General features: G+C 43.1%; 3 protein-coding genes across 3 annotated transcripts; 1 reads left to right on the plus strand and 2 right to left on the minus strand.

Moving 5' to 3' along the window:
• Nucleotides 1-2,040: 2,040 nt before the first annotated feature.
• On the minus strand, nt 2,041-15,302 carry LOC120029077 (FXYD domain-containing ion transport regulator 6-like). Its single transcript, XM_038974382.1, has 7 exons — nt 14,787-15,302; nt 4,735-4,788; nt 2,939-2,980; nt 2,728-2,820; nt 2,601-2,643; nt 2,433-2,482; nt 2,041-2,214 (listed from the first exon to the last, which is right to left on the minus strand). The coding sequence occupies exons 2-7, from the start codon at nt 4,781-4,783 to the stop codon at nt 2,171-2,173; spliced, it is 321 nt and encodes a 106-aa protein (XP_038830310.1). The 5' UTR covers nt 4,784-4,788; nt 14,787-15,302; the 3' UTR covers nt 2,041-2,170.
• A 6,970-nt stretch (nt 15,303-22,272) lies between these two features.
• On the minus strand, nt 22,273-47,037 carry LOC120029146 (transmembrane protease serine 13-like). Its single transcript, XM_038974453.1, has 13 exons — nt 46,984-47,037; nt 32,960-33,134; nt 28,696-28,809; nt 28,146-28,322; nt 27,847-27,973; nt 27,285-27,380; nt 26,971-27,014; nt 26,677-26,839; nt 25,766-25,917; nt 24,803-24,901; nt 24,244-24,386; nt 22,415-22,570; nt 22,273-22,287 (listed from the first exon to the last, which is right to left on the minus strand). The coding sequence occupies exons 1-13, from the start codon at nt 47,035-47,037 to the stop codon at nt 22,273-22,275; spliced, it is 1,515 nt and encodes a 504-aa protein (XP_038830381.1).
• A 6,338-nt stretch (nt 47,038-53,375) lies between these two features.
• LOC120028953 (interleukin-10 receptor subunit alpha-like) lies at nt 53,376-57,259 on the plus strand. The gene is made up of 7 exons (XM_038974233.1): nt 53,376-53,626; nt 54,274-54,394; nt 54,606-54,781; nt 54,926-55,071; nt 55,225-55,393; nt 55,516-55,634; nt 56,026-57,259. The coding sequence occupies exons 1-7, from the start codon at nt 53,572-53,574 to the stop codon at nt 56,983-56,985; spliced, it is 1,746 nt and encodes a 581-aa protein (XP_038830161.1). The 5' UTR covers nt 53,376-53,571; the 3' UTR covers nt 56,986-57,259.
• Nucleotides 57,260-69,693: the final 12,434 nt, after the last annotated feature.

The raw sequence follows: 69,693 nt of genomic DNA on the forward strand, positions 1-69,693 counted from the left end.
AGCACAGCTGAAAACTGTTAAAAGCTAAAACTGGTCTTCTTTAGACTAGTTGAGTATCTGGAGAATAAGCATTTGTGGGTTCAATTACAGGCTCAAAATGGCCAGAAACAGTTTGTCTAGTTTGAGAAACAGACGTCTCACTGGCAGCTTTATTAAATAGTACCCACAAAACACCAGTCTCAACATCAACAGTGAAGAGGCGACTCCAGGATGCTGGCTTTCTAGGCAGAGTTCTTCTGTCCAGTGTCTGTGTTCTATTGTCCATCTTAATCTTTTCTTTTTATTGGCCAGTCTGAGATTTGGCTTTTTCTTTGCAACTTTGCTTAGAAGACCAGCATCCCGGAGTCGCCTCTTCACTGTTGACGTTGAGACAGGTGTTTTGTGGGTACTATTTAATGAAGCTGCCAGTTGAGGACTTGTGAGGCGTCCGTTTCTCAAACTAGACACTAATGTACTTGTCCTCTTGCTCAGTTGTGCACCGGGGCATCCCACACCTCTTTCTATTCTGGTTAGAGACAGTTTGTGCTGTTCTGTAACGGGAGTAGTACACCGCGTTGTATAAGATCTTCAGTTTCTTGGCAATTTCTCACATTGAATAGCCTTCATTTCTCAGAACAAGAATAGACTGACAAGTTTCAGAAGAAAGTAATTTTTTTCTGGACATTTTGAGCCTGTAATCGAACCCACAAATGCTGAAGCTCCATATACTCAACTAGGTTAAAGAAGGCCAGTTGTATTGCTTCTTTAATTAGCACAACAGTTTTCAGCTGTGCTAACATAATTTCAAAAGGGTTTTCTAATGATCAATTAGCCTTTTAAAATGATCAACTTGGATGAGCTAACACAACGTGCCATTGGAACACAGGAGGGATGGTTGCTGATAATGGGCCTCTGCACTCCTATGTAGATATTCAATAAAAAATGTGCAGTTTCCAGCTACAATAGTCATTCACAACATTAACAATGTCTACACTGTATTTCTGATCAATTTGATGTTATTTTAAATGGACATAAAATGCACTTTTCTTTAAAATACAAGGACATTTCTAAGTGACCCCAAACTTTTGAACGGTAGTGTATATATTGTATATCATCTACCACGTGAAAAACGTCATTAAGGACAATTGTTACAAGAGTGAAAGTGATAATAACAGCTCAGAAAAATATAGCAAACAGTAACCTCTAAAACCTAAAGACGATAGAAACACAGAATATAAGCTAAACACAAACAAGAACAACATTTCTTGACACATCTCTAATTATTAAGAACTGTGGTAAAGGCGATCTGCAAAAAGGTGTCACTGGCTAAGACAACAAACTGGAGACCGACTGTCGCAGAAAGGCACAGGTACACACGAGATCACTGAGACACGTACACGGGCACAGAGCACAGAACAATAGGTTAGAGGTTTATTTACATCTGCATTATCCCCCCACCCACCTCTACACTCTCCTACCCCTTGTCCTGTGGTCGCACAGTCTTCCTGTTGCATCATCTTCATTCTTCTACATCATCTTTGTCATCGTCAGCATCATCATTGTGTTGGTCCTTAGGAAGTGGTTCACAGTGGTGTAAAGTACTTAAGTAAAAATACTTTAAAGTACCACTTAAGTACTTTACTATATATATTTTTGACAACTTTTACAGCTAAAGAAAATAATTTTCCCTGACACCCAAAAGTACTCGTTACATTTTGAATGCTGAACAGAACAGTAAAATTGTCCAATTCACACACTTATCAAGAGAACATCCCTGGTCATCCCTACTGCCTCTGATCTGGCGGACTCACTAAACACAAATGCTTTGTTTGCAAATTACGTCTGAGTGTTGGAGTGTACCCATGACTATTCGTAAAATTAAAAAAATTAAAATAAATTGTGCCGTCTGGTTTGCCTAATATAAGGAATTTGAAATGATTTATACTTTTGATATATTTTTGAAATTACATTTACTTTTGATACTTAAGTATATTTAAAATCAAATACTTTTGGACTTTTACTCAAGTAGTATTTTACTGGGTGACTTTCACTCTTACTTGAGTCATTTTCTATTGAGGTATCTTTACTTTTACTCAAGTATGACAATTGTGTACTTTTTCCACCACTGGTGGTTCAGTGGCAGATATGATTGTACGTCAGTCAGGTGGGGAGGCAGTCTGGTTGGGCTGACTCAGTTCTCAGCCTTAGCTTCAGGCTCTGGCTCTGGCTCCTTAGCTGTGGTTGGACAGAAGAGGGGGAATCAAGGAAACTCGTATGACTTCATGAAAAGTCATCTAGTTTGGGGGAGTAATTTCAAAGGGGCCGAAACATAGGGCGAACCTAGGCATCGACTACGAAGAATCACTCCCAATGGTTGAACACAACTATGGATTGGTGTCAAGGTTGTTCGAGGGGGTGTGTGAGGGGTGAGTGGGTAGTGACAAGGCTCTCACCTTTGGACACGATCAGGGTCTCTGCCGTCGCCTCTTCGTCTCCAGGGGCCCTGCGATAGAACCAAGAGGACAGACATTGGTTGTCATGGTGACCACAGATGGAGAACACAGCCCCATAACAACAGAGCAGAAATGTAATCGACCAATCAGGCACAATTGCTGACTTACTTGAGCTTCTTCTCCTGATTGGGACAGCAGCGACATTTTCGGCCTAGAACGGACAACAAATCATGATCATGATCTTAAAATCAACAATCAAAGAGCCAATAAGTATGTGTGGCGTAGTTAGACTTACTGAAGTATGAAGACTTACTGAGGATGAGGAGGATGCCCAGCGCGAAGAGTACCACACCAAAGACCAGTCCACAGATCCGCAGGCTATGATAGTCTACACAGGCACACAGAGAGGAGGGACGTCTACTTAAGAAAGTCTTCTTTCATGGCTATTGGAACATTGTCAGTTGACGGGGAAGAGCATCAAGACCCACTAACAGGGGTCTACTTACCATAGACAAATGGGTCCACCTCTTTCTTCTCCTTTTCACCATCTGAAAATACAGGCACGGAGAAAGGCAAGGAAATGAGATACTAGCCATATAGAACATCTAGCGATCGTAGCAGTTTTCAATGCTGTACATACCTAGCAGTATAATGGGGCTGGGGTTAACATGGCTAAACACATTGATTACACACAGGTTACTCACCCTCGGCACATAGGTCTGCGACTGCTGAGAGAAAGCGAGAGAGAGAGAGAGAGAGAGGTGGTCGGAGGTAGTCTTTACGGGCTCTTATTTGAACTACAGCACGATGTCACATCCAGAGCTTGGATAGGGACCTTGGCAGGTTACGGTATTCACATCCAGAGCTTGGATAGGGATCTTGACAGGTTACAGTATTCACATCCAGAGCTTGGATAGGGATCTTGACAGGTTACGGTATTCACATCCAGAACTTGGATAGGGATCTTGACAGGTTACAGTATTCACATCCAGAGCTTGGATAGGGATCTGGACAGGTTACGGTATTCACATCCAGAGCTTGGATAGGGATGTTGACAGGTTACGGAATTCACATCCAGCGCTTGGATAGGGATCTTGACAGGTTACGGTATTCACATCCAGAGCTTGGATAGGGATCTTGGCAGGTTACGGTATTCACATCCAGAGCTTGGATAGGGATCTTGACAGGTTACGGTATTCACATCCAGAGCTTGGATAGGGATCTTGACAGGTTACGGTATTCACATCCAGCGCTTGGATAGGGATCTTGACAGGTTACGGTATTCACATCCAGAGCTTGGATAGGGATCTTGACAGGTTACGGTATTCACATCCGGTTGTGCAATGGCACTGGCCTTGTGGATGATTTGTTGAATGGGCTACCTCAGTTACCTCCCCGTCCTCCTCCTCCTCCCCGACTCTATTCTTCCAACCCCTGCTCCCTGTGTCAATTCATTTCCTAAATTCCCCATCAGCAAACACTGTCCGGCCCGGTGCACAAACCCCAGACTTTCTATCTGCTCCACAACCCCATTGTGTTTGTGTGTGCACTCTACTCAGCATGTATACGCATATCAACAGACAGAGAGTCACACTGAATGGGGAGTGAGTGCATGAAAACAAGGAATTATAGTGAGAGGGAGATTAATGGAGGAAAATGTACATCTGGAGATGGAGAAAGGGAAGAGGGAAAAGGAGAGATGTATAGTCTGGAGACGGAGACGAGAGACAAAAGAAGAAAGGAGGAAAGAAAGAGAAACCAGAACAGACGGTGTGAACAAAACACAGATGAAAGAATGGAGAGGATACAGAGAAGAAAGGCGGGCAGGAAAAGAGGGTGGGAAAGAACGTGAACTGAAGACAGGTGGGAAAACGCCAAAGCAATAGAATGTGGAAGGTTCATCTGATTGACAGACAAGCGAGAGTCTGGATAACACCAGATGACATGGATGGCTCAGTTGCTCTCTCCAGTGATGTACTGAACCTATGACTTCACACTTAGAATCTTAATGGCACAATAATGTGTGTGTGTGTGTGTGTGTCATGGCCTAAGTATATTTGGGACACACAGTATAGTACATTATACTTGGGATATACAGTATAGTACATTATACTTGGGATATACATATCAACACACAGACACACTGTACTACGCATGCAAAGGAAGCAAGCCTCAGGCTCTAGAACAAGTCAGTCCATTAATGTTCAGTCAAAACCCCATGCCTGCCATGTAATGCCACGGCCCTCCCCTGTGTCTCCTGCCTCCCTGTGGATAGAGCGGTAGTGGTGGAGGGGGCACTTACCAGCCACATACACCAGGAGCGAAAAGAGGAAGAATAGAACAGTTTCCATGGTAACTGCAGAAAGAGAGAGAGAAAGAGAAAGAAATAGAGCGAGAGAGAACTGTGTTAGTTGGATACATGCCACGCACATACACACCAAGACACACATGCTCACACAGACACATATGTAAGGTTGGAAAAAGGCCCTCACATCACCCTTGTATTGAACCAACCTGTTGTGTAACCCCACTAAACTTTATTCGTATTGCATAACATTAAATGAAACATACACTGGTAGATAGATAATGATACTAAATCAGGCAGCTGTGAGCCCCAATGCCTGCAGACGGATTGGTAAGTGTCTCATTTTCAGTTACATTCTCAAACCAGTACTACACAGACATCTTGGTGGGAATAGAAGCTAGATGTAAGAGTTGCCAAGCTGCCGGAGTTATTAGAGTAATGGGTTGAAGATGAGCCCACTACAGACAGATGGTTACAATACCACAGTAGATTACTTGGATTCAGGCTTTTTATGGAAAGAAACTTGCCTTCCAGGCAAAGAGATGACACCAATCCCTCCATTGTTTCCCCTCTCCTCTCTTTTCCCATCTCTCTATCCATCTACGTTCTCCATGTTCTGTGCCCCACTTCCCATGGAGCATATCCTTTATTGATACCACCATGAAGATTGCGTGGGAGAGAACACGTTCGGCTAAACAGGATCCAAGCCATTAGCATAGCATCACAGTCCAGATGCTGCTTGTGCAGTGTTCACCTCCAAACTCCCTTAAAGACCTTGCCCTTGAAACAGCTTTAAGGGGCGAGCCCAGCCCCATGGTCACAGGTTGACGTTTTTTGGGGGGATGAGTCATGTTCTGGACGCAGGTAATTTCCTCAATGATAGGGGACTTAGTAAGTGGGTAACAAATGGTCTAATGAACTGGTGGAGAGTGGCTTCAGAGCTCACATTGTTGTCATGTTGAATCCAGGCAATTATTCACAGATCTACACGTTTCGCATATTTGCCATGTTGAATCCAGGCAATTATTCACAGATCTACACGTTTCGCATATTTGTCATTCATGGCATTAAGAGCATCGCTTGCAAAAGCCAAACTGACCTCTCAGTATAGTACAGTAAGTCTCTACACACAGTTACGTGGATTCATATTAGTCCGTAAACCAGCTGCATGTTTTACCTGGTTGCATGTTATCACTATTCTACCCGGTTACAGTATGTGTGCTTTATATGCCTGCTGTTGTCTATATCCAGACAGGTTCTGGGTTATGACTGGGACCATAGCACTCAGTCACCACGGAGCAGACATTAGTGGGTTGTTATGTCTGGCTCTGTGATGTTGCGTCTACTCCCGCCACCCTCCCTAGCTGCACTAAATAGGACAATGTTGCATTCATGATCCACACATTCAGTCAGTCACCACCCATCCCGGCCCTCTAACCCTGGGCTACTCATAAGCAGGAGATACACAGGCAGGGAGGACGTCTACAGAGTGGATGAGAACGTGTGGTGAAGGATAATAGACATCCACAGATGTGGCAAAAAAGGTCTTCTCCGAGAGGGGGGATGGGTTCATCTGCGTGGTGATTGAGGCTTAACAGCTGCTACAACCTTAACACCGTCAAGCTCCGCTGTGACTTTTGACCGTGAACTTTACACCCTCTCATTGTTCAACACAGCATTCCTATCCTCTTCCTTATTCAATCATCACATCCTGTCCTTTTTACCCATCTGATTTTTACCCATCTTTTTACCCACTTTCTTTTTAAAAATGTGAAATGTCAGAATAATAGTTGAGAGAATTATTTATTTCAGCTTTCATTTCTGTCATCACATTCCCAGTGGGTCAGAAGTTAACATACACTCAATTAGTATTTGGTAGCATTGCCTTTAAATTGTTTAACTTGGGTCAAACATTTCAGGTAGCCTTCCACAAGCTCCCACAATAAATTGGGTGAATTTTGGCCCATTCCTCCTGACAGAGCTGGTGTAACTAAGTCAGGTTTGTAGGGCTCCTTGCTCGCACACGTTTTCAGTTCTGCCCACAACTTTTCTATAGGATTGAGGTCAAGGCTTTGTGATGGCCACTCCAATACCTTGACTTTGTTGTTCTTAAGCCATTTTGCCACAACTTTGAAAGTATGCTTGGGGTCATTGTCCATTTCGAAGACCCATTTGCGACCAAGCTTAACTTCCTGACTGATGTCTTGAGATGTTGCTTCAATATATCCACATAATTTCCCTTCTTCGTGATGCCATCTATTTTGTGATGTGCACCAGTCCCTCCTGCAGCAAAGCACCACCACAACATGATGCTGCCACCCCGATGCTTCATGGTTGGGATGGTGTTCTTCGGCTTGTAAGCCTCCCCCTTTTTCCTCCAAACATAACGATGGTCATTATAGCCAAACAGTTCTATTTTTGTTTCATCAGACCAGAGGACATTTCTCCAAAAAGTACGATCTTTGTCCCCATGTGCAGTTGCAAACCATAGTCTGGCTTTTTTATGGCGGTTTTGGAGCAGTGGCTTCTTCCTTGCTGAATGGCCTTTCAGGTTATGTCGATATAGGACTCGTTTTACTGTGGATATAGATACTTTTGTACCTGTTTCTTCCAGCATCTTCACAAGGTCCTTTGCTGTTGTTCTGGGATAGATTTGCACTTTTCGCACCAAAGTACGTTCATCTCTAGGAGATAGAACGCGTCTCCTTCCTGAGCGGTATGACGGCTGTGTGGTCCCATGGTGTTTATGCTTGCGTACTATTGTTTGTACAGATGAACATGGTACCTTCAGGCATTTGGAAAGGTCTTGGCGGCTTTCTTTTGATTTTCCCATGATGTCAAGCAAAGAGGCACTGAGTTTGAAGGTAGGCCTTGAAATGCATCCACAGGTACACCTCCAATTGACTCAAATGATGTCAATTAGCCCACCAGAAGCTTCTAAAGCCATGACATCATGTTCTGGAATTTTCCAAGCTGTTTAAAGGCACAGTCAACTTAGTGTATGTAAACTTCTGACCCACTGGAATTGTGATACAGTGAAATACTCTGTCTGCAAACATTTGTTGGAAAAATGACTTGTATCATGTACAAAGTAGATGTCCTAACCGACTTGCCAAAACTATAGTTTGTTAGCAAGAAATGTGTGGAGTGGTTGAAAAACGAGTTTCAATGACTCCAACCTAAGTGTATGTAAACTTCCGATTTCAACTATGTATGTATGTATGTATGCATGCATGCATGTATGTATGTATGTATGTATGCATGTATGTATGTAGAGAGAGGCATAGAGGACCCCACTTACACATAGCTACCTTGCTAATGGTACTAATAGCGCGTTAACATAGTGAAGGTAAAGGCTACGTGACACCTTGGATGACCTCTAGGGGGATTAGGCACCCTTTTCAAAGCTCCATACTTCTACTACTAGTCTACACTATAGACACAATAAAAACACAGGACTGAGGAGCACAGTACAAGCTATTAGTCCACCCAGCACAAAGGATTTACATTCAAAACACATTTTAACCTTTTCAACAAGCTGAAAAGGAGGGATAGGAAAAGGATGACAGTGAATGGGGCGAGGCAGGAAGCTGAGGCATGATAGCAAATACAAGCCACTGAGGTCCATTCAGTAGTGTTTACCTCAGAGTAGAATTTTAGAGCTCTGCAATTTGGCCTAAAAATTATATCTCCATTTTTTTATGGGCGATTCACGATCTACACTGTACCTCTGAATAAACGTTGCACAATTCAAGGTCAAATGCGCAGTATTTCAAACAGTCAGCAATAATCTAATGAATTAAAGGGCTTTTGAAATGATACTTCGGCCACATTTTCCAGAACCAACGTTCATTGATTCTCCTGTTTTAGTAGTTGCTCGTACGGTTAGAAAGGTTCACGTCTCCTTTATTACAGTAAAATAATGTCTCCACGTGTTCCGGTGTCCGTGTGACCGATTCTGTTGGAACAAACCTCCAATGCAAATAGCGAGTTGAAACCACTTGTCAGAGAGGAAGAAGTGATCTCTCATCTTTGTTTTTTTGTGAGTGACTTGGTGTGTGTGTGTGTGGACATAGGAAGGTGCACACAGCACAGAAGGAGCGATGGAGACGACGTAAGAACAAGCGGACATAAACGCTCATGAAAACAAAACAAATGTAAAAATGTGATTCTTGCGATACGGGCATTTGCAATTGCACTAAAACATACATTCTAATTAATTGAATTAGTTCTATATATCGCCTAGCCCTAACTGACAGTGAGGAATGACCTGCTGTCAACTGTCTAACAATCAGGACCAGAGGGCAAGAAAAACACAATGTCAATAGTCTGAAATTCCACCCAGTGGGAAAGTGCAATTCAACCAGTTCTACGTCTGAGATCAGAGGTTGACAATTTGGAATCCCGTGGGAAAGCTGTTGTTTGGGTGTGGCACCGCCAGCCAGGCCAGTGCTAGTGACACAGACACTCAAGTTCACCTCCCTTGCTAGAATTGAGAAGTGCCACCCGATTCACTGGCCTCTATGCCTCTCCTTAACCCACTTTTGTCACTCCATTGTTTGTATGTGTCACGTTTCAGTCCCATGGTGCTGCCATCACTTCGCTTTGTCTGAGCTAGAAGGGGGAAGGGTAGAGCAGAGGGGGGAGGGCAGGCAGAAACTGAGGCAGAAGCAGCGGCATCCTGGGATGACGTCGGTGTAGACATCTACAGAAGCAACAAACCCAGGGAGGGAGCTATGACTCGAGCCCAAGACCATGAATGATGAATTATGCATATGGAAGAAGACATCGAAATAAACATCATAGTGGAAATGCTGTCGTGTGTTGTGACCCATTGTTTATCTTCCTTCTCTGTGTGAGTGTGAATCTTTTCACACCTGAACGCTCACGCCTTTGTTTGCGAGTGTCTAGGCCATGATCAAACCTGCACTCTTAGAAAAAATGGTTCCAAAAGGGTTCCATGTAGAACACTTTTTGGTTCCAGGGTTCTACATGGAGCTCAAACTGTTAAGGGTTGTACTTGGAACTCAAAAGGGTTCTCCCTGGAACCAAAAGGGTTCTACCTGGTACCAAAAAGGTTTCTTCAAAGGGTACTCCTATGGGGACAGCTAAAGAACCCTTTTAGGTCCTAGATGGCACTTTTTTTCTAAGAGTTTAGAGTGTATGGTTGTGGGAAATTATATTTGGGAGCATTGTGATCTAACTGCTGGAGCTTGGTTTCTCTCTGGATCTTACCCATTATTGTTATTTCTATGTCAATTTGACACTGATCGCTATCTCCCTGGGACACCCAGACTCATGTAAAAGCTCCCATATCTACAGTGGCAAGAAAAAGTATGTGAACCATTTGGAATTACCTGGATTTCTGCATAAATTGGTCATCAAATTTGATCTGATCTTCATCGAAGTCACAACAGTAGACAAACACAGTGCGCTTAAACTAATAACACACAAATTATTGCATTTTTCTTGTCTATATTGAATACATCAGTTAAACACTCACAGTGTAGGTTGGAAAAAGTATGTGAATCCCTAGGCTAATGACTTCTCCAAAAGCTAATTGGAGCCAGGAGTCTACTAACCTGGAGTCCAATCAATGAGACAAGATTGGAGATGTTGGTTAGAGCTGCCTTGCCCTATAAAAAACACTCACAAAATTTGAGTTTGCTATTCACAAGAAGCATTGCCTGATGTGAACCATGCCTCGAACAAAAGAGATCTCAGAAGACCTAACATTAAGAATTGTTGACTTGCATAAAGCTGGAAAGGGTTACAAAAGTATCTCTAAAAGCCTTGATGTTCATCAGTCCACGGTAAGACAAACTGTCTATAAATGGAGAAAGTTCAGCACTGTTGCTACTCTCCCTAGGAGTGGCCGTCCTGCAAAGATGACTGCAAGAGCACAGCAGCTCAATGAGGTTAAGAAGAATCCTAGTGTCAGCTAAAGACTTACAGAAATCTCTGGAACATGCTAACAACTCTGTTGACGAGAGTACAATACGTAAAACACTAAACAAGAATGGTGTTCATGGAAGGACACCACGGAAGAAGCCACTGCTGTCCAAAAAAAACATTACTGTACGTCTGAAGTTTGCAAAAGTGCACCTGGATGTTCCACAGCGCTACTGGCAAAATATTCTGTGTACAAATGAAACTACAGTTGAGTTGTTTGGAAGCAACACACAACTCTATGTGTGGAAAAAAAGTCACAGCACACCAACATCCCCATCCCAACTGTAAACTATGGTGGAGGGAGCATCATGGTTTGGGGCTTCTTTGCTGCCTCAGGGCATGGACAGCTTGCTATCATTAACGGAAAAATGAATTCCCAAGTTTATCAAGACATTTTGCAGGAGAACGTTAGGCTATCTGTCCACCAATTGAAGCTCAACGGAAGTTGGGTGATGCAACAGGACAACGACCCAAAACACAGACGTAAATCAACATCAGAAGGGCTTCAACAGAAGAAAATACGGCTTCTGGGGTGGCCCAGTCAGTCCTGACTTCAACCCGATTGAGATGCTGTGGCATGACCTCAAGAGAACATTTCACACCAGACATCCCAAGAATATTGCTGAACTGAAACAGTTTTGTAAAGAGGAATGGTTCAAAATTCCCCCTGACTGTTGTGCAAGTCTGATTCCCAACTACAGAAAGCATTTGGTTGAGGTTATTGCTGCCAACGGAGGGTCAACCAGTTATTCAATCCAAGGGTTCACATAATTTCCCCACCCTGCACTGTGAATGTTTACACGGTGTGTTCAATAAAGACAAGAAAAAGTACAATTGTTATTAGTTAAGCAGACTGTGTTGGTCTGTTGTTGTGACCTAGATGAAGATCAGATTGAATTTTATGACCGATTTATGCAGAAATCCAGGTATTTCCAAAGGGTTCAAATACTTGTTCTTGCCACTGTAGGTGTTTGGGAGGTAGGTCAGGCGTTTGAAGAGTGCAGAATGATTATCTATTTACCCCATCTCACTGACAAAACAGCTGCTCTTACCCGAGACAAACCTCTCTATTACTGACAATGTGATTTTAGAGTACCTCTCTGCTGATGAAAGATGCATGTAGCTGTGAAATTAAAGGAAACACCAACATAAAGTGCCTAAATAGGGTGTTGGGCCACCAGAACCTGACAGAACAGCTTCAATGCACCTTGGTATAGATTCTACAAGTGTCTGGAACTCTATTGGAGGGATGTGACACCTTTCTTCCACGAGAAATTCTATCATTTGGTGTTTTGTCTCATATTGTTTACATCGTTTTTTCATGCTCATCAAACCATTCAGGGACATTGTCATCCTATGGAGAGGAGACATAGCCATAATCATCCTGGAAGAGATGGCTAGAAATGGTTCACCAGAATGGCTGTGTATTTATTGCCGTTTACCTTGCCCTTCTAACGGGTTGAGTGGACCTAAACCATGCCAGGAAAAAGCAACCTACACCATGACAGAGCTTCCAGAACTCTCATTTACTAAGTGTTTCCTTTATTTTGGCGGTTACCTGTAGCGCTCCACAATGCCGCTGCCTCTGATTAGCTCTCAGGCGTGCGTGCATGTGCGTGCGTGCCTCATCTGTCGCTTTACTACAACTCGCTCATTCTCATTATGTGATCCAGACGTGTTATAATACAACCCAAATAGAACAGGCAAATGATGAATTAGCACAAAATACAGGGCATCAAGATCCTTCTGGAGCAAGACCCCATGGCTTATGGCTTAGCATCTTTGCCATCACCGTGATTGTAAATCTCCATGACAACAAGACATTGGACGTGCCTACTGCCATGGCGCCGGGGAATTGCTACGGCAACTGTTTCCATCAGGTGACTACTATTCGAGGTACCAAATACTGTCGGCGAGGGATGTGTGCCGAGTGGAGGGAGGTGGGCTCGAGATGGTATTGTCATGAAAAACTTTAGTATGTGAGAAGAGAAGAAAGGGGTGGGGACACAGTGATGAGATTCAAACGTTAATTAATGCGTGTTCACGCTCAACATACATTTACATTTAAGTCATTTAGTAGAGGCTCTTATCCAGAGCGACTTACAAGTACATACATTCATACTTTTTTTTGTACTGGTCCCCCGTGGGAATCGAACCCACAACCCTGGCGTTGCAAGCGTTGCAAGCGCCATGCTCTACCAACTGAGCCACACGGGACCATACATAAGCCAACATAAGCCTTTATACAACAGGGTCGTTCCACTAGAAAAGTGCATTTTCATATTTTCAGTAGAAATTGTGCGCCAATATTTAATTAAAAAAATATATTATATTAAGTTCCCTGTAATTAATATAGACCACATGGAAAATTCTATGAATCAGATTTTTATTATGATTTTTTTTTTTTGCTTAAGTGACAAAATTCAGCATTTTGACATGCCCCTCGGTGCACCCTCTGACTTCTAGGAAGATTTTAACCCACGTAACTCCAACATTTCTCCAAGTTTTCCCCCTCATTGTAAAGCCCTAGTTATTTTTGTTGCTTTGACAAAGTCATATCTAAGATGATCATTTACTTCATGTGATTAGTGATTCATCCAATCTCATCAAATATCTGTCCCTTATTTTAAGGTAAACCCTGCTACATGAACTGAACTCGTTTTAATACGGTGAAACTATTTTTTTTTAAATTTAAATATGCATATCTAAAAATCAAATCATAGTGATAAGGCAGGTGAGCTGGTTCTACTCCTTTTGGCCATTTTCGGATATTTTGTGGTGGAAAACTGAGCGGGTCGACCATAATACATTAACCCTGTTACCCAGAAAGTCCGGCTAAAAATGAACATCATTTTGTGAAGCTTGCATTCAACTGCCGCTCCCTGTTGCACACAACAAGCTTCAATTCCCCTGTCACAGGGGGATATATGGCTTATTTAAGATTAAATCATCAACCCTGTTACTTGATTTGGCACTAAATAGGCACTTACTGTAGTCATTTTTCAATTTAACCTCTTGAGATGCTAAAACGTTTTTTTTTTTAACATTAAGTCGAACATGTGTTGTTTATGAATGTTAAAATAAGGTGAAATAAAAACATGTTGGGACTAAATTACACTACCCAAAAGGTAATCATTTGCTGGAACGACCCAACAGCTCATGACAACCAAATGAACGAACACAAGTGCCTCCGTTTAATTATTGCAGGCTACCTACCACATATCCATCATCCACAGATAAGCTTTTTTCGCGCTCCCAGACCACTGCCCAAAATGGAGACTGGGAGGGACAATAACTCCCGAATAATTGTATCAGTTTTTATATTATAACATTGCCTATAGTGTGTCTCTGGTGTTACCTACATTACGACATAGCCGTAGTTTGCATAACTGTGCATGAGTGTGTTTTATAATTTGCAAAGGCGAGGTAGTCTAGCTAGCTCATCATGGACACCGTGCCTGGCGCGAGCTCCGCGAGTCTGCCACTTTCACCGATCCTAACCTGTTGCTTTACCACTAGACTTGCTAGTATTGTGGACAGGGGAGTATTCAGGCGCTTCAAATAATTCGTTCTACATACCATTTAGACCTATTTGGCCTAGGACTAATTATACAAACTGTTGAATGATGTGTGTCTGCTCTGCACGAGACGACTTGGCTGAACTAACATCATACACTGCCACTGTGAAAAGGACACACCCTCGCGGCATTAGAATCGATTGCATACAAAAACAAGTCGAGACCTTTATAGTTTAGGCCTATTTGGGGAAAAAAGCTCTTACAGACGTTATTTTTGCAAAATAAAATGCAATGAGTGAATATATATATATTTTATATCCATCATGCAACTTATATTATGCATGCATAGGCCTATACACATTGAGACAAGTTCTCAATACATTATTCACATCAATATTTCAGGAAATTAAATGTTGCCTATATTATTTATTAGCCAATACACCCCACTCATTTGACCAGATACCAGGTTCCAAATATTTAGCTCCAACTAGGCAGACAATAACACGCTGTAGATATGAGAACGCACACGCCCCTTTTGAATTATGTCGAAAAACAAACATGCCCAATTTATCTTCTTACCTCTTTCTATTATCTTGACGTTGAGCTACAAGTTGATTGACCCCAATCCAATCCACGACAAGGATCAGCTTCTTCTCGCAAAGCGTAATTATTGTTTCAATTTGTATAATCTGTGCCTTCTCACTGTTCAATTGCAGTCCCACGAAGGGTTCTTGATCGTGTCGCGCTCTTAGAATGTAAAAATAGTTTGCCAATATCTTTGTTGGAGAATCTCAATGTTTCTTCTGTTCTTATTGATTACAAAAGGTCTCTTGATGTCTGTCTGTCTCTCACTCTCTCTACCTCACACACCAGCCCAGCCTCACACGAATTGATTGTGAGACTGTGTTGCGCACACACGACCCCCTGTTGATGTTCGTGAGCATCTAGCCATCTACCCGTAGCTTTCCGCGCGTCTTCCCGTCCGTTGAATCGGGCACCCAACCAGTTACAAATATACACTGAATGTGTTTTTGATGTAAACTACAATGTAGTCTGTGGTAAACCATCAGTATTGGGAGACTGGAGAGAGAGAGATTGACATTAGGGAGCAGTCGAAATGTACACAATTGTTACCTGGAGGAAAAATGGGGGAGGGTCATGATTTTTCAATTTCAGTCAGTGGGAGGGTTTAGTCTTTTTTTTATTTAGTCCGGGGAGGGTTATGCAATATTGCTTATGTTTGAGAAGACAGAAAGAAAGAAAGAGAGAGAGATTTACATTAGGGAGCAGTCACAATGTCAGAGGGAGGGTTTAGTATTTTTTTTATTTAGTCCAGGGGAGGGTCATGTGATTTGTAATTGATCAAATGTTGTATTGCTCAGGGTTTGAGAACTAGTTGCTTATTATAGTATCTCGATGAGTACCCGATGATGACCCTCGTCCCTGTTTCTCTGCTGGGCGTGTAATATCAAGTGCGCCTAGTGTGGTCTCAATGAAATGATCCATAGCCTATACTATAGGCTATGCGAAGAGCATGCTCGGTGAAGCATAGGGCCAAGTTATATTTCTAAGAAAATGTACTTCCTGAGTTTTTGCGCTCTTGGAATGGTGTATACAAACACAAGTGTAAAGGAATGAATAAGAATATGTACATAAAGAGTCATGAATGAGCGATGGCCGAACGGCATAGGCAAGATGCAGTAGATGGTATAGAGTACAGTATATACATATGAGATGAGTAATGTAGGGTATGTAAACATTATATAAAGTGGCATTGTTTAAAGTGGCTAGTGATACATTTATTACATACATTTTTCATTATTAAAGTGGCTAGAGATGAGTCAGTATGTTGGCAGCAGCCACTCAAAGTTAGTGATGGCTGTTTAACAGTCTGATGGCCTTGAGATAGAAGCTGTTTTTCAGTCTCTCGGTCCCCGCTTTGATGCACCTGTACTGACCTCGCCTTCTGGATGATAGCGGGGTGAACAGGCAGTGGCTCGGGTGGTTGTTGTCCTTGATAATCTTTTTGGCCTTCCTGTGACATCGGGTGGTGTAGGTGTCCTGGAGGGCAGGTAGTTTGCCCCCGGTGATGCGTTGTGCAGACATCACTACCCTCTGGAGAGCCTTACGGTTGTGGGCGGAGCAGTTGCTGTACCAGGCGGTGATACAGCCCGACAGGATGCTCTCGATTGTGTATCTGTAAAAGTTTGAGTGTTTTTGGTGACAAGCCGAATTTCTTCCGCCTCCTGAGGTTGAAGAGGCGCTGCTGCGCCTTCTTCACCACGCTGTCTGCGTGGGTGGACCATTTCAGTTTGTCCGTGATGTGTACGCCGAGGAACTTAAAACTTTCCACCTTCTCCACTACTGTCCCGTCGATGTGGATAGGGGGCTGCACCCTCTGCTGTTTCCTGAAGTCCACGATCATCTCCTTTGTTTTGTTGACATTGAGTGTGAGGTTATTTTCCTGACACCACACTCCGAGGGCCCTCACCTCCTCCCTGAAGGCCGTCTTGTCGTTGTTGGTAATCAAGCCTACCACTGTAGTGTCGTCTGCAAACTTGATGATTGAGTTGGAGGCGTGCATGGCCACGCAGTCATGGGTGAACAGGGAGTACAGGAGAGGGCTGAGAACGCACCCTTGTGGGGCCCCAGTGTTGAGGATCAGCGGGGTGGAGATGTTGTTTCCTACCCTCACCACCTGGGGGCGGCCCGTCAGGAAGTTCAGGACCCAGTTGCACTGGGCGGGGTCGAGACCCAGGGTCTCAAACTTTATGACGAGTTTGGAGGGTACTATGGTGTTAAATGCTGAGCTGTAGTCGATGAACAGCATTCTTACATAGGTATTCCTCTTGACCAGATAGGTTAGGGCAGTATGATTGCGATTGCGTCGTCTGTGGACCTATTGGGACGGTAAGCAAATTGGAGTGGGTCTAGGGTGTCAGGTAGGGTAGAGGTGATATGGTCCTTGACTAGTCTCTCAAAGCACTTCATGATGACGGAAGTGAGTGCTACGGGGCGATAGTAATTTAGCTAAGTTACCTTAGCTTTCTTGGGAACAGGAACAATGGTGGCCCTCTTGAAGCATGTGGGAACAGCAGACTGGGATAAGGATTGATTGAATATGTCCGTAAACACACCATCTGCGCATGCTCTGAGGACGCGGCTGGGGATGCCGTCTGGGCCGGCAGCCTTGCGAGGGTTAACACGTTTAAATGTTTTACTCACATTAGCTGCAGTGAAGGAGAGCCCGCAGGTTTTGGTAGTGGGCCATGTCAGTGGCACTGTACTGTCCTCAAAGCGAGCAAAGAAGTTGTTTAGTTTGTCTGGGAGCAAGACATCGTGGTCCGCGACGTGGTTGGTTTTCCTTTTGTAGTCCGTGATTGACTGTAGACCCTGTCACATACGTCTCGTGTCGGAGCTGTTGAATTGCGACTCTACTTTGTTTCTATACTGACGCTTAGCTTGCTTGATTGCCTTGCGGAGGGAATAGCTACACTGTTTGTATTCGGTCATGTGTCCGGACACCTTGCCCTGATTAAAAGCAGTGGTTCGAGCTTTCAGTTTGGCTCGAATGCTGCCATCAATCCACGGTTTCTGGTTGGGGAAGGTTTTAATAGACACTGTGGGTACAACATCACCGATGCACTTGCTAATAAACTCGCTCACCGAATCAGCGTATTCATCAATGTTATTGTCCAACGCTATGCGGAACATATCCCAGTCCACGTGATCGAAGCAATCTTGAAGCGTGGAATCCGATTGGTTGAACAGACGTGAGCACGGGCATTTCCTGTTTTAGTTTCTGTCAATAAACTGGGAGCAACAAAATGGAGTCGTGGTCAGAATTTCCAAAAGGAGGGCGGGGAAGGGCTTTGTATGCGTCGCGGAAGTTAGAAAACAGTGATCCAGGGTTTTGCCAGCCCGGGTCGCGCATTCGATATGCTGATAAAATTCTTGGAGCCTTGTTTTCAGATTAGCCTTGTTAAAATCCCCAGCTACAATAAATGCAGCCTCAGGATATGTGGTTTCCAGTTTACATAGACTCAAATGAAGTTCTTTCAGGACCATCGATGTGTCTGCTTGGGGGGGATATACACGACTGTGATTATGAGCGAAGATAATTCTCTTGGTAGATAATGCGGTCTGCATTTGATTGTAAGGAAATCTAGGTCAGGTGAACAAAAGGACGTGAGTTCCTGTATGTTGTTATGATCACACCACGTCTCGTTAATCATTAGGCATACACCCCCGCCCTTCTTCTTACCAGAGAGATGTTTGTTTCTGTCGGCGCAATGCGTGAAGAAACCAGGTGGCTGCACCGACTCTGATGACGTATCCCAAGTGAGCCATGTTTCCGTGAAACAAAGAACATTACAATCTCTGATGTCTCTCTGGAAGGCAACCCTTGCTCGGATTTCGTCTACCTTGTTGTCAAGAGACTGGACATTGGCGAGTAGTATGCTCGGGAGCGGTGCATGATGTGCCCGTCTACGCAGCCTGACCAGAAGACCGATCCGTCTGCCTCTTCTGTGGCGCCGTTGTTTTGGGCCGCTGGCTGGGATCCGATCCATTGTCCTGGGTGGTGGACCAAACAGAGGATCCGCTTCGGGAAAGTCGTATTCCTGGTCGTAATGATGGTGAGTTGATGTTGCTCTTACATCCAATAGTTCCTCCCGACTGTATGTAATAAAACTTAAGATTTCCTGGGGTAACAATGTAAGAAATAACACATAAAAAAACAAAATACTGCATAGTTTCCTAGGAACGCGATGCGAGGTGGCCATCTCTGTCGGCGCCAGCCTGCCCTGATTCTGCTGATGTAACAGCTAGCTCTCACAGTTTCACGTCAGAATTAGATGTTCATCCATGTTTCTCAAACTTCAAATGTTGAAGTTGTTTAAAATGTGACATTTCAAAGTGATTAAGGTTACATTTAGGCATTAACTCAACATTTTTAATGTTAGGGTTACGTTTCGGCATTAACTCCGGAATCTTAAGGTTAGGCATTAACTACGAATGGTTACGGTTTGGGATAGGTTTGGGTAAAGGTTACGGTTAGGGATAGGCTTAAAATCTAAATCTCAAAAACAACTTTCTGTCGCTGGATTAGAACATGCAACCGTTGGCACCAGAGCCAGATGCCTACATACTTGAAGGTAACAGCACTCACTGTTGCCTCTAGTGTCCGGTTTCCATGTCATCTCCCGACGTCCTCAGACATGGATGGATGTCGAATACTGACTTGTAATCACGGGTGACCTGGCTGGATGTAAACCCTTTTGTGCTGCCTAACCAATGACTGTGCTGTGTATGGTGGCACTTCAGAAGGTGAGTCAAAGGCTTCTTTCCAGACAAATGTTTTGATTTGTTAAAAAAAATGCAATATCTGTCCACGCAGACTAGGCCTACTGATGTCCTGTACAGTTTGAGAGGGAGAGCGTGAAAAAGAGAAGGAGGACCGGCGGTAAGTTTCCTACCGCTATAATTGATTATAGTAAAAACAATATGTATCGTTGCCCATAATGAAGCCATTTATCAGAGTTATTTACCTCACAATAAGCCATATTTGAGTAATTTACATAACTTACATTACTATGAAGCGGCAGCCACGGAAATAGACAGCGCATGGGTGCTGAAAGTAGGCTAATTCGAGAAGGCCTAATTCATTGAAAAAGTCTTCATTTTAATTTTGACTTTAGGCTAATAACAAGAGGGCTTTGTGTTGGAGCCTATTTCTTCCTATTCAAGACAGACAAAATTATAGTCTACTATCCAAAGATGTCGATTTTGTCAGCCAATTCCTTCAGTCGCCACGCACTCCTTAAATATCTCAGTGTCAGTGAAGAGCTTGGTGTGTTGAGTTAAAACCAGGGCTCGAATTGAGGGGGTAAGTGAGGGTATTATGGCTTTTGTTAAAGAATATGGCTAAACGCATAGGCCTTCCCCTTGTTAGCTTAAGATAAAAAAAATAAATAAAACATACTTGGAATTAAATAATAATAATGAAACGAAAAATGCCTTATTAGGCTTTCCACTCATTCTAAAGTACCTTTGAATTCACTTTTAGAAACACAAGTTTAGCTCGTCTTTGGTTTGAGGATCATGCCGTGAGCCACGCATGTCTAGTTCGTTCATTTAGCCTAGCAGATGCTCATATATTTCCATGCCACAGTCAACACCGATCTATTTTGTGACAACAATGTCATGGAATAAAATAGAATACATTTGAAAATGATCGTTTCCCACATGAAAAACAGTTAGAAGTGCTTGTAGGCCATACCTGATGATATGCTGTGTTAAACAACGAGTGGTTTTTCCTTGAAATCATTGATGATCGGATACTTCAGTTGTAACTAGTTCTGTTGCGCTACATTTTTACAATTGATTGACAACTTCTGCACTGTTCTAAACTTAGACTATCCTCTTTTTTAAAAAACAATATCCTGTATAGAAATCAGAACGTCTCCGGTGCTGCAGCATGTGCTCGTTCGTTGTCACGCTCTGCTGTGGTATTAAAAAAGTATCTACTTGTCTCCAGTCATGTAAAATGAATTGCACGTAATGCGTTTATTATAATGGATACCCTTATCCGGGGTGGTCTGCGAATCCACTAAGAACTATTTATAAAACTGCATATCTAAGGCTCTGTGCTGTCCTATTAGTGAGGGTAAACAATAGGCATGTTCTCTGCTATCCACTTTACGCTTTTATTATTATTTTGGGTATAGGGGAGGGTCACTTGTTTTTTTCCCAAGCGTTCAGGGAAGGTAGGGTAAAACTATATTTTACTATGGCACTAAGAGGTGATATCCACATTAGTCAACAACAAGAAAGAGACTTGAGAGGATGTCACGATCGTCTTCTTGAGAGAAAGTGGACCAAGGCGCAGCGTGTGCAAAATACATCTTCTCTTTATTTAGAAAAGAGAGAAAACACAAAACGAACACTATACACAAACTAACAAAACACCGTGAAGCTAAATAACGTAAGTGTACTGACAAGCAACAAACGTTCAACATAGACAATTACCCACAACCAGCTAAAGCCTATGGCTGCCTTAAATATGGCTCCCAATCAGAGACAACAATAACCAGCTGTCTCTAATTGAGAACCAATTCAGGCAACCATAGACTTTCCTAGACACCTACACTGAACACTAAACCATCTACTCTACTTAACCCCCTAAACCATACAACACCCTAGACAATACAAAAACACATACTTCACCATGTCACACCCTGACCTAACTAAAATAATAATGAAAACAAAGATAACTAAGGCCAGGGTGTGACATAACCCCCCCCTTAAAAGATAACTAAGGCCAGGGTGTGACAGAGGACTCCTGTGCAGCTGTGAGTAGGGACAGATTATTACATTAGTTAAACTCCTTTCTTTCCAATGAGTTTCACGTAATTCACACAAAATATTTTCTGGAGATGAATCACAAAGCACATTGCATCTCTAAATTCCTTCTAGATGCAACAGAAATAAGCATGCAGTCTCCCCCAAAATATTCGAAAAACATTTAAAAAACATTGGAGATATGGGAGGCGTGAGTGGATATGAGGGGTGCATAGACTTAGAAAAGAGAGGCCAGCCATCGTAGAACCGCCTATCTCAGGTAAATATCATAAACATACTTACTGTAAGATTTAAAAAATGCGGTGGGAATTAAAATAATTCAAACACAAAACTGGAATCAGTGAACAAAATGTATTGGTGTAGATTCACATAATATCCATAGTGTAGCAGCCGTTGGGCATAAATACAGTAATGCATTTTGTGATTTTAGAAGGTACAGTAAAGGAACAGAAGAACGAATGGTCTTGGTCTTGGTCTTATATATATATCTGTCTGTCTGTCTGTCTGTCTGTCTGTCTGTCTGTCTGTCTGTCTGTCTGTCTGTCTGTCTGTCTGTCTGTCTGTCTGTCTGTCTGTCTGTCTGTCTGTCTGTCTGTCTGTCTGTTATAGGACTTCATGGTGTGATGTTCCGAGAGGAACGAGAAAGCAGGCAGCGAGCGGTCTTTAGAGAGGATGTGGCGAGGCCAATGGAAATGAAGTGACCTCACGGATTCTCCAGCTGCAGAGGGAACAATGAGAATTAACATACATGTAAGTCAAGGGAGGGTGAGCTGGGTATTAGGTGTGTATTGCATGGTGTGGTTTGCTAGAACACAGGCAATCCAGGTAGCTTCTCTTCATCTCACCTGCATCTTGCTGTAGATCCAGGGCAGTAGGCTGGACACCTTGGTGTAGACCCCCGGCCTGTTACTCTGCCCACAGCCGCTGCCCCAGCTGGTCATGCCCACCAGCTGCCAAAGGTTGTCACTGGTCTTGCACACCAGAGGACCACCACTGTCTCCCTTTGAGAGGAATGGAGAGAAGGGATGAGTGAACAGGGGCCGAGGTGTGGAAAGCACCTGGTACAATATTACTGTATGTTTTAAAGCGGTGGATAGCAGATGAGGTAGAAGGGAATTTGAGTAGTGGGAGAGGCAATTTTCATCAGCCCCAAGGCAGCTAAGATGACGACAAGCGTTTGTGCAGGAGAGGACAGCTATGGACTATCGAAGTTCAGAAATATAATTAATAATGTTGGCACCAAATGTTCTAAGACAGTGAGTTAGTTAGACTCTGGGAAGAATACAGAATGTTGCTGTCATGGAACATCTGGTGTCCATATGGAGGACAGTTTGCCAAACTCTGCATCTATGGCTGTAAAAAAAAATATATATTTTCAAAGTATTTTGTATGTTAATTAATGGTATAGAGAGAGATATATTTTTAGATTTAATAGCGGTGAAAGAGTGTTGAAAGAGTAGTGGGCCGAAATGGAACCCATGCTGGCAGCGGTACATTGTACATGTGCTCCAGAGGCAGCGGCTTAGACCTCTAGACCACCACAGGTGGCAAATGTTTACCCGTTGCGTAAAAAAACGTTAAGTAAATTGAGATGAATAAACTTGGTGTACGCCATACATACATACACTTGTTTTCCATTATAAATCCGACCTGTCGTAAAACTGCGTGTGAACAAACCCTCCATTCACCTTTTATAGGTGACAATAACGCCTTTTATTTGCTGTATAATTTGGAACTGTTGGAATTAGACCACTGCAGTTTCTAAAAGAAAGAGCAATTGCAAATTTGATCAAATGTTTTTGGAGGTGTTGACAGAATATTCAAATATTTTGCAATAACCTATGCTGTATTTGCCAAAGGACTGTGACAGTTTCTGAAGAAAAAAAACAATGGCTAATTGTTGTGGACCTGTTAGCAGAATGTTTAAATTCAACAATGTTTTGCTTTGACATTTCCCCCAACCTAAATATGCTGGACTGCTTGCAAATTCTAAAACATTGTCTAGGCTACTCAAAACAATAGAAATCACAGTAGGTTACTTACAGTAGTTGCATTCATAATTCAATGTAAAATATCAACTGTCTGTTCACCTGTTAAATTCAACTGTCAAGTTACAAACCGCGCTGCCTATGCGATCGTATAGACTACAGCAAAACTTGAAATTACATAGCCTATCTATTTACTAGGCCCAATTAAATGAGAGATGCGCATGGTATTTTTGTATTACTTCGGGAATGCATCACAGCCAGAAAAGGTGAGGAATTTATTCTGCAATGGTTCTAAAAATAAAATAAATAGGAAATAGATTTATGTGTCTCATCATTTTAGATTCCAAAAACAAAACACATTCGCTGGAGTTTTGCTCTTCTCACTAACTGCATCTTATAATTAGATATTTTTTTGCGTGTCATCATATCCCACATTTGTACAAAATACTGTACATGCTTGCAAGACAATACTTCAGCCACTATAAAATGTGTGTAAGCATGGTCGGAAGTTTACATGGAGGTAAGCATGTTCTCAGGCCAAGTTCAGTTTTTATAAATGCCAATTTTTGCGGCAAAACTGCAATACGCATGTTTTGGGGTATATTTTGTACGTACGCAAGGTTAATAAATGAGTCCCCGGGCCTGTAAATAGAGGGTGAGTTGAACTACAGCAGATGGACATGTACCTGACAGGAGTCCCTGCCCCCGTTGAGATCACCGGCACACAGCATGTTGTTGGACACACTGCCAGAGTATACCTTGGAGCTGTTACACACACGCACGTCGATGATGTCAACGGTCACCTGCATCAGGTCTTTGGAGGGTTTCGCTGTGAAGGGACACACAGTACACAGTCATTCTCCAAACACACACACACACTTCAGCTTGGGACACAATAGCTAGTTGCTCTCCTGCAATGAGAAGACATTGAGATAGGATGAATGATGCATGTGTAGCCTCCTTTCTCCACGTCGGACAGGCCATAGAGCAATTTTGGAAAATACCAGACGGGCTGGTTCATTTTTAGCCTAGTGGGCCTGTCTAAATTGTTGTTGTTTCTTGTGCAAAATGATCATTATTTGGCTGATAATAATTTAAAAAAGGGCTGGTGTGGGGGCCTCGAGGATAGAAGTGTGTCAGAAATGGCCGGGGCCAATTCTGTTCCCAGTCCGTCCCTGTTGTCTCCCTCTTTCCTTTAGTGTAGTCCATCTCTCCCTCTCTCCACTCCCTCGTCTCTCTTCCTACCTGATCCATTATCTATTGTTCCGAAGCCCGAGGTCCAGCATTTGGTTCCGCGGGGGAATGTCTGGTCAAAGGCTGGCAAACAGGCAGGCTGAACTGCATCTGAATAACAAACATACACGCAGGAAGTTAGATAAACAGAGTGACATACAGACTTCAGACATGAGAACACAGTGACAAAAATGACACACGTGTGCACACACATACACACAAATGAGCGGTGGTGGAAAAAGTACTCAATTGTCATACTTGAGTAAAAGTAAAGATACCTTAATAGAAAATGACTCAAGTAAAAGTGAAAGTCTCAAGTAAAATACTACTTGAGTAAAAGCCTAAAAGTATTTGGTTTTAAATATACTTAAGTATCAAAAGTAAATGTAATTGCTAAAATGTACTTAATTGATAAAAGTAAAAGTAAAAGTATAAACCATTTCAAATTCCTTGTATTAAGCAAACCAGATGGCACCATTTAATTTTTAAAATTTTTATGGATAGCCAGGAGCGCACTCCAACACTCAGACATAATTTACAAACGAAGCATTTGTGTTTAGTGAGTCCATCAAGACCAGAGGCAGTAGGGATGACCAGGGATGTTCTCTTGATAAGTGTGTGAATTGGACCATTTTCCTGTCCTGCTAAGCATTCAAAATGTAGGACTACTTTTGGGTGTCAGGGAAAATGTATAGAGTAAAAAGTACATTATTTTCTTTAGGAATGTAGTGAAGTAAAAATTGGCAAAAATATAAATATTAAAGTGCAGATACCCCAAAAAACGACTTAAGTAGTACTTTAAAGTATTTGTACTTAAGTACTTTACACCACTGCAAATGAGATTGCCATTCGGACAGTGGATTCATCACAGACATTTAGAGGCAAAGGGCAAATGTTTTTACAGTGCTGTCCCAACATTGATGCTAGTGTCTCCCTAGCGTTTCTCTGATATACAAGGAATAGACCTGGACTCACTAGTGAAGTCCACTGGTGAGGCCAGCTTCAGAATGGCGATGTCCTGGTCGTTGGTTACGTTGTTGTAGTTCTCATTCACTATGATCTTCTCTACGAGGTAGGGAGAAGGAAGCTTGTCTTGAGACACCACTCCTCCGTACACATGCCACTTACTGGCATCAAGAAACAGGGGTAACAACCTTCAATTGGCAAGGAAAAAAATAAAATAGATGGTCATTTACTTCTCAAACCAAGGCTGTAGCTTATGACACCTATGGTATTATTATTATGGTAATACAGTGTTTAATTGAGTTATGGAGACTGGTTGTCAAGGTGAGGGTTGTTAAGGTGATCACACTGAGCAAGTTGCTGCACAGATTCACTACTAGTCTGTGTTTTATATGGGAATGTGTAAGTAAAAGGACTGACAGTAAACGTATGGCTAATGACGCGTCGACGACATGTCGGAAAGCCTGAAACACAAGCTTGAAATCTATTTGATCTGTCCTCTAACTAGTAATTAAAAGTTAGGAACCCTCGCATCATCTGAGTGTCACCCCCTGATCTCTTTCACCTGTCCTTGTGTCCCGACACGCTGAACTCTGACTAAGGAAATTAATTTGACAACAACATTTTTGGCAGTTAAATGCAACAACAAAAAGTAACTTAATCAAAAACAATCTGTATGTTTTTTTTTACAATGTTTACGAGCATTATAGTTGTACTTTCTGTTCGTGGTTGGAGTAGCTAGCTTGCCGTTAGTCAATTGGCATTCTCAATGAGTTCAAATCAAGTCTGATTTCACTCCGACTTGTCATGAACGCAGCAAGGAGGGTAAGGTGGAGCTATTACCAAGGATCTACATAGCATGTCTGGAATTACAGCCAAGGGATCAGTTTGGATCTGAGCATTGTTGTCCTCTAGTCACTGACCTGGGGAAGCAGTGGGCAGCTGTCACCACAAAGTCAGGGGACACCAGGACCCCTCCACAGACATGTGATCTACCAAAGTGCAGAGACAGTTGCCAGGGCCATTGGCCCAGCTTGGCAACAGTGCCCCCTATGATCCGGGAGGTCAACTGCTGACGCCCACAATCTGGGAAAAGGTGGAGAAGTGGTCAAAAATGTTTGTATCTAAATTAACTACAAGTCATATTTCAAACAGAAGGTTGATATAGGCCTGCCTGAGTGCAATATGTGAAATTTGAACCGATGAGAGCTCCTTACCAATACACTTCAGAGAGACCGTATTCTGGTCAGGGCAGGAAGAGCTACACAGCAACACAAGATCAATCATGTCAGCAACTCAGGATCGAACATTAAACCACGTTGGGAAACATGCAGCATGGTTACAGTTGATTTGAAACTTCCTTCATGAGGCTTATAATGCGGTTATGATGATGCCATAGCATTACGTCCCAACCAGTCATGGCAGGTAATGACAGTGAATGACTTAACACCACCATTCCCTCGACATTACTGGGACTAAAAGGAGTAAATACAAAAGTGCTAAGATTTGTAGAGGAGTTGAGCTCTCTTACCCGACGCTGACCTGGCCCTGGATGGGTAAAGACGATCTGTTGTTCAGGGTTAGACCAATGGACTGCTGGGATTTCACGGCCTTGGTTGCAAAGGACCTGCATGGTCGACACACACAAACACATTTAGAATCCGTCTGCCAAAGCAATAGTAGAATCAATTCCCCTCCCATCAAGCATTCCCAGACACCCAATTTGCCACAGGCACACCAACCCCAGAGAGAGAGAGGAGCGCAGAGATTCAATCTCAGAGTAAATACTGAAAATGGCAGCAGTGAAATTAGACGTCACTGAGCAAATGTCTGTGCGAGAAAGTAGTTCACGCGAGAGGCGGCGTACACAAATGGCTGCTGTGAGTGAAAGTGATTACTCTCTAAGTGCAGCATATAGCATGGCTGCTGTGAGTGAAAGTGATTACTCTCTAAGTGCAGCATATAGCATGGCTGCTGTGAGTGAAAGTGATTACTCTCTAAGTGCAGCATATAGCATGGCTGCTGTGAGAGAAAGTAGTTACTTTGTGAGGTAGCTTATAAAATGTCTGCTGGGAAATAAGGTGATGTCTTACTTTCTGAAGCCCAGTTGGGCACAGGTTCGGTCGGCGTAGCTCTGGTCCCATCCCTGGTAACACACCGGGAGGAAACGGTCGTCCTGAGACATTCTGACTTGTAGAGCACCGTCCGCACCAAACCTCACTGGAGAGAGAAGGAGAGGAGGGATGGAATAATAATATACAAAAAGGGTTATGTTTGTCCACTTGTCAGACGTCGAGTGTACGTCCACCTGCCCGCCTGGCTTTCATTTCTGTACATCTACCTGCAAGTATGTGTGTCTTTATGTCTGTCTGTTATGTGTGTGTGTGCTTACCACAGTTGGACTCGTCCGTGCCCAGTCGGCAGTCTCGCAGAGCGTCACATTGGACGGTGGAGTTGGAGCAGGTGTCATGAACGGGCACGCTCAACTGCTTCTCATAGTGCCCCTCATCCTCACTGTCATGGTGGTCGAGGGTGGCAGCCGCAGTTCCCAACCTGGTACCGTAACGCACTACCCAGAGAGAGAGAGAGAGAGAGAGAGAGAGAGAGAGAGAGAGAGAGAGAGAGAGAGAGAAAGACATGAAATGAAATAGACCAAGAGCAGAGAGATGATGTAAGGGTTGGATGGGGTAAGGAACAGGTAAGGGTGGGGAGAAGAAGAGAGATGGAGGAAGAGGTAGAAGAGGAAGACTGTCAATGCCTGTACAAATACAGTAGGGAAAGGGGAAACCTAGTCAGTCGCACAACTGAATTCATTCAACCAAAATGTGTTATTTAAGCCCTGCCGAATCAGAATGAAAATTTAAAAAAATTAATGAATAAACAGGCATACATGTACATGAGTAACAACATATGAATAAATATGAAGACAACCCTGGCCTTACCTCCGAGCCAGATGGCAATGCCCAGGAGGAGCAGCAGAACGATGCCTCCTGACCCACCAAAGCACTTGGCACTACGGTGGCAGAATTTGCCTTTCTTCTTCTTGTTAGAAAGAGCTGGAACAACACACACGGCATACACGTCAAATAGATATATCTTACTCGGGAGACCATATAGAGACCGTACAATGAGTGTACACAACATTAGGAACACCTTCCAAATATTGAGTTTGCCTTCAGAACAGCCTCAATGTGTTGGGGCATGACCTCTACAAGGTGTCGAAAGCGTTCCACAGGGATGCTGGCCCATGTTGACTCCAATGTATCCTGTAGCTGCGTCAAGTTGGCTGGATGTCCTTTGGGTGGTGGACCATTCTTGAAACACATGGGAAACTGTAGAGCGTGAAATCCCTAGCAGCGTTGCAGTTCTTTACACACTTAAACCACACCCCGTTCAAAGGCACTTCAATATTTTGTCTTGCCTATTCACCCTCCGAATGGAACACATACACAATCCATGTCTCAATTGTCTTCAGGCTTACAAATCCTTCTTTAACCTGTCTCCTCCCCTTTATCTACACCGATTGAAGTGGATTTAAGAAGTGACATCAATAAGGGATCATAGCTTTCACCTGGTCAATCTATGTCATGGAAAAAGCATGTGTTCATAATGTCTTGTACACTCAGTGTACCACACGCAACCGCTTTAAACCTCTACAGGATCGGTGTCCCCCTCGCGGGACGGTTGAGCTAACGTAGGCTAATGTGATTAGCATGAGATTGTAAGTAACAAAAAAAAATTAATCCCAGGACATAGACATATCTGATATGGGCAGAAAGCTTAAATTCGTGTTAATCTAACTGCACTGTCCAATTTACAGTAGCTATTACAGTGAAAGAATGCCATGCTAATTGTTTGAGGAGAGTGCACAGTTATGAAGCTAAGCAGGGTTGGTCCTGGTCAGTCCCTGGATGGGAGACCAGATGCTGCTGGAAGTGGTGTTGGAGGGCCAGTAGGAGGCACTCTTTCCTCTGGTCTAAACAAAGATCCCAATGCCCCAGGGCAGTGATTGGGGACACTGCTCTGTGTAGGGTGCCGTCTTTCGGATGGGACGTTAAACGGGTGTCCTGACTCTCTGAGGTCATTAAAGATCCCATGGCACTTGTCGTAAGAGTAGGGGTGTTAAAACCTCTTATGGCTGCAAGCCCGAGGTCGGTACACCTATGACAACATCCAGCTCAAAGTGCAGGGTGCGAAATTCAAAAAAATATTTTTTAAAAATATTTAACTTTCACACATTAACAAGTCCAAGACACCAAATGAAAGATACAGATCTTGTGAATAAAGCCACCATTTCAGATTTTTAAAATGTTTTACAGGGAAGACAAAATATGTAAATCTATTAGCTAACCACGTTAGCAAAAGACACCACTTTTCTAACTCCATCAGTTTCTTACTCCATCAGGTGCTATCACCAATTCGGCCAAATAAAGATATTGATAGCCACTAACCAAGAAAAAACCTCATCAGATGACAGTCTGATAACATATTTATTGTATAGGATAGGTTTTGTTAGAAAAATGTGCATATTTCAGGTATAAATCATAGTTTACAATTGCACCCACCATCACAACTCGACTAGAATAAATACAGAGAGCAACGAGAATTACCTAATTACTAATCATAAAACATTTCTTAAAAATACACAGCTCACAGCAATGGAAAGACACAAATCTTGTGAATTCAGACAATATTTCAGATGTTCTAAGTGTTTTACAGCGAAAACACAATAAATCGTTATATTAGCATACCACATGTGCAAACGTTACCCGAGCATTGATTCAAGCCAAAGAGAGCGATAACGTAATCATCGCCAAAATATATTAATTTTTTCACTAACCTTCTCAGAATTCTTCCGATGACACTCCTGTAACATCATATTACAACATACATATAGAGTTTGTTCGAAAATGTGCATATTTAGCCACAAAAAAAACGTGGTTATACAATGACAATACTAGCAAAACTAGCCTGAAAATGTCGGGCGCCATCTTTAACAGTGATCTTGTCTCATGCATAACTATTCATAAACTTGACTAAAAAAATATAAGTTGGACAGCTATCGAAAGACAAATTAGTTCTTAATGCAATCGCTGAATTACATTTCTAAAATTATCCTTACTGTGCAATACAGGGTTCGCCAAGCGAAGCTATACCAAAGAAAATGGCGGAATATGCGTTTAAAATTTTTCGACAGAACAACGATTTATCATCTTAAATATTTCTTACTATGAGGTGATCTTCCATCAGAATCTTGGGCAATGTATCCTTTCTTGGGTCTAATCTTCTTTTGGTCGAAAGATGTCCTCTTGTCCGTCGAAATGCCCACTAACGTTCGACCGGGACCCCGAAACGTGCCCGGCGCTTCAAAGTGCAACACAAAGCAATGCCTCAAAATCGCACTAAACGGATATAAATTGCTATAAAACGGTTTAAATTAACTACCTTATGATGTTTTTAACACCTATAACGAGTAAAAACATGACCGGCGAAATATTACTGGCTAAACCCAAGCTTGGAAAGAGAGCAGGTCCGACGTACATCGTGCGTCAGGCGCAGCAGGAAAAGAACGGTACATCCGGTCTTTGGCCTTTTATACAGGCCCTGATTGCGCAATCGACTCCATTCAAATTGTCACCTCTTACTGACATCTAGAGGAAGGCGTAGGCAGTGTTTGTAGCATCATAGCATTCACAGGGACTTATGAACTGACCTGGGAGCAGGGGCCAAGATTTCTGAAATCTCACTCCATATCAGGAAAAGTGCTGTAGAATGAGTTCTGTTCCACTCAGAGACATAATTCAAACGGCTATAGAAACTAGAGAGTGTTTTCTATCCAATAATAACAATAATATGCATATTGTACGAGCAAGAATTGAGTACGAGGCCGTTTGAAATGGGCACCTTAAACAGAGCTACTCAATACTGCCCCTGCAGCCATAAAAAGTTAACCCCGGTGTCCTGGCTAAATTCCCAATCTGGCCCTCAACCATCACGGTCACCTAATAATCCCCAGTTTACAATTGGCTCATTCATCCCCCTCCTCTTCCCTGTAACTATTCCCCAGGTCGTTGCTGCAAATGAGAACGTGTTCTCAGTCAACTTACCTGGTAAAATAACGGATAAATAAAAAATAAAAATAAATAAATGAACTTGAAAATGTATTAATAAACCTATTAGGCACATTTGGGCGGTCTTGGTACAACATTTTGAACAGATATGCGTTCATTGGAACTAAACTTTGCACATATACGGCAGGGTAGCCTAGTGGTTAGAGCGTTCGAATCCCCAAGCTGACAAGGTACAAATCTGTTGTTCTGCCCCTGAGAGAAAGACCATAGTCAGTTAGGAACAAATTCTTATTTTCAATGACAGCCTAGGAACAGTTGGTTAGTCAGTGGGCTGTCATTGAAAATAAGAATGTGTTCCTAACTGACTTGCCTAGTTAAATAATGGTAAAATAAAATTAAAATAAATATATGTCTAAAACTTTGCACATGTACTGTTGCCATCTAGTGGCCAAAATCTAAATTGCACCTAGGCTTGAATAATAGATTATGGTCTTTCTCTTGCATTTCAAAGATGATGGTATCATCTTTTACCAGATATATTTTACAAGATCTAACGTGTTATATTCTCCTACATTAATTTCAAATTTCCACAAACCTCAAAGTGTTTCCTTTCAATTGGTATCAAGCAAATGCATATCCTTGCTTCAGGTCCTGAGCTACAGGCTTTCACCTGGATTCACCTGGTCAGTCTGCGTCACGGAAAGAGCAGGTGTTCCTAATGTTACTACCCTGGGGCGGCAGGGTAGCCTAGTGGTTAGAGCGTTGGACTAGTAACCGTAAAGGTTGCAAGATCGAATCCCCGCGCTGTCAAGGTAGAAATCTGTCGTTCTGCCCCTGAACATGGCAGTTAACCCACTGTTCCTAGGCCGTCACAGAAAATAAGAATTTGTTCTTAACTTGTCTAGTTAAATGAAGGTAAAATAAATCAAAAATGTTCTGTACACTCAGTGTATAGTAATGCTGAGACATAATGAGGGAGTTAAAATCACATTTCTCAAGGATGTTTTTATAAAACACTTCTGTTTCTATTATTTTACAATACTTTCACTGATGGTTTGTAGTCCCCTGAAAGCAAACAAGGAATGGAGAAAACTGGACTGGGACAGAACTGCAGTATATAGGGAGTGCTACTCACATAAACTGGGCTGGCAGACATGCTGCGTAGCCACTGGTGGGGGATGCTGGGGGATGTAGTATAGCTGGTTGGGATGAGTGTGCCTTGGACCCGCTCCATAGACTAGCTCTTCATAGGACTGGAGGGGCGGGACGGTGTGCACCTCAACAGAGTAGTATGGAGGAGGGAGCTCGTTCTGTAGGGGAGAACACAGAGAAAAACAGAAAAGGTTAAGAAGTCAGTCATTCAAAAATATTCGGATCTAACACCCAACACCCAACTTAAAGGCCTCGTGTTTTGTATCATATTGTACAAAAAAGGATGAAATGAACACTATAAAAGTGTGAAAAAAAACGTGATTTTCCTGTGTTTTATATAATAATACTTTGAAATTGTGAAAAAGATGATAATGCCCTTTTATTGTAAGAGCTGTTGGAAAAGACCGTCTGAAATTTCATTGTTTTGGTGGGATTGCGTTTTGGCCTGTCTGGTGACATCACCATGTGGTAAATTAGTTAATAGACCAATAAGAAAGAGTTTTCCAAACCTCTCTGGCAATAACAGCTTTTCCCCTCCCCACTCAGACCACTCCGAGACAGTCCTAGCAAAAATATTTTTGGATAAATATTTTTTTGCTAAAAAGCTATTTTTGTTTATTTTTTGACAATTTTAAGGAAAAACAATTACATTCAGGCACTAAATTGTTCCCCAGAAATGATTTGATATTGAGATGAAAATCCCCAGTAAACAACTCCCATGCAGGAACCCCCTGATTCGTCCATAAACAATAGTGTATGGGGTGCTGCCTAGAGTACACATCTTGATTGCGAAAAGGGCTTACAGATGGTTGATGATTGGTGAAAAAAGGCATTGTAGTATCTTCAGGTTAGATGTAACTCATTGTCGGCCATAATAATATCATCCTTATCGAGCAAGTGTGAGATCCCAACACCTGAATAACCAACTCAAGCACAATAGAAGTTCCCATGTCTCTAGGCAACAATGTGCCAAGATTCCCAATGGGCCCCTTATTCATTTCCTCCTCTCTTTATCATGCTCTCATTTCTGCTTTATATTCATCTGCTCCCCATAGCGCTACCAAGCATCTCAGACAATAGAGCTGATCATCGTCACCAGGGCCGCAGCCGAGCTCACATTGCCCCCTGGGAGTCTCTATTGTTGCCACGGAGAAGAAGGGTGGCTGCCATGGAGACAACGGAACAGCAAACTCCAAAAGGAAGTTGTGGTTGTCCCCTGTCCCTGGCTGCTGCCTGTTTGTAACCCACATCCACACAGGTGATTTGTAACCCACATCCACACAGGTGATTTGTAACCCACATCCACACAGGTGATTTGTAACCCACATCCACACAGGTGATTTGTAACCCACATCCACACAGGTGATTTGTAACCCACATCCACACAGGTGATTTGTAACCCACATCCACACAGGTGATTTGTAACCCACATCCACACACAGGTGATTTGTAACCCACATCCACACACAGGTGATTTGTAACCCACATCCACACACAGGTGATTTGTAATCCACATCCACACAGGTGATTTGTAACCCACATCCACACAGGTGATTTGTAACCCACATCCACACAGGTGATTTGTAACCCACATCCACACACAGGTGATTTGTAACCCACATCCACACAGGTGATTTGTAACCCACATCCACACAGATGATTTGTAATCCACGTCCACACAGGTGATTTGTAATCCACATCCACACACAGGTGATTTGTAATCCACGTCCACACAGGTGATTTGTAACCCACGTCCACACAGGTGATTTGTAACCCACATCCACACAGGTGATTTGTAACCCACATCCACACACAGGTGATTTGTAACCCACATCCACACACAGGTGATTTGTAACCCACATCCACACACAGGTGATTTGTAACCCACATCCACACACAGGTGATTTGTAACCCACATCCACACACAGGTGATTTGTAACCCACATCCACACACAGGTGATTTGTAACCCACATCCACACAGGTGATTTGTAACCCACATCCACACAGGTGATTTGTAACCCACATCCACACAGGTGATTTGTAACCCACGTCCACACAGGTGATTTGTAACCCACGTCCACACAGGTGATTTGTAACCCACGTCCACACAGGTGATTTGTAACCCACATCCACACAGGTGATTTGTAACCCACATCCACACAGGTGATTTGTAATCCACGTCCACACAGGTGATTTGTAACCCACATCCACACACAGGTGATTTGTAATCCACGTCCACACAGGTGATTTGTAACCCACATCCACACACAGGTGATTTGTAATCCACATCCACACAGGTGATTTGTAACCCACATCCACACAGGTGATTTGTAACCCACATCCACACAGGTGATTTGTAACCCACATCCACACAGGTGATTTGTAATCCACGTCCACACAGGTGATTTGTAACCCACATCCACACACAGGTGATTTGTAATCCACGTCCACACAGGTGATTTGTAACCCACATCCACACACAGGTGATTTGTAATCCACATCCACACAGGTGATTTGTAACCCACATCCACACAGGTGATTTGTAACCCACATCCACACAGGTGATTTGTAACCCACATCCACAGGTGATTTGTAACCCACATCCACAGGTGATTTGTAACCCACATCCACACAGGTGATTTGTAACCCACATCCACACAGGTGATTTGTAACCCACATCCACACAGGTGATTTGTAACCCACATCCACACAGGTGATTTGTAACCCACATCCACACAGGTGATTAGTAACCCACATCCACACAAAGGTGATTTGTGACCCACATCCACACAAAGGTGATTTGTGACCCACATCCACACAGGTGCAGGTTGGTCAGTCTGATAGTGTGCTTTCCCCCCTGGTGCTGGATGACAGGCAGCCAGGGATCAATATTGGTTTTGAGTTCTGTCTCTCTTTTCATTGATGGCTTTTCACTTTACATTGTGTGTGTATTCGGGGGGGGGGGGAATTATTACTTACAATGACAGCCGACACAGGCCAAACCCTGATGACGCTGGGCCAATTGTGCGCCGCCCCGTTTGACTCCCAATCACGGCCGGTTGTGATATAGCCTGGGTTCGAACCAGGGTGTCTGTAGTGACGTCTCAAGCGCTGAGATGCAGTGCCTCAGACCACCGTGCCACTTGGGAGGGATGACATTGCTTTTAACTTCCCTATCTGGTTCTGATGTTGGGACTTTGTCTGATCTGCCCATGGCTATGTTTATGTTTGCGGTGACCGACATGGAAAGAATCTACTTCCTGATGGTACAACATGCATGACCTCCACACTGATTCCCACAACAGATTAGTGGTGTGCTCTGCTCTGTATCTAGACGTGCTGAGGAGTGGTGGCGATTTACACAACATTGCAAGATCTCCAGTTGGAGTTTTGATTTCATAGGGGCTAGGCTGTAGTGATGATCCCAAGGGTCACAAAGATCATTATATCCTACAGGTCTGGATCGTACTGAAGTGTTCGTCTGGTTGAGGATAAAGAGTGCTAGCCAAAAATGACTTGTGTCTACATTGGGGTTTCCATGGTAACTTGTCAACCCAATATGATTTTGACTGTTGTTTTTCGAAGAACTCAGTCAGTTACAGGGCATCTCGGTCAAGCCCACTAACTCTCTCACCTTAGAGAATGGACCAGAAGCACTATATAAAAAAAATACCTTCCTGAATCAAAAGAACCCTCACACAGGCACGTACCACCACGCTCCATAGGAAGCCAAGAGGCAGGCATGTACCATATTGTGTCTTCTCTATCTGAAAATCCCAAAACACCCACTGTCTGGTTTATTAGCTCCTATATCTCCATTTGAAAACACCTGATGTATTTGATCAGGAAGTCCATGGAAGGTGCTATTTGTCCTGAATTCATAGTAAACACAGAAGGGGATCCTCTCATGAACCTCTATCCTTAGTTCCCCCAAACTATGTGACTGTTTAACACACATCTGTGTGCTGGTCATTCCTCCTATATTGCCATAAATGTATACAATATACCTGATACACCCTCTAGCACAGCAATAAACAAAGATGGGATTTACTGTTATCTGTCTTGGTGACATAGCGAAGACTCCTTGGCGCAGTCAGTAATAATACCGGTTTATAACCTAAACCTTTTCTTTGGTAAACAGCTCCAGTGTCATGACCATAGGCACAGAACTCCAACGCAAATGAACCGGAATATTCTACCAAGTGGATGTTCAGTTGGTGGATGAGCCGGTTAGCCTGAATTCCCAACTGAATCGACAGAGGTCAATAGACATTGTTCCCCCCCTTGGCATTTTCCAGTAATTACTGTAAACTGATGAGGTTTTAGGTTCCAGTTACATTTCAACGGGCAGTCTGTACTTATGAACAGTAACGTTGTTATATACTGTAACTTTGAATTTCAATTCCAAAGAGTCCCTTAGAGCTTAAAATAGAAGATAAATAGGTAAAATGGAACCAGCCCACATTGACTGTTGATTCGCCAATCGAGACAGATAAATCCTCTCTGTTACAGATGGAACTTCACAGTAGCAGGGTACAGGGGGCCTATTGGGGTCATTTTCACCTCAAGTCTAATTTTGCAATCTGCCCCCCCGTATTTTGGTTCCACAAACCGGGCGAATAGACTAGTTTGAGACATAAAACCACAAACCATTTAGAGGAAGAACCCCGACTTTCAACACAATATTTTCCACATGGGGGATTTGACATAAATTCCACACACCATGCGAAGCAACACAGTAGAGAGATCGGAGACAGAGGCAATCGCAATGAGATCATATGGGGTCTCCAGCTACACACCAGCTTGACCCTGTGCCTCTAGTCTAGCTCCTAGTAGCATACCAACGCATTGGTTCACATGTCCTGCCATCTGTCCATGATGTGGCAAAAAGTACAACCTTTGAGAACACCAGCCATACACAAGGGACACATTTACTTGAAAAACCCAACCTGACAGTGAGGGACAGTGAGAGTAAGAGTATAGCATGTTCAGTGTGTGTGAGAAAGAAAATAGTGTTGTTTTGGAGGCAGGTGACAGAAGTCAGCCCAGGGGAAACAGATAGAGAGCCAGAGAAGCAGAGAACAAGGAGGAGAGGATAAAGGAAGGACTTACAGGGTCATGCTTTGCCATCGGACGCTGGGGGAGCAGTGAGGAGAGTGGAGGTGAGACCTGGTAGGAGAGGCTTTTCACAGGGCCACTCAAACAGTCACCGAACAGTGATCAGAGCATGCTGACAACACATTTGACACTTCCCTCCTCCTTTCTTCTCACTGTCTATCCCAGAACCACCCCCCCCCCCACTTAGCCCATACAGGTGGGACTTCCCCCCTCCATCCAACCCCTCCCTCTCTCATCTCCTCTTCACAGAAATGGGTGTGTCCCAGTGTGCTACTTTCCCACCTACCAGACCGGTTTCACTGTAGCCAGGGAGAGACAAAGATTGATTCACACAGTGTGGCCTGCTCCATTCCGGCTCAGGTGTCACCAGCTGGGCAATCAGAGCCAGGGACCAACATGGCGTCCTCTCAGACAGCCACATTTTACTGACGTGGCAGATATTTTTCTCCGATCTTCAGTTTGAGCAATTCTGTCAGTCAGCGAAGTCTCAACTCGTGTGATGCAGAGTTGTTCCAAGTACATAGCAGCTGATCCAATCAAGTATGTCGACATTATATTGAAATATTGAGTTGAAACAACTATGAAACTCAAAGAAATGTACAGAGCAAAATCTTGCCGCCCATTCACATACTTCATCTTCGTGATCATGTACGGTAACACGGGGATGTTGATGAAATGAACAGTGCTTAGGAAAACAAACAGAATGGCGCCGTGTCAATGCAGTTCATGAACTTCCGATATCCTACTCATTATGCATTAAACAGTTGATTAGTGAGGTCAAGGTGTACAGAATGAGCTCAGACTGCATTACTTCTACTAGAGAAAGCACAGGCGTGCAGACACGCACCCATACACGCACACGTGCGCGCGTGCACACACAACTTGTCAAGTAAAATGATCTTCGAATCAACCTTGAAATCCTCTGACTAGAATGTTGCTTATTTTCATTAGGTCAAACACACCCCTCCTTCTAAACCCTTCCAAACAGAAACAAACAGAAAAGGACGGACGCCGGTAAATAAACAAACGATTCTGAATGTCTCCATTAAGGGAAGAGCTTCCAACCATCATCTATGGTCAAGTTTACCATAACGAATGATGACGCCTTTCAGCAGAATATGAAGCGGACTTCAAATCAGCATTTACAGAGGTGATGTGATAGTACAGTATGTTAACACGAGGCAATGAACACAGACCTTGAGGATGGGTAATGGTTGGCTAATGTAATAGCCATCAAAAGTGAACATGTGTTCATTTTATGCTGTCTGTTCACATCTTAAAAAAGCCCATCAAAAGATTGCGAACGTGACCCTCAGCTTGACAATTAACTTACATTGCCCACTTATCGCCACTAGAGGGTGATAGTGCACGGTACCTCCATTCTGCTATCTCTCCATCTGCTGCTCTCCGCTGGAGAGCTCATAGTTACGGGTGAGACCACTGTTGTCTCAACTCAACTGAGCTGCATTTGTGTAGTGGTGTCCATTCTCAGAAGAGAAAGCAATCGAGAGACAGATCGAGAAATCGTACCGATGTTGAATTACTAGAAAAAGGAAGTGGAGAGTTGACAGAGCGTGAGGTTAGAATCATCAAATAAAAAGAAATTGTATTGGTCACATGATTTGTGAAATGCTTCCTTTCGGGTCCTTTTCCAACAATGCAGAGTTAAAGATAAAGATACAGAATTAAATAAAAAATATCAATTTTGACGAGGAATAAATACACAGTGAATAACTCATGACAATAAGGGGTAAAAATAACATGCTACATACAGGGAGTACCAGTACTGAGTCGATGTGCAGGGGGGTAATAGGAAGTTGAGGTAGCTACTGTATATACATCAGTGGAGGTTGGTGACTTGGAAAATTTAGGAGGATGGGAGACCCACAGTATAGGCGCGGAACGCACAGAGACAACAAAGCGTGTTTGAAAAATGGTTAAAGTCTTATAATTTTAACGTAAAGCATTTAATAAAGACATTTGTAGTACAACATTATGGGGAATGGGAATGAGAGGGCTACTTACACCGTGTTGGAAAGGGATCACAGCAGGGATTGAATGAGGGTTTGAGGCATGAGTTGAGGTGTGGAGAGGCTTGACTTCAGTGCAGGACAGGGGTTGAGGTGTTCATACTGTAGGTTTCAGTGCAGGACAGGCTCATCGTGGATGGATGGTGTTAGAGAAGAGCTCAGCTCCTCCACTGAGGGCAGGACAGGATTTGACTGGGAAGACAAAAAACAAATCACACAACACACTACACAGTTAGACAAAAGTTCTAAGAATGAGTTAGTCCAAGCATGGAGTAAAATCATTGATGTGTAATAATGTGATTGTGTTTGTGTGTGTGATTGACTCTACATACAGTAATGAGAGAAAATTGATAGGGGTACTCAGTGATTGGAGAGGAAACGTTCAATGTGCCAGTGGATGAGCGGGCACATGAGACATTGTGGCTTCAGTTCATGTCAGGAGAAAGTTGACAATGGTAGTGGAGTGGAGTGGTCATCACCTCTTAATCAGGGAACAGGAGGGGACTTAGCAGTAAATACAAATAGCAGAAAGAAACATTCCTGAACAAAGCCCTGATCATTCACATATCTGAAGATAACTGACAACTGCAAGCAGACCGGTGGCAACGTAGGTCCCAGAGTGGTGGGGCAATTTTTACCCCCTGGGGCCCAGAGTTTTTCCGTCTCTGTTAACCTAACCAGGAAAACTCTGGACCCAACTTTTTCACTCCGGACGCTTTATCTGGACATGGTTCGTCAGCACCTTCAACAGCCGAAGCTAAGTAGTAACATTAACATGATGTCTTCTAATTGCAGTCGCTGTACTCATAATATACAGGAGAACAATCGCCTTATGGCGAGGATAGCTGTGTTGCAAGCCCATCTTCAGACGCAATCGTTAGGCAAGGGTAATTTCAGTGTAGGAAAGGAAGAAACAGCGTCTGTGCCACCAGTAAGTACAGATACTAACGTTAGTATAAACCCCCCCGCACAGTCCCCGCAACCGGACAACTTTCTCATGGCTTCTGGAGGGAAATGCTGTTGGAATGCTCAACTGGTGTCGCTCATTCAGCCGACAGAAACTTTCAACCGGTTTTCCCCATTATGTAGCGAGTCGGAGTCTGAGGCTGAGTCTTCTCTTGTCTCTACTCCTCCCGTTACGGGGTCTGAGACGCCGAAGGCTCCAACCATTAGCTCTGACAAATTGAAAACCCTAGTCATTGGCGACTCCATTACCCGCAGTATTAGACTTAAAACGAATCACCCAGCGATCATACACTGTTTACCAGGGGGCAGGGCTACCGACGTTAAGGCTAATCTAAAGATGGTGCTGGCTAAAGCTAAATCTGGCGAGTGTAGAGAGTATAGAGATATTGTTATCCACGTCGGCACCAACGATGTTAGGATGAAACAGTCAGAGGTCACCAAGTGCAACATAGCTTCAGCGTGTAAATCAGCTAGAAAGATGTGTCGGCATCGAGTAATTGTCTCTGGCCCCCTCCCAGTTAGGGGGAGTGACGAGCTCTACAGCAGAGTCTCACAACTCAATCGCTGGTTGAAAACTGTTTTCTGCCCCTCCCAAAAGATAGAATTTGTAGATAATTGGCCCTCTTTCTGGGACTCACCCACAAACAGGACCAAGCCTGACCTGCTGAGGAGTGACGGACTCCATCCTAGCTGGAGGGGTGCTCTCATCTTATCTACTAACATAGATAGGGCTCTAACTCCTCTAGCTCCACAATGAAATAGGGTGCAGGCCAGGCAGCAGGCTGTTAGCCAACCTGCCAGCTTAGTGGAGTCTGCCAATAGCACAGTCAGTGTAGTCAGCTCAGCCATCCCCATTGAGACTGTGTCTGTGCCTCGACCTAGGTTGGGCAAAACTAAACATGGCGGTGTTCGCCTTAGCAATCTCATTAGGATAAAGACCTCCTCCATTCCTGCCATTATTGAAAGAGATCGTGATACCTCACATCTCAAAATAGGGTTACTTAATGTTAGATCCCTCACTTCAAAGGCAGTCATAGTCAATGAACTAATCACTGATCATAATCTTGATGTGATTGGCCTGACTGAAACATGGCTTAAGCCTGATGAATTTACTGTGTTAAATGAGGCCTCACCTCCTGGTTACACTAGTGACCATATCCCCCGTGCATCCCGCAAAGGCGGAGGTGTTGCTAACATTTACGATAGCAAATTTCAATTTACAAAAAAAAAAATGACGTTTTCGTCTTTTGAGCTTCTAGTCATGAAATCTATGCAGCCTACTCAATCACTTTTTATAGCTACTGTTTACAGGCCTCCTGGGCCATATACAGCGTTCCTCTCTGAGTTCCCTGAATTCCTATCAGACCTTGTAGTCATAGCAGATCATATTCTAATTTTTGGTGATTTTAATATTCATATGGAGAAGTCCACAGACCCACTCCAAAAGTATTTCGGAGCCATCATCGACTCAGTGGGTTTTGTCCAACATGTCTCTGGACCTACTCACTGCCACAGTCATACTCTGGACCTAGTTTTGTCCCATGGAATAAATGTTGTAGATCTTAATGTTTTTCCACATAATCCTGGACTATCGGACCACCATTTTATTACGTTTGCAATCGCAACAAATAATCTGCTCAGACCCCAACCAAGGAGCATCAAAAGTCGTGCTATAAATTCTCAGACAACACAAAAATTCCTTGATGCCCTTCCAGACTCCTTCTGCCTACCCAAGGACGTCAGAGGACAAAAATCAGTTAACCACCTAACTGAGGAACTCAATTTAACCTTGCGCAATACCCTAGATGCAGTTGCACCCCTAAAAAACGAAAAACATTTGTCATAAGAAACTAGCTCCCTGGTATACAGAAAATACCCGAGCTTTGAAGCAAGCTTCCAGAAAATTGGAACGGAAATGGCGCCACACCAAACTGGAAGTCTTCCGACTAGCTTGGAAAGACAGTACCGTGCAGTACCGAAGAGCCCTCACTGCTGCTCGATCATCCTACTTTTCCAACTTAATCGAGGAAAATAAGAACAATCCAAAATTTATTTTTGATACTGTTGCAAAGCTAACTAAAAAGCAGCATTCCCCAAGAGAGGATGGCCTTCACTTCAGCAGTAATAAATTCATGAACTTCTTTGAGGAAAAGATCATGACCATTAGAAAGCAAATTACGGACTCCTCTTTGAATCTGCGTATTCCTCCAGGGCTTAGCTGTCCTGGATCTGCACAGCTCTGCCAGGGCCTGGGATCGGGAGAGACACTTAAGTGTTTTAGTACTATATCTCTTGACACAATGATGAAAATAATCATGGCCTCTAAACCTTCAAGCTGCATACTGGATCCTATTCCTACTAAACTACTGAAAGAGCTGCTTCCTGTGCTTGGCCCTCCTATGTTGAACATAATAAACAGCTCTCTATCCACCGGATGTGTACCAAACTCACTAAAAGTGGCAGTAATAAAGCCTCTCTTGAAAAAGCCAAACCTTGACCCGGAAAATATAAAAAACTATCGGCCTATATCGAATCTTCCATTCCTCTCAAAAATTGTAGAAAAAGCTGTTGCGCAGCAACTCACTGCCTTCCTGAAGACAAACAATGTATACGAAATGCTTCAGTCTGGTTTTAGACCCCATCATAGCACTGAGACTGCACTTGTGAAGGTGGTAAATGACCTTTTAATGGCGTCAGACCGAGGCTCTGCATCTGTCCTCGTGCTACTAGACCTTAGTGCTGCCTTTGACACCATCGATCACCACATTCTTTTGGAGAGACTGGAAACCCAAATTGGTCTACACGGACAAGTTCTGGCCTGGTTTAGATCTTACCTGTCGGAAAGATATCAGTTTGTCTCTGTGAATGGTTTGTCCTCTGACAAATCAACTGTACATTTCGGTGTCCCTCAAGGTTCCGTTTTAGGACCACTATTGTTTTCACTATATATTTTACCTCTTGGGGATGTTATTCGAAAACATAATGTTAACTTTCACTGCTATGCGGATGACACACAGCTGTACATTTCAATGAAACATGGTGAAGCCCCAAAATTGCCCTCGCTAGAAGCCTGTTTCAGACATAAGGAAGTGGATGGCTGAAAACTTTCTACTTTTAAACTCGGACAAAACAGAGATGCTTGTTCTAGGTCCCAAGAAACAAAGAGATCTTCTGTTAAATCTGACAATTAATCTTGATGGTTGTAAAGTCGTCTCAAATAAAACTGTGAAGGACCTCGGCGTTACTCTTGACCCTGATCTCTCTTTTGACGAACATATCAAGACTGTTTCAAGGACAGCTTTTTTCCATCTACGTAACATTGCAAAAATCAGAAATTTTCTGTCCAAAAATGATGCAGAAAAATTAATCCATGCATTTGTTACTTCTAGGTTAGACTACTGCAATGCTCTACTTTCCGGCTACCCGGATAAAGCACTAAACAAACTTCAGTTAGTGCTAAATACGGCTGCTAGAATCCTGACTAGAACCAAGAAATTTGATCATATTACTCCAGTGCTAGCTTCCCTACACTGGCTTCCTGTTAAGGCAAGGGCTGATTTCAAGGTTTTACTGTTAACCTATAAAGCGTTACATGGGCTTGCTCCTACCTATCTTTCCGAGTTGGTCCTGCCGTACATACCTATACGTACGCTACGGTCACAAGACGCAGGCCTCCTAATTGTCCCTAGAATTTCTAAGCAAACAGCGGGAGGCAGGGCTTTCTCCTATAGATCTCCATTTTTATGGAACGGTCTGCCTACCCATGTGAGAGACGCAGACTCGGTCTCAACCTTTAAGTCTTTACTGAAGACTTATCTCTTCAGTAGGTCATATGATTGAGTGTAGTCTGGCCCAGGAGTGTGAAGGTGAACGGAAAGGCTCTGGAGCAACGAACCGCCCTTGCTGTCTCTGCCTGGCCGGTTCCCCTCTCTCCACTGGGATTCTCTGCCTCTAACCCTATTACAGGGGCTGAGTCACTGGCTTACTGGTGCTCTTTCATGCCGTCCCTAGGAGGGGTACGTCACTTGGGTTGAGTTACTGACGTGATCTTCCTGTCTGGGTTGGCGCCCCCCCTTGGTTTGTGCTGTGGTGGAGATCTTTGTGGGCTATACTCGGCCTTGTCTCAGGATTGTAAGTTGGTGGTTGAAGATGTGTGAATTTAAGTATGCTCTCTCTAATTCTCTCGTTCTCTCTTTCTTTCTCTCTCTCTGAGAACCTGAGCCCTAGGACCATACGTCACGGCAAACCGGGCATGATGACTCCTTGCTGTCCCCAGTCCACCTGGCCTTGCTGCTGTTCCAGTTTCAACTGCTCTGCCTGCGGTTATGGAACCCCTACCTGTCCCAGACCTGCTGCTTTCAACTCTTAATGATCGGCTATGAAAAGCCAACTGACTTTTATTCCTGATTATTATTTGACCATGCTTGTCATTTATGAACATTTTGAAAATCTTGGCTCTCTCTAATTCTCTCCTTCTCTCTTTCTTTCTCTCTCTCGGAGGACCTGAGCCCTAGGACCATACGTCAGGACTACCGGGCATGATGACTCCTTGCTGTCCCCAGTCCGCCTGGCCTTGCTGCTATTCCAGTTTCAACTGTTCTGCCTGCGGTTACGGAACCGCCACCTGTCCCAGACCTGCTGTTTTCAACTCTTAATGATCGGCTATGAAAAGCCAACTGAAAATTATTCATGATTATTATTTGACCATGCTTGTCACTTATGAACATTTTGAACATCTTGGCATAGTTCTGTTATAATCTCCACCCGGCACAGCCAGAAGAGGACTGGCCACCCCTCATAGCCTGGTTCCTCTCTAGGTTTCTTCCTAGGTTTTGGCCTTTCTAGGGAGTTTTTCCTAGCCACCGTGCTTCTACACCTGCATTGCTTGCTGTTTGGGGTTTTAGGCTGGGTTTCTGTACAGCACTTCGAGATATTAGCTGATGTACGAAGGGCTATATAAAATAAACTTGATTGATATAAATGTATGACTTTAATTAATCAATTGCAAAATGGTTTCATATGGGCTATGATGGGAGCAGTTTTTCCTGATCAGGTCACACAGTATTAAAAAAACTCCTGGAAAAAAACTCTTGGCCCTGGGGGGGGATGAAACCCATGTCAAACTGCAGCTACCTTATATTTGTTCATATTAATTATATTTAGACCATATTAAGAGGGGGATTTCCTCTACCCAGACACAGAGACAACAACTGATAGACAATAGAACTCAAAGGGCTGAGCTTGCTTTATGAATGTTTGCATCACGCAGGCCTACGCAACTGTAGGCCTAATAAAAATGTACTCACATCTGTCACCACTATTATGTTGATTGATTAATTCCAGTTAATAATTTTGGATTGAAAACGTATATAGGTTTGAATATAAACCACATTTGATCACGTTCACATTTTCTCCTGACACACAAATGGTCTATAAATGCATAACTTGACCAATTTGTTTACCCTGACCAGATGGACTGGGCGCATAGGATGTAACGTTATGCAACTGCTCTTATTAGTAGACTACAGTTGATCAGACTGAGAAATGGTCTCATTTTCATCCCATACAGCAAGTTAGATCTCTAATGTTTCAGTGTAGCCTAGGCTGCTGCAACATTTACGTCATTTGTTTTTCTTGTCTGTTCGGAGTGTTTTTGTGTTATCATCTTTGCTAAATAAATACAGAAGGGAAGTGGAAAGCCTACTCAAGCACAAAAGAATGCGCTGGCCAAACTCTGTCTTTAATGTCACCTTTTAATGGATGATACGATGGAAGCTATCAAATCATTCTGAATTGATTTCGGCATCCCATAAATCCCAGTCTAAAGTTCCATATGTTCAGCAAGTAAAGCATCTTAACGTGCAATTACCTCGGCAAGATCTTTGTAGTTACCTTGTTAGCGGAACTTTCCTTCTCGTCGTGTCCTTTAACAGCCAGTTCTTGCATGCCCAAAAATGCAGTGGTGTTGATAAACCGCTTGAGAACATCCCTGTTTCTTCATACTTTCTCGTTGTGTTGCGCATTTTGAATGAGCAGACCTTCATCCATTATAAACTCAGCAAAAAAAGAAACGTCCTCTCACTGTCAACTGTGTTTATTTTCAGCAAACTTAACATGTGTAAATATTTGTATGAACATAACAAGATTCAACAACTGAGACATAAACTGAACAAGTTCCACAGACATGTGACTAACAGAAAAGGAATAATGTGTCCCTGAACAAAGGGGGGGTCAAAATCAAAAGTAACAGTCAATATCTGGTGTGGCCAACAGCTGCATTAATGACTGCAGTGCATATCCTCCTCATGGACTGCACCAGATTTGCCAGTTCTTGCTGTAAGATGTTACCCCACTTCCAACAAGGCACCTTCAAGTTCCCAGACATTTCTGGGGGGAATGGCCCTCACCCTCCGATCCAACAGGTCCCAGGCGTGCTCAATGGGATTGAGATCCGGGCTCTTCGCTGGCCATGGCAGAACACTGACATTCCTATCTTGCAGGAAATCACGCACAGAACGAGCAGTATGGCTGGTGGCATTGTCATGCTGGAGGGTCAGAGTACAGGCCTCGGTGTAACGCTCATTCCTTTTATCCGACGATAAAAGCGAATCCGACCATCACCCCTGGTGAGACGAAACCTCGACTAGTCAGTGAAGAGCACTTTTTGCCAGTCCTGTCTGGTCCAGCGACGGTGGGTTTGTGCCCATAGGTGACGTTGTTGCCGGTGATGTCTGGTGAGGACAGACCTTACAACAGGCCTATAAGCCCTTGGTCCAGCCTCTCTCAGCCTATTGCGGACAGTCTGAGCACTGCTGGAGGGATTCTGCGTTCCTGGTGTAATTTGAGCAGTTGTTGTTGCCATCCTGTACCTGTCCCTTCAGGTGTGATGTTCAGATGTACCGATCCTGTGCAGGTGTTGTTACACGTGGTCTGCCACTGCGAGGGACGATCAGCTGTCCGTCCTGTCTCCCTGTAGCGTCTCACAAGTACCTTTCTCACAGTATAGACATTGCAATTTATTGCCCTGGCCACATCTGCAGTCTTCATGCCTCCTTGCAGCATGCCTAAGGCACATTCACGCAGATGAGCAGGGACCCTGGGCATCTTTCTTTTGCCGTTTTTCAGAGTCAGTAGAAAGGCCTCTTTAGTGTCCTAAGTTTTCATAACTGTGACCTTAATTGCCTACAGTCTGTAAGCTGTCAGTGTCTTAAAATTAAGGACCGTTCCACAGGTGCATGTTCATTAATTGTTTATGGTTCATTGAACAAGTATGGGAAACAGTGTTTAAAGGCTTTACAATGAAGATCTGTGAAGTTATTTGGATTTTTACAAATTATCTTTGAAAGACAGGGTCCTGCAAAAGGGAAGTATCTTTTTTGCTGCGTTTATGATCGATGCGGCTTTTTTTCCAGAAGCTTGAATCTGATATGGGCATTTCTATGCTTCCTGCTTTTGTTTTGCCCTTTAGCTGAACGATCGATGTTCTTCAGGTCACTGTACCCACCTTTCGACCAAGGCTCAGACTTGCCAGAAAGCAGGCAAGGCCAGCAATACAGGCGGCTTGATGAAAGGCTCCCTGTTAACCAGCTATACTTTTGATACCAGTTGGTCTTGAACGCTCTCACCTTCTCAACCTTCTTCATGAAACTGATCTCAGGCAGAAGTCCACCCTCGCTTTTAATTCACACTTTATCCTGTGTACCCCAGAGATTGAAAGTGGTTCTTCAGCAAAAAGTCCACAACATTTTCGGTAGCGTTGGCCATTCTGTCATTCAGGCGGTGAAAACTGCACGCTCGCCGCTTGCGCTGGTATCTAGTGCTACTGCTACTTGCTACTGGAGATAATATGCAGTTGTAGCAGCATATATGTGACTGTGAAAGTGTGCGTGTGTGTGCGCTTGTGTGTATGTGTGTGGCATCAGTATGCATGTGTGCGCTTTATGTGTGTGTGGCCGTATGTAGTGTGTGTGTGTGTGTGTATTTGGGGTGTCAGTGGAAGTATTTGTGAGTGTGTGGGTAGAGTCCAGTGTGTGTATATAGAGTCAGAGCAAAAAAGGGTCAATGCAGGTAGTCATTTGATTAGCCATTAAGGAGTCTTGTTTAGTAGTCTCATGTCTTGGGGGTAGAAGCTGTTCAGGGTCCTGTTGGTTTCACACTTGGTGCACTGGTACCGCTTGCCATGTGGTAGCAAAGAGAATCGTCAATGGATTTTGTGGCTGGAGTCTTCGACAATTTTTCGATCCTTCCTCTTACACCGCCTGGTAAAGAGGTCCTGGACGGCAGGGAACTCAATCCAAATGATTAACTGCGCTGTACACACTGCCCTCTGTAGCGCCTTGTGGTTAGATGCCAATCAGTCTTAAATCCATTCTTTTAGATTTGTTGTGAACTGTTAGATACTACTGTGCTGTATTTTTGTTTTTTTATTTAACCTTTATTTAACCTGGCAAGTCAATTAAGAACAAATTCTTATGTACAATGACGGCCTAGCCCGGCCAAACCCTAACCCGGACGACGCTGGGCCAATTGTGCAGTGCCCTATGGGACTCCCAATCACAGCCAGTTGTGATACAGCCTGGAATCGAACCAGTGTCTGTAGTGACGCCTCCAGCACTGAGATGCAGTGCCTTAGACCACTGCACCACTCGGGGGCTAGGAACACAAGCATTTCACTACACCTGCAACAACATCTGCTAAATATGTGTATGTAACCAATACGATTTGATTTGAATTTGATTTTGGTTTGAATTTGATGCAGCCAGTCAAGATGCTCTCAATGGTGCAGCTGTTGAACTTTTGAGGATCAGAGGGCCCATGACAAATCTCCAGGATCCAGTTGCAGAAGGAGGTGTTCAGTCCCAGGGTCCGGAGTCAAGTTTTATTTCATAAAGGTGAAATAAAAAGTCAGTGATGATCTTGGAGTGGACTATGGTATTGAATGCTACAAGCCTGTTTGGGCAGTCATGCCCTCTCTGACCCTTAATCTGAGGACGAAGAGCACGACCACAGTTCTGTGCATTTCCATTGAAAGTGATTTGAGAGTTGCTACTTGGATTGATTACACTCTCTCTCAGGGGGTGTAGTATTCCCTAAGCCCACATGGGGGGGCCCTTATGCAATAAAACTGTACCTGATGCATTTGAACATGTAAAAATCAAGGTGGGTTTTTTGGACAATTTGTCCGCTCTTGGAGCTGTGTCCCCTCGAGGGGCCCAAAATGTCCCGAGACCTATCCACTCCTCACCCAACAACACTGCTGCATGCAGAGTCATACAACATTTTTTGTTTCACACCATTATGGTTTTACTTCTTCGAACAAGGAAATTCTTTGGGCCCGTCAGGGGATTTCAGTTTCTACATGCTGATACTTATCACTTCTGTTTTCTAGTCATGCTTTTGATTCTGAGAAAGCAGTTTCTCTCTTCTGTACATTATCAGAAAACGCAGACCTCACATCCTCTCTCTGACGATAGCCTGTGTGATCTCGCTCTCCGTAGCCGATGCGAATAAGACCTTTAGACAGGTTAACATTTGCAAGACCGCGGGGCCAGACGGAATACCAGGATGCATACTTAGAGCATGTGCTGACCAGCTGGTGGGTGTCTTCACTGACATTTTCAACCTATCCCTGACCCGGTCTGTAATGCAAACTTGTTTCAAGCAGACCACCATAGTACCTGTGCCCAAGAACGCCAAGGTAACCTGCCTAAATGAGAATCGCCTCAAAGCACTCACATCTATAGCCATGAAATGCTTAAAAGTCTGGTCATGGCTCAAGTCATGGCTCACCATAATCCCCGACACCCTGGACCCACTCCAATTCACATCCCGCTGCAACACATCCACAGATGATGCAATCTCTATTGCACTCCACACTGCCCTCTCCCACCTGAACAAAAGAAAAACAATGTAAGAAGGTTGTTCATAGGCTACAACGTAGCATTCAATACCATAGTCCACTCCAAGATCATCACTGACTTTTTATTTCACCTTTATGAAATAAAACTTGACTCTGCCTGTATTGCTGGCCTTGCCTGCTTTTTGGAAAGTCTTGAGCATTGGGTGAAAGGGGTGTACAGTAACCTGAAGAACATCGACCGTTCAGCTAAAATGCATAACAAAAGCAGGGAGCATATACATGCCCACATCAGAATCAAGCTTCTGGAAAAAAGCTGCATCGATCATATAATGGATGAAGGTCTGCTCATTCAAAATGCGCAACACAACGAGAAAGTATGAAGAAACAGCTTTTAAAGGACACGACGAGAAGGAAAGTTCCGCTAACAAGGTAACTACAAAGATCTTGCCGAGGTAATTGCATGTTGAGATGCTTTACTTGCTGAACATATGGAACTTTAGACTGGGATTTATGGGATGCCGAAATCAATTCAGAATGATTTGATAGCTTCCATCGTATCATCCATTAAAAGGTGACATTAAAGACAGAGTTTGGCCAGCGCATTCTTTTGTGCTTGAGTAGGCTTTCCACTTCCCTTCTGTATTTATTTAGCAAAGATGATAACACAAAAACACTCCGAACAGACAAGAAAAACGAATGACGTAAATGTTGCAGCAGCCTAGGCTACACCGAAACATTAGAGATCTAACTTGCTGTATGGGATGAAAATGAGACCATTTTTCAGTCTGATCAACTGTAATCTACTAATAAGAGCAGCTGCATACAGCCTACGTGCCCAGTACATCTGGTCAGGGTAAACTAATTGGTCAAGTTATGTATTTATAGTCCATTTGTGTGTCAGGAGGAAATGTGAATGTGATCAAATGTGGTTTATATTCAAACTTATGTACGTTTTCAATCCAAAATTATTAACTGGAATGAATCAATCAACATAATAGTGGTGACAGATGTGAGTAAATTTTCATAAGGCCTACAGTTGCGTAGGCCTGCGTGATGCAAACATGCATAAAGCAAGCTCAGCCCTGTGAGTGTCATGACTTCCGCCGGAGTCTGTCCCTCTCCTTGTTCGAGCGGCGTTCGGCGGTCGACGTCACCGGCCTTCTAGCCATCGCCGATCCACTTTTAATTTTCCATTTGTTTTGTCTTTGTTTTCTACACACCTGGTTTCAATTCCCCCATCACATGTTCATTATTTATCCCTCTGGTTTCCCCCATGTTTGTGTGCGTGTTTGTTTTATTGTTCAGGCTGTTACTGACGGCTGGTATTTTGACGGCCGGGTTTTGTTATTACGCCCGGTCATTTTCGTGGTATCGGTATTTTTCCCGCACCATAGTATTTTGTTTATACTGGTGTTATCTTGTATTAAATACCTTGTCCATGCATCTCAGCTCTCCTGTGCCTGACTCCTTTCACCAGTTACCCACAGCCTTGACAGTGAGTTCTATTGTCCATCAGTTGTAGTTTGTGTCTGTGTAGAAGAAATCCCCCTCTTAATATGGTCTAAATATAATTAATATGAACAAATATAAGGTAGCTGCAGTTTGACATGGGTTTCACCCCCCCCCCCCCCCCCCCAGGGCCAGGAGGTTTTTTCAGGAGTTTTTTAAAACCATGTGACCTGATTAGGAAAAACCGCTCCCATCATAGCCCATATAAAACCATTTTACAATTGATTTATCAATGTCATAGGGTCCAGAGTTTTCCTGGTTAGGTTAACAGAGACGGAAAAACTCTGGGCCCCAGGGGGAAACAATGGCTCCTTCTGCATACTTCTGCAGTACTGAGATGGCAGTCATGGAACCAACATATATATTTTGGAGCTCCTTTCTGAATCCATTACTCCAGTGATTGAGATGTAAACTGGGTGGGCGACGTTCATGGCTAACACTTGCTAAAAAAAAAATCACATTTTTATACGGCAACATTTTTATTTCCAGTTTAGGACCCCATTTGAACCCCTACGTTATGTTAAAACAATAGTAAGACAAGGGAAGCACACACGCACACACGCAAACAAACACACACACACACGGACCCACACACTCATCATCCGCCCCTGCTCAGATAAATATTGGGCATATAAAAATCTCTGCAATAAATATCTACGTACAAATGGATGACACGTCCGAAGCAGTGATTTTTAACCCCCTTGTTCTATGAGGAGAGATGGAAAGATAGGTGGCTGTCAGAAAGGAGGAAGGGAGAGACAAATCAGAAAGGGGGGCGAAGAGCGAGAGGAGGGAACTGCCGTGCTACAGTCAGAACAGAAAGCCCGTTGTCAGCTGAGCGAGAGCGAGAGAGAGAGGGCTGGGAGGTCATATGGGGAAATAAACACACGTCCTCCTCACACCATCACACAGATCAACAAGACCGTGGGAGTCATGTCAACTATTAACTGTAGCTTGAGTAAAGCCTCTCATATCATAACGTAGGAGTCCAACTGAGCCTTCCCGTCTCCTGTAGTCAGAGAGAAGACTGAGGTGATGAGGGACACCAGACGTGTGCTGACATCATCTACAGTATGACCCTGGTTATCTGAGAACTAAAACATACATTGGACATGGATTGGACCTTTTGGATTTCCATTCTCCTGATCAGCTCAGACTATGTGTCAGGTAATGAAAGCTTTAATAAGGTATTTTAAATGGCTGGTTAAGGCTGTTTAGTTCTCTTAATAGACTCTCTAAAATGTAAGAACATTACGTATGCAGCATATATATATATATATATATTTCTTTTTTTTTTTAAATTATCTACTTTAATATTGCACTTTGAAATGTACATCTTAGTCTGGCTTGTGTTTGAAAACACAAAAGTGTTTGAGGCAGCATGTTGTACATTATCTCAGTGTGTACGTGTCCTTCCTATCAAAATGGAACATGTTTCTAGACACACATCGATTTAAAAGGGTAATGCCCATTTACGTAAACAACAAACTAAGTTCTGATTGTGATTGATAATTCAATTATTTGTCAATGTTAATCTAGTCAACTTGAGTCAACAGAGAAAATGTGTCGTTCAATTGGCATCCTATGATGTAGTTCTACTTTGACGATGTATTAATAATAAACACATTGCGACATTTCGTAGAAAAACTGGCTTAGAAAACCCCTGATGAAACGCGGTCCTTTTTGGGAAACCCGCCAACAACTTATTGCTCTTCTGTACACCCGGTCTTCCTAGAAATTTTTTGTACTTTCAAAATCTCATAAAAAAATGCCCTGGATATTCCTTAACATTTGGAATGTTATAACTGTGACAGGTAAAGACCTACTGATGCCAGTCAATCTGATGGTGGACATATGGGACGGGGAGGTGACGTTGCTCTGGGACCCCCCTGAAGGGGCCCCGCCACTGGCTCAGTACCAGGTGCAGATGGCCAGGTATACCCCTTACGTCCGACTAATTCACTCATCCTTTCATTATCAAACGTGTCACTTAGCTACCTCACTTCAGCATGCATCCATCTTAGAGTCCTCCCGATCCGCACAATCACCTTTCTCCTTTTCAATCATTCCTCCATACCATCTTCTCCTCATATCTGAAGAAAATAAAAAAAAAGTCATCTAGCTACGTTCATGTGTCTTTCCTCAGGTATGTCAATAGTAATTGGACCAACGTGACCAGCTGTGACAGGACCGAGCTGACATATTGTGACCTGTCCTACCTTATTGATGACTTCTTCATGGTCTACAAGGTCCAGGTTCGACTGGTCACTGAGAACAGCATCTTTGCATGGTCACGGTTGAGGAAGTTCAACCCCAGAGAAAGTAAGTCAAGTACAGCGAAGTTTTAGTGGCCGAGTTGAATAGGTATTGCTTTCAGAAATGTGCTCATTTCTTTCTAGCTTATAGTGACACACTGCCAAAAGCTCGTCCATTGCTTACCTTTCTCCTCTACCCCTGTACTCCCAGGTAAACTGCAGCATCCCTCCAGTACGCTGTTGGCCACCTCCAGTTCAGTAACAGTCCTTGTTCACAGGAAGCCATTACTAAAAAAGATCTTCCCATTTGGCCTGACTTACACTATCTACCTACAGGGAAAAGGGCAGGGCCACAAGGTAAAGGATAGTAAGACACTGATCATACTTAGTTTTAAAACATACCAGCAACGGTACTTCTAATGTAATAACATTTATTATGACGTGCGGTTCATCCTAGTTCATCTATTCATGTTACTGTATTGACTGACCTTTTCATTTATTGGCTTGCAGACCGTCATCCGGCATTTGAAGGATGAAGATGACGAGGATAAGCCGGAGGTTCGGTTTACGTCTCTTGACTGGGGACAGGAGTACTGTGTCAGCCTCAAAGTCGCAGGCAATGGAGGAGAATTCACCAGTGAGCTCTCCCCTGAACAGTGCCTCCTTCTGCCGGAGCAAGGTAATACATCTCAGACTACACAGCCCTACATGGCCATATATGGCTCAACATTTTGACGTGTCATACACCGGCCTAACTGCCTCAAACTCATTTGGCTAAAAACATGTTCTGTTTCTCATCAGAGTGGTATATCCTTGCTGTGGTGTCCTTCTCCATCCTAAGTGTGATGGGGGTCCTGGTCATCCTGTCCCTTTGCCTTTGCTACTTCCTGATGCGTCCTGAGAAAATGCCTGTTGCACTGGTAAGTTTCTTTGAACAGTTTCACTAATACAGATCTGATTATGTCTATCACTTCTGGGAGAAGACACTTCAGGGAAAGGACACTTCAGCGAAATGTTTACTTGCAGGTTCCTTCTCTATAATCAAACAACAATAAGAAATAATCACAATAATCAAATATAAGAATACGAACACGAAGTAAATGGCTCAGTAGAGAAGTTCAGTGGTGCTTTGTTCTACCACATACAGTATATTAATTTCCTGCAACTCCACAGATGGGAAAAACACAGGCTTTTACTGTCTTCATATAAACTGTCTGTTTACCCTGATTATCTTAATAAAAACTAAGGGCCTACTGTCATTCTGTTTTCTGTTATCAATCACTTCCTTTTTTTTGTCCTCTTTTACCCCAGAAATCCCCAGGCAGCGGCTGGCAGCCTCTCTGTGTGGGAGTTGACCCAGTGGAGATCGTCACAGACAAAGGCTGGTTCATGAACACCGCAAGAACTGATGCCATGGTCTGGTTGGCTGACGAGAGGACAACTACAGCAGGCAAGGGAGAGCTGGAAGAAGGAGAGGACAGAAGAGCGGGTCTGGACAGTGGGGCTTGCACTCAATCACACATTTCTGGGAATGGAAACGGAGGAAGTCCGGCAAAGCAAGAAGACAGTGGCTGTGGAAGCCTGGGAGCACCAGAGAGTGCCATCAGCAGCAGTAGTGGAACTGGAGAGCCGCTCCTGCTGGATGGGACGATGAACACAGACATCAACCTGAAAGAGGACAGTGGGGTGGGGCTGGGCTGCCAGTTAGGGTGTGCTGGTAGTCTACAGGGGGAGGACTGTGGAATCTTGCCTGAGATGGAAATGGTCACAGGGGATGGCTACCGGAGCCAGAGTCCCTCTTCGGTGGACACCCATGTTTTTGAGACAGAGCAGAGATTTCAACAAATCTCATGCGAAACAGTAATGGCTGATCCTGTTGTGGGATACAGGTCTGGTCACATAGCATGCGTTTGTTTAGGGACAAGCCAATGTGTTTGGTGCCAGACAAGAAGACACAATGAGGGGAGCGTCGACGGACAGTCTGTAGCCCTGTTTAGTTTGACAGAGGAGCAGCTAGGCTGCAGCAATCTCACAGGTGACATATGCGAGATGGAATCTACAAGCTCTAGCTATAAAAAGAACAATCTCCACATAGACACAGTGGTAAACTTGGAGGACTCAGTAACCTTTTCCTACCTGCCTACATGCATAGGGGAATCGTTCCCGCTCCTGGCGGCTTTATCAGAGTTGCCCCTAGTGGAGGGAGGGCTGAACTGCAGCGTGAACACTTGGCTTCCTTCTCTGGGTGATTTGGAAGTGACATTTGATTGACAAGGTCCACAAACTGAGGACACTGTGTGACACACAGAAGGGTTTGTTTAGCACTCTAGACTGTGGGGAGTCATGCAATATGACTACAAACCCTTTTTATGCTATTTCAAGTAAACTCTCCTTTTCCTAACTGTAAAGATCAGCAATCTTAATTCTATTTGTGGCTATTTAAATATTTTTGGAGCCTTTTGGCATGGGTCCTCAGATCCTCAAAAAGTTCTACAGCTGCACCATCAAGAGCATCCTGACTGGTTGCATAACCGCCTGGTATGGAAACTGCTCGGCCTCCGACCGCAAGGCACTACAGAGGGTAGAGCGTATGGCCCAGTACATCACTGGGGCCAAGCTTCCTGCCATCCAGGACCTCTATACGAGGCGGTGTCAGAGGAAGGCCCAAAACATTGCCAAAGACTCCAGCCACCTTAGTCATTGACTGTTCTCTCTGCTACCTCTACCTACATGTGCATATTACCTTAACTACCCAGACTAACCGGTACCCCCTGTATTTAGCCTCGCTACTGTTATTTTAATGTTGCTCCTTAATTATTTTTTATTTGTATACTTTTTCTTTGTACACTTTCTTAATAACACTTTTTTCTTAAAACTGCATTGTTGGTTAAGGGCTTGTCAGTAAGCATTTCACTGTAAGGTCTACCTACACCTGTTGTATTCGGTGCATGTGACAAATAAAATGTTATTTTATTTGCTGGATGTCTGTTTAAACCAATTTACATACTGTATGTCTGTTTAAACCAATTCACATACTGTATGTCTGTTTAACCCTATTCACACACTGTATGTCTGTTTAACCCCATTCACACACTGTATGTCTGTTTAAACCCATTCACATACTGTATGTCTGTTTAAACCAATTCACATACTGTATGTCTGTTTAAACCCATTCACATACTGTATGTCTGTTAAACCCCATTCACATACTGTATGTCTGTTTAAACCAATTCACATACTGTATGTCTGTTTAAACCCATTCACATACTGTATGTCTGTTTAACCCCATTCACATACTGTATGTCTGTTTAACCCCATTCACATACTGTATGTCTGTTTAAACCAATTCACATACTGTATGTCTGTTTAACCCCATTCACATACTGTATGTCTGTTTAAACCCATTCACATACTGTATGTCTGTTTAACCCCATTCACACACTGTATGTCTGTTTAAACCCATTCACATACTGTATGTCTGTTTAACCCCATTCACACACTGTATGTCTGTTTAAACCCATTCACATACTGTATGTCTGTTTAACCCCATTCACATACTGTATGTCTGTTTAACCCCATTCACATACTGTATGTCTGTTTAAACCAATTCACATACTGTATGTCTGTTTAACCCCATTCACATACTGTATGTCTGTTTAACCCCATTCACATACTGTATGTCTGTTTAACCCCATTCACATACTGTATGTCTGTTTAAACCAATTCACATACTGTATGTCTGTTTAAACCAATTCACATACTGTATGTCTGTTTAAACCAATTCACATACTGTATGTCTGTTAAACCCCATTCACATACTGTATGTCTGTTTAAACCAATTCACATAATGTCTGTCTGTTTAACCCCATTCACATACTGTATGTCTGTTAAACCCCATTCACATACTGTATGTCTGTTTAACCCCATTCACATACTGTATGTCTGTTTAAACCAATTCACATACTGTCTGTCTGTTTAACCCCATTCACATACTGTATGTCTGTTTAACCCCATTCACATACTGTATGTCTGTTTAACCCCATTCACATACTGTATGTCTGTTTAAACCAATTTACATACTGTATGTCTGTTTAACCCCATTCACATACTGTATGTCTGTTTAACCCCATTCACATACTGTATGTCTGTTTAACCCCATTCACATACTGTATGTATGATCTTTCCATACTGAGATGAATAAATACAAATTTCAGATCCTTACTCAGAAAAAGACCACAAGACAAAATAGAACATTACTTCAGATTAACACGTTAATAACATTTTCACAGCTAACGTCAGTGGACTACAGGCCAAACGACACTCTGTTCGGCTTTCAGTAGCTGCAGTTATTAGTAATAATTGACCTATAAACCACCCGTTAGAAAGAACCCTCTCATTTATGGTGCACACAATGTTGGCTTCTTATAGTGGGGGGTTATGTGGTAAAATGTGTGCATTTTCTGTAGATAACCCATCAGAGAAGTCCGAACAACATTGATAAATATCTGAACATTCTAACTTGTAAAACGTGTATTCACAGAGAGCACGGAGAGTCCTTTATAATGATAATATTTGCATTGTCATTATAATCCACCCCGTCTACCAAGTCAGAACTGTTTCTCTCCTTTTTCCTCCCACACTTCTTTCACTTGTGGTGAAACGCTTCTTGTCAGTTGAAATGGGCGAAGGGGTGTCAGAAAGGGGGCTTTCCGTCTCCTGCTCAAATCTCCTGCTCAAACCCACCAAACAGCAGCAGCCAGCAGGCGACAGCTGTCTGCTGTTTTGAAAAGCAGCTCAAACTCTGTTTTCGTCCTGCCGCACATCACTTTGTCACGACAATGTCAGTGACTGCTTTAAGTGACTCCTCAGAGTTAACTAGAGTGAAGAAACATGGTATTTTATTCACAATTGTGGTCTGCTTGAAACATGTTGGTATTACAGACTTGATCACACAGTCGTCCGGGAACAGCTGATGCTGTTAGCATGATTTCTTATAAGCGTCTGGGTTAGAGTCCCGCTCCTTGAAAGCGGCAGCTCTACCCTTTAGCTCAGTGCGGATGTTGTCTGTAATCCATGGCTTCTGGTTGGGGTATGTACGTACGGTCACTGTGGGGACGACGTCATCGATGCACTTATTGATGAAGCCAGTGACGGAAGAATCCCAGAACAGATTCCAGTCTGTGTCAGAAAAACGGTCCTGTAGCTTAGCATCTGCATCATCTGACCATTTCCTTATTGAGCGAGTCACTGGTACTTCCTGCTTCAGCATTTGCTTGTAAAACCCAGCCAGTTGTATGTTATCCATGTAGTCGTTCAGCCACAACTCGGTGAAAAATAAGATATTACAGTTTTTTATGTCCCGTTGGTAGGATAGTCTTGATTGGAGCTCATCCATTTTGTTATCCAACGATTGCACGTTGGCTAATAGGACTGATGGTAGAGGGGGATTACTCACTCGCCGTCGGATCCTTACAAGGCATCCCGACCTATGTCGCCAATATCTCCGTCTCTTCTTCATGCGAATGACAGGGATTTGGGCCTTGTCCGGTGTCTGAAATTTGCATCTGACTCATTAAATAAAAAAAATGTTTGTCCAGTACGAGGTGAATAATCGCTGTCATGATATCCAGAAGGTCTTTTCGGTCGCAAGAGACAGTGGCAGAAACATTCTGTATCAAATAAGTTACAAATAACGCAAAAATACACACACAATAGCACAACTGGTTGGGAGCCCGTAATAAGGCAGCCATCTCCTCCAGAGCCATGTCGTTCATAGAGTATGTGAATGGGGTTAAACAGACATACAGTATGTGAATGGGGTTAAACAGACATACAGTATGTGAATGGGGTTAAACAGACATACAGTATGTGAATGGGGTTAAACAGACATACAGTATGTGAATTGGTTTAAACAGACAAACAGTATGTGAATGGGGTTAAACAGACATACAGTATGTGAATGGGGTTAAACAGACATACAGTATGTGAATTGGTTTAAACAGACAAACAGTATGTGAATGGGGTTAAACAGACATACAGTATGTGAAATGGGGTTAAACAGACATACAGTATGTGAATGGGGTTAAACAGACATACAGTATGTGAATGGGGTGAAACAGACATACAGTATGTGAATGGGGTTTAAACAGACAAACAGTATGTGAATGGGGTTTAAACAGACAAACAGTATGTGAATGGGGTTTAAACAGACAAACAGTATGTGAATGGGGTTAAACAGACATACAGTATGTGAATGGGGTTAAACAGACAAACAGTATGTGAATGGGGTTAAACAGACATACAGTATGTGAATGGGGTTAAACAGACATACAGTATGTGAATGGGGTTAAACAGACATACAGTATGTGAATGGGGTTAAACAGACAAACAGTATGTGAATGGGGTTAAACAGACAAACAGTATGTGAAAGGGGTTAATCATAAAAAAAGGATTTTAATTAACTAGGCAAGTCAGTTAAGAACAAATTCTTTTTCACATTGACGGCCTACCACGGCCCCTGGGCCAATTGTGATACTGGGGAAATTCTTAGCTAGATGAGTGATTTCCCAAACTAGATTCTGAACTAGATTAGCAGTTAGACAGAGGCCAAAATAGATATCCACTTCCTCTTTCAGTCTCTAACACTACTCATAACGTTTTTTCTATCAGGGGAACACCTTATCAACTGATAAGCAGACAACTCCAGCTATATTCATTAACCAACATACAGTTTCATGCAATACCATTTACACATTATAACCTAGTTTTATTGAAATAGAAAATATCAAAATATTGTACAGGTATTTGCACTTTCTCACTAAAATCAAGAGCATGACCCCCCCCCCCCCCCCCCCCCCCAAAAAAAAGACACTTGACATTATCAGAATCAATGTAGTCTTCACATGCTGAATAATGACTGTCATTTCACATGTATCAAACACATGGAATGATTTCTCTCTTACTTTTTTCCACATACTGTGAACCATAGGGCCTATAGGCAAACCACCGGGGCTATCTGTGACCTGCACAGCAGCAATGAGGGTGAGGAACTATTGTCTGCTCTAAACGGGAGCAGTGATAAAAAATAATCTCCTCCTCAGATTACCTGATATATCACCCGTATATCTGCGGTGTCACCTGTTATGGTAAACACCGCCTGAAACTCTCACCCTCACAGGGATATCACTCCAACACGAGCTCAACCACAGATTAAGAATAAACCTACAAGTTTCTTTTCTATATCTTATAAGGTTCTTCGAAACTCCCACCACACCTCCGTCAGGTTTCCTGATCGCCACAGGTTTCACAGAAAACAGCAGGGTGCAGGGGGAAATACGCAGATGAAAATACATCATATGGGATCGGGATAGGCCATGAGTATGTAAATGAATTGGTGACATGTCGTGCAATATTTTCCTTGCAAAGTTGCTGTATATCAGAGACCATCTCGTTCATCGGAGCAAACTGAGGATCTGCCTACTGTGACTATATTAACACCGATCATCACTTATATGGATCCAGTGTTTCATGAAGTTCTGTACATGTTCTGAGCCAGTCCATCTCTGTTCTGTCACACATAGGGGACAGGCCAAAAGATCTTAGAGGAAGATAGCCAGTTAATATCAGAGAGGGAAATATTTGCAAACAAATTTCAACAACACAAGGAACCGAGACTTCAAAGAAATATCGTCAACATGTTAATTGCTTTACCCACACACAGTCACACATGCATTTACAAATGAGTGTTATCTGTCATTAACGAATACGCTCGATACCAAAACAGAACTGGTATGGAAACACATATCCGAGAGACAGATACGTGGGACAAACAAAGGCAAAGAACCTGAAGCGTAAACGATCAAACCGACCTGAAATGAGACTTTAGAGGAATGTTACCTCCAGCTTATAAGAAAGGAGATGTGGGACTTTCTGTGGTTAGCTCGTTGACGAGCAGCTAAGGCGCCATTCTCTTTTTCGTCATTATCAATCTTTCCTCCACAACCAACCCCTTAGTCTCACACTTCTCCATGTTTTCCCACTATCGATAGAGACACCCTAACCCAAAACTTATTTTTTCATCCAAAGATGACAAAGCGTGACGGGTGAATAGTAGTTCGATTTATTATTTGGTTTTTGTATTATGATGGAAACAAAATGTGGTATTGCTACAAAGTTCAAATGAACTCCCTGTTTTGTTTTAACTCTGTTTCACGTAGGCCGGAAGAGGGAGTGGGTTGTTTGAGGTTTGTGTGGTGAGATATGAGTGAGAGAGAGCATTAGGAACATCGAGATAACGGATATGCTCCATCTTATGTGAGCGTACCAGGGGTCATACTTTAAAACACACGCTCCTCCATTACTCTGCATCAGCTTACAGTGCCACACTCAAGGGACACAAAGGTTATGCTATGTAAGTCTTAGGTCAACTTTATTGGTCCGCACGAGACGAACATTTATCGTCTTCTTTTTTAAATCCAACCCCTTGATATATGTGCATATGGCTAGAGAGACTGGAGCAGAGGGCAACCGCAGCGCAGCGCGCAATGAAGAGTTAGGGGGTTAAGTTCCAAGGGAACATTAGCGGTAGGTGGCACCTGAGATATTGATGCCAGAAACCCTCTTGTTACCAGCTCACTCCCCGTCAGCTCTGGGATTTGAACCGGCAAATGCTCCAGTCGCTGGCCCGCTTCTCTAACCTCAAGGCTACTGCTGCCCCCTCTACAGAGACATACTGCAGTATATTCACAGGAGACACCGTTTTATATTCAAACACACTGTCAGATCAATATCGGCGAGCAAGAGAGTGAGAGAGAAAGAAAGCGAGAGAGAGAAAGAAAGCGAGAGACAGTAATCAACAGAGATGTTCTCCTGTGTGATGTAGGTCCTCAACTTCATACAGCCGCTGATGGAGAAGGGAGGGGGAGACTTCTTTAGGTCTACCGTCCTGTGGACACACATCAGATAATGTAATAAACAACACAGCTCTCACACAAACGCTCACACAGAGGGAGTGCCGTTCTGTAGAGGAACGATTTACCACCATTACCATCCCCATTAGTAAACTGGTTGTCAACACACTTACGTAAGCACTTTGTCTTTCAGTGATGCTCTGGAGAGAGAGAGAGAGAAATTATATGGTAAATCCCACATGGTCGTGACATGCTCGTGGAGATGGTCAGAGCCAAAAAATCTCGCGAAGGAGGTTAAAGTTACAGTCAGTAACAGTACATTATTGCTTACTCACACACTACCGATCACAAGGTCAATTCGAGGTCATGGACCATTTTTTCCTGACCACCCAAATCTTCAACTGCTTTCTTATTGATGTAGTACTAGCTGTCTGATGAAAATGAATGGGTAAATCAATCATTTGCTAAATGCTGAGCATGCACACACACACACACACACACAGCCCAGTCTCATTTAAATCTGGTTGGAATTAGTTGGTTGGGAAGACCAGCAAATTGACACCCAAACACAACAATCTTCGTAGCTCCCATCAGTGTCTGAGAGGAGAAACACTGGACAGGTAATACATTAACCACCCAACAAATGTATTATCTCCACATCAACAACTCTAGATGGGGAAGGACTCGAAGACGCACTCTGAGTTACACTTCACTAACAGTGTTGACTCACTGTACACCCCAGGAGTCCCTCAATGTTTCCCCGATTGACTTTTACATGAGGAGTTACATTAGCTAGAGTTACAGAGGAGTTACATCAGCTGACGGAAGCTAAGTGTTTGTGTACCTGTTTATGTACCTGTTCATGTACCTGTTTATGTTTGAGTAGCCTTCAAGGCTAATGCGTGACAGACACAATAGCAGCAGCTCCACTAATGGCTGTGTAATCCCGGAAACCTGGCAAACAGAGTTCAAGCTTCCGTGCTCGAGCGATAAAGAACAATTAGCAAACAATCTGAATTCGCTCAGTATAAGTGCAAAGGCGCGTGCTGTGGAAGTTCTCTCAGGTATTACTAAACATCTGTGGAGCTGGCGACTCAAACGCAGGAAATCACCAACAGTATCCAACAGTTTAAGAAAACAACGTACTTAAATTTTAAGAGTAGCAAAAAATAATGTTGAATATACTGGGCACTTTAGGCTACATACTGTAGTACAGGAAGTGAACAGGAAGTAAACCACAGTCAACATTTGAACCCTTATGTTCCTTTAGTAGAAGCTAGTGGCTTCGATTGTTCTTCTCCATCGCTGAATTGCCAGGCTTTCATTTTAGATGTCCCCCTCTGTAACGGTTGTCGTTGGTGGAAGGAGAAGAGGACCAAAGTGCAGCGTGGTACGTATTCATAATAATTTAGTAAAGAATTAATACTGAACAAAACCGACAAACAAACAGTTCTGTAAGGTGCAAACAAAAACACTAAACAGAGAATAACTACCCACAACCCATACTGGGAAAACAGGCTACCTAAGTATGATTCTCAATCAGAGACAACGATCGACACCTGCCTCTGATTGAGAACCATACTAGGCCAAACACATAGAAATATAACGACTAGAACAAAACATAGAACAACAACATAGAATGCCCACCCCATCTCTAATGTTCTGTCATGTGTATTTCAATACGTTCCCAGCTCCTCGTAGCTAGGATCCCTCTGGAAACTGGTCCATCTTTATTCTTTTCGCCGTTTATTCCCTGTGACATTGAATCACCTGATCCTCACCATGTTTATTTAGCGCCACATTCAGACATTCTCTCTCCCTTCTTGTCTGTGTCCTCTCTCTCACTCTCGCACTTGGGACAGAGTGAACGGGTAAGCAATGCCTCTGGCATTCATTATCTTACTATAAAAGTTCAGGTCACTTTTAGCGGTCATTTAAACACATTTATTTGTAATTTTTTTAAATGGAGCACCACAAATGTATCACTGAAACAGAGGTATTGACATGGCAAAAGCTTTGCAGCCATCTTAGAAGCTGTGAGTAGCCTTCAGACTCAGGCTAGAAACACCTTACCTACTCTAATTTGAACATTACAACGTGCCTTGAAAATTCCCCGTGCATGTATTCTCTTAACATAGTGACATCCTCTTCACAAATACTATTTGTCTTAAGGGCGGAGCAGCATTGCGGTTTATTAATTTCACACTCTGTTGACAAGAGGCTTCAATGGTAGGGTTGACACACAGCTGTGTGCCTGCCACCTTACTCACAGTCCACGTAAGGGAGACACCTGCTGGCTGACTGTGATACTGCATCCGTGATTTTGATGTTGGAATTTCCATTGTTGCGTCTCAATAATGTCTCCTTCATCCTGAAGTGTGCACTTGTTCACTAGGCTCCACACAGTTGAAAGCATTGCATTGGCGTAGGCCTGGGCTAGAGGGAGTTTCAACATACCTGTCATTTCCTTTCAAACCCACGAAGGGGAGAAAGGAGAGATTACCCTCATACCCCTGTAATGTAAGAAGGTTTTCCCAAAGAGGAGAGGGCTTTAATCCCTCATTACCAAGTTCCTATGCTGAACACCTACACACATGCATTTTGGGGCTCTCAGATACTTTTCACCCAAGTGTTTATGAGCTTTTTTATAATTTTTTTATTTTGTACCCAAACAATTCAACCCAAAAGTCCTCTCTCCGTTAACTTCCTGTCTTCTTTCCTCCTGTCTGAGTTGTCTCCGTGGAACCTTTGTGTCACAAACCCCGACTCACCAAACCCATGAAGCTTTCGAGAACTATCCCCAATGCTGTGTGATCATCACATCCTTCCTTGAGCATGGCCCAAACGATTGAGTAATCCTTGCACAACACCATTGGAAAGAGTTGAAAATGAATTCATAGTCTTTTATGTTTATTGCCTTTGTGGAGCTGTATTATCCCTTGCAACCACTGTTCATAACAGCTGCCTCTGCAAATAAGAGCTGCTCAGTTGAGCACGGTGGGAGGATAGATATAGAAAGAAGAGGGGTAGAAGGGTGAAGAGATGCGCTTGAGAATGAGGCAACGGTTCCCCTCAGGAAGACGCTTAGGCTACATGCTAATCATCGGAGCATTTCCCCTTCTGGCTCGTTTCTGGGTAAGATAGGCACGGCTGCCAGTAAGGGAGAGTAGTGATTTACCTCACACCAGGAAGGAGACGTTTTGGTAAGACAATGTGATAAGTATGACATACAATAATAATGGAGAAAGGTGGGTTGAAAGACACACGAAACCTAGGCCGTGTAATGAATGATTTCAATAAACTGGTTCCCGTCAACCACAAAAGACACACAATATAGATTACACAGAAAGCCCCAAGCTCATTCAGTGCCCAGGAGATATTCAGTACCTTGAGAAAGTATTCATGATCCTTGACTTATTCCACATTTTGTTGTGTTACAGTCTGAATTCAAAAAGGGATTACATATTTTTTCCTTTCTCACCCATCTACACAAAAATCCTCATAATGACAAAGTGAAAACATGTTTTTAGGACAATTTGTTTTACAAATGTATTGAAAATGTAATACAGAAGTACATAAGTATTCACACCACTGAGTCAGCAATTACAGTTGTGAGTCTTTCTGGGTAATCCTCTAAGAGCTTCCCACAACTGGATTGTGAAACATTTGCCCATTATTCCTTTCAAATTTCTTCAAGCACTGTCAAATTGGTAGCTGACCATTCATGTCAAAACTGTAACTCGGTCATTGAGGAACTTTCACTGGCTTCTTGGTAAGCAACTCCAGTGTAGATTTGGCCTTGTGTTTTAGGTTATTGTCCTGCTGAAAGGTGAAATATTCTCCCAGTGTCTGGCGAAAAGTAGACACAACCAGGTTTTCCTCTAGGATTTTGCTTGTGCTTAGCTCCATTATGTTTCTTTTTTATCCTGAAAAACTCCCCAGTCCTTAACAATTACAAGCATACCCATAACACGATGCAGCCACCACTATGCTTGAAAATATAGAGAGTGGTACTCAGTAACGTGTTGTATTGGATTTGCACTTTGTAATGAGGACAAAAAGTGAATTGCTTTGCTACCTTTTTTGCAGTATTACTTTTGTGCCTTGTTGCAAACAGGATACATGTTTTGGAATGTGTTTTATTCTGTATAGGCTTCCTTCTTTTCACTCTGTCAATTAGGCAGTGGTGTGAAGTACTTAGGTAACAATACTTTAAAGTACTACCTAAGTAGTTTGTTTGGGTATCTGTACTTTACTTTACTATTTATATTTTTGACAACTTTTACTCCATTACATTCAAAAAGAAATTAATGTATTTTTTACTCCATATATTTTTTTTGTGCTTTTGAATGCTTAGCAGGACAGAAACATGCACCCATTCACGCACTTATCAAGAGAACATCGCTGGTCATCCTCTGCCTCTGATCTACCGGACTCACTAAAAACAAATGCTTTGATTGGAAATTATGTCTGAGTGTTGTAGCGTGAAAATTGTGCCGTCTGGTTTGCTGAATATAAGGAATTTGAAATGATTTATGCTTTTACTTTTGATACTTAAGTATATTAGAAATTACATTTACTTTTGATACTTGAGTATATTTAAAACTAAATACTTTTAGACTTTTACTCTATTATTTTACTGGGAGACGTTTCACTTTTACTTGAGTCATTTTCTATTAAGTTATCTTTACTTTTACTCAAGTATGACAATTGGGTACTTTTTCCACCACTGCAATTAAGGTATCTTTAAGAAAATAATGTATTTTTTACTCCATACATGTGGAGTAACTACCATGTTTTTGATCCTCAGTTTTCTACTATCACAGCCATTATACTCTGCAACTGTTTTAAGGTCGCCATGGTAAAATCCCTGAGCTGTTTCCTTCCTTTCCGGCAACTGAGTTAGGAAGGACGCCTGTATCTTTGTAGTGACTGGGTGTGTTGATACACCATCCAAAGTGTAATTAATAACGTCACCATGGTCAAAGGGACATTCAATGTATTTTTTTCCTTCTTTTTTTTAACCCATCTACCAGTAGGTATTAGAAAACCTCCCTGGTCTTTGCGGTTGAATCAGAGTTTGAATTGCCTGACCGAGGGACCTTACAGATAATTGTATGTTTGGTGTACAGAGATGAGGTAGTCATTCAAAAATCATGTTAAAAACTACTAATGACCACAGAGTTAGTCCATGTATCAGACCTCAGGATAAGACCCAGATGCAGACAGTTCAAAGTTTTTTACAAAAACAGGGGGCAGGCAAACGACAGGTCAAGAGCAGGCAGAGGTCAGTAATCCAGAGCAGAGTCCGAAAGGTACAGAACAGCAGGCAGGCTCAGGCTCAGGGCAGGCAGAGGTCAGTAATCCAGAGCAGAGTCCGGAAGGTACAGAATGGCAGGCAGGCTCAGGCTCAGGGCAGGGAGAGGTCAGTAATCCAGAGCAGAGTCCGGAAGGTACAGAACAGCAGGCAGGCTCAGGGTCAGGGCAGACAGAGGTCAGTAATCCAGAGCAGAGTCCGGAAGGTACAGAACAGCAGGCAGGCTCAGGGTCAGGGCAGGCAGAGGTCAGTAATCCAGAGCAGAGTCCGGAAGGTACAGAATGGCAGGCAGGCTCAGGGTCAGGGCAGGCAGAGGTCAGTAATCCAGAGCAGAGTCTGAAAGGTACAGAACAGCAGGCAGGCTCAGGGTCAGGGCAGGCAGAGGTCAGTAATCCAGAGCAGAGTCCGGAAGGTACAGAATGGCAGGCAGGCTCAGGGTCAGGGCAGGCAGAGGTCAGTAATCCAGAGCAGAGTCCGAAAGGTACAGAACAGCAGGCAGGCTCAGGGCAGACAGAGGTCAGTAATCCAGAGCAGAGTCCGAAAGGTACAGAATGGCAGGCAGGCTCAGGGTCAGGGCAGGGAGAGGTCAGTAATCCAGAGCAGAGTCCGAAAGGTACAGAACAGCAGGCAGGCTCAGGGCAGACAGAGGTCAGTAATCCAGAGCAGAGTCCGGAAGGTACAGAACAGCAGGCAGGCTCAGGGCAGACAGAGGTCAGTAATCCAGAGCAGAGTCCGGAAGGTACAGAATGGCAG

The sequence above is a fragment of the Salvelinus namaycush genome, chromosome 34 (assembly GCF_016432855.1).
Source record: "Salvelinus namaycush isolate Seneca chromosome 34, SaNama_1.0, whole genome shotgun sequence".
In the NCBI taxonomy this organism is placed as follows: Eukaryota; Metazoa; Chordata; class Actinopteri; order Salmoniformes; family Salmonidae; genus Salvelinus; species Salvelinus namaycush.

What these genes read in the sequence shown, in the direction of transcription:
- LOC120029077 (XM_038974382.1), bottom strand. Translation starts at nt 4,783, where the DNA reads ATGGAAACTGTTCTATTCTTCCTCTTTTCGCTCCTGGTGTATGTGGCT. An exon ending in AATCAGGAGAAGAAGCTCAA is followed by an intron (nt 2,483 to 2,600) that starts GTAAGTCAGCAA and finishes GTTCTATCGCAG; the next exon opens with GGCCCCTGGAGACGAAGAGG. An exon ending in GACCCTGATCGTGTCCAAAG is followed by an intron (nt 2,215 to 2,432) that starts GTGAGAGCCTTG and finishes GTCCAACCACAG; the next exon opens with CTAAGGAGCCAGAGCCAGAG.
- LOC120029146 (XM_038974453.1), bottom strand. Translation starts at nt 47,037, where the DNA reads ATGCAAGAACTGGCTGTTAAAGGACACGACGAGAAGGAAAGTTCCGCT. An exon ending in TGTCTGCCAGCCCAGTTTAT is followed by an intron (nt 28,810 to 32,959) that starts GTGAGTAGCACT and finishes GTGTTGTTCCAG; the next exon opens with CTCTTTCTAACAAGAAGAAG. An exon ending in GGTCTCTCTGAAGTGTATTG is followed by an intron (nt 26,840 to 26,970) that starts GTAAGGAGCTCT and finishes ACCTTTTCCCAG; the next exon opens with ATTGTGGGCGTCAGCAGTTG.
- LOC120028953 (XM_038974233.1), top strand. Translation starts at nt 53,572, where the DNA reads ATGGATTGGACCTTTTGGATTTCCATTCTCCTGATCAGCTCAGACTAT. An exon ending in CAGCTCAGACTATGTGTCAG is followed by an intron (nt 53,627 to 54,273) that starts GTAATGAAAGCT and finishes TAACTGTGACAG; the next exon opens with GTAAAGACCTACTGATGCCA. An exon ending in GAAGTTCAACCCCAGAGAAA is followed by an intron (nt 54,782 to 54,925) that starts GTAAGTCAAGTA and finishes CTGTACTCCCAG; the next exon opens with GTAAACTGCAGCATCCCTCC.